The 72,089-nt window shown below is 41.1% G+C and overlaps 2 protein-coding genes across 2 annotated transcripts; one reads left to right on the top strand and one right to left on the bottom strand.

Annotated features, from left to right (window-relative positions):
- The first annotated feature begins 1,516 nt into the window (after positions 1-1,516).
- Positions 1,517-19,492, top strand: SCC3 (sister-chromatid cohesion protein 3). Its single transcript, XM_087390461.1, has 23 exons — positions 1,517-1,603; positions 1,905-2,010; positions 2,119-2,389; positions 2,501-2,613; positions 2,719-2,811; positions 2,896-3,059; positions 3,148-3,384; positions 3,528-3,672; positions 3,800-3,978; positions 4,071-4,210; positions 4,306-4,433; positions 4,575-4,748; positions 4,868-5,029; positions 5,122-5,322; positions 5,449-5,586; positions 5,767-5,967; positions 6,048-6,192; positions 7,961-8,073; positions 11,081-11,224; positions 17,727-17,992; positions 18,085-18,209; positions 18,310-18,757; positions 18,859-19,492. The coding sequence occupies exons 1-22, from the start codon at positions 1,557-1,559 to the stop codon at positions 18,708-18,710; spliced, it is 3,693 nt and encodes a 1,230-aa protein (XP_087246587.1). The 5' UTR covers positions 1,517-1,556; the 3' UTR covers positions 18,711-18,757; positions 18,859-19,492.
- Positions 19,493-50,912: 31,420 nt separating this feature from the next.
- On the bottom strand, positions 50,913-53,664 carry LOC147890208 (beta-amylase 1, chloroplastic-like). Its single transcript, XM_087390196.1, has 4 exons — positions 52,799-53,664; positions 52,498-52,708; positions 52,225-52,335; positions 50,913-52,080 (listed from the first exon to the last, which is right to left on the bottom strand). Exons 1-4 carry the CDS (start codon positions 53,443-53,445, stop codon positions 51,277-51,279), a joined length of 1,773 nt encoding a protein of 590 aa, XP_087246322.1. The 5' UTR covers positions 53,446-53,664; the 3' UTR covers positions 50,913-51,276.
- Between the last annotated feature and the right edge of the window lie 18,425 nt (positions 53,665-72,089).

Raw genomic sequence — 72,089 nt, forward strand, 5'->3', positions numbered from 1 at the left:
TGGCAAATTTGTGACTTTGCACCTTTCATTTCTAAGTACAAGTTCACGTCATTTATCAAGGATGGATATCATACTATTTGGAGATAGCCAAGCTTTCTTAGTAAAAAGTCAAACCATACTATTGAGGAGAGTGCCAAGCTTTGGAAGTACAAAGTCAAACCACTAATCAACAAGATTGGGAAAAAGTATTCTCCTACCATGCACTTTCAACCTTGAACACTTAAGCACTACAACCATCTACACTAAGATTTTCTAATGCTAAGGCACACTCATTCCACCATAGAATGGTTCATCTTGTTTGTTGAAATGGTAGAGGAGACAAACAACATGCACTAGATAACACAGAAATTGACTACACCAACATACCTTTCCCAAAAACTACCACAACCGTTGTAGGGTTGAAGGTTTGAGATAACCTCTATCTTCTCATCTATCATAATTCTAGATGTTGAGACCATGTGCCCTAATAACAACCCACTTTTAACGTAAAAGCACATTTTATTGAGTTAGAATTGCCAACACTTCATTGGACATATCCAAATGCTTCATGACCAAAAGTAGTTGTACCAAAACATCCACAAAAAGGTAGTGATGATGATATAAGCACCCCAATAGTAACAAAATCAATCTTTTCTTGATTCTAAAGAGCCATTTGTATTTGATATACATCTCATGCCAATCGACTCAATGTTGCTCTAAGTATAATTATTTTCTCTTTCTTAATTCGTCAATGGTCGGGGTTAGCGAAAAGCCAATCCCAGTAGTTCGATTCATGCGTGTTTACTTTGTCACCGGCTGACATTATTAAAATGACTAGCCTATTGCTGCCAACCATAGATGTTCCAGCTATTCATCTGACGGCTCGTGAGCTACGCCTCACTGGAGCGCTTAGATCTAAAGTTGCACTTTAAATGTCTCTGGCATAATGCTGGTTGCCAACCGTTGCCAACACACACGAATGATGACGTGTAAGCCAATGTCCCAATGCCACACTTCCGTCTTTTTCTCTCACTGCTTGTGAACTAATAAGGGCCTATTTTTGCACAAGGAAATGTGATGGCTAGATTGGGAGCAACGCAGGCAAGGAACAGCTTCGTATGGGTTGTAGATTGAAGGGAGGGCTCAACAGGGTAGAAGGAGGAGGGCCTAGCAGATCCTAAGGGTAGAGCCCCCCCAACGCATTGAGCACCTAGGTGGCGGAACGATTTTGGTGGTTGAGCACCCGTTTGCCACCACACTTTGTACCTTAATCGTCGTGCGAACGAAAGAGATGGCGAATTCCGCATGTGAATGTGCGCAATTGGGTAGCGCAGAAACAAGCCCTAATGACGCTGCGACATGTGTGCAACGGCGGCCGGTAATCGCTTCCGGTCGACGGTTACGGCCGACCAGGAATCGAGTGCCGGAGGCAATTCCTGACGCGGGTCATGATGACGTGCCAGGCGACACGTCACGAAAGCTTCCAGAATAAGACACACACATCACACAGTATGGCCTTTGTACTTAACAGCTGATATGTGATCTTCCCGCTCAAACGGATTTCCGTCATCCTGGACATGGATTCCACCAGAAAGTATCATCGCAAGGCTGCGCCCCTTCGCAGGTTTGGTTTTCTCCCTTTTCGTTCCTCTTCCTGCTTTCATCACTGCCTCCCCGCTTGTATTTTCCCCAAATTCCATCCAATTTGCAAGAAACTATCTTTTCATTCAAGCTCACTCTCAGCTCGAAACTTCACAAGGACATTTCCCTGTAGTTTCCATCACTACTGACGGAAATTGATTGCCGGTAGGGTGGTACATGACTCTGTAACGTGGCTGGTCGCTAGGCTGACCGGTAGTTAGTCTATCTTTCTTTGCTCGCCTCGCTTTAGAATTTGCCTAAAACGTTGTGTCCATATCTTGTAGCATGTTGGAGACTAGCGCAGATGAGTCAGACCATAGCCATAGAGAAGGAGGCGCTGGAGAGAATTCACGGAAAAGAGCTTCCCTTAAGGAATCAACCCAGATGCAAGTGAGACGCTGAGTGTTATTGGTTTCGTTTCTTGAGCATTTAGTTCATCGTCTTTTCTCACCCTGTATTTTGTCAATTATGCCGATGACCCTAAAATTATCCTTACAGAAAAGAACCAGAACCCGCTCATCTCAAGACGGCGGTGCCCACCCAGTTCATTCAGATTCGGAGCAAGGGAAAGGTTCACCAACGTTTACCTCGAGCAGAGGAAAGGGAATTTCAATGGGCGTGGATGGCTCAGGGAGCCCTGGCGTGGAAGCAGGAAAAGAGAATCTAACGAAGGGATTTGGTCTCAAAGGTAAGGAAAGTGTCAACAAGCGCAAAAGGCCAGCTCTTTCCTCTGAAGAAGCTGATGCAGTGACCGAGTATGGTTTAGCAGGTCAGTCTGGTTTTTACTACATATGTTCTACATATGTATATGCTGGAAGGTGCAGAATAAACACCTTAGATAGAGAACGATTTGTGATAATGTTTTTTTTTTCAATGACAGAGATTATCAAACATCATACCAAGCTTGTTCGCCGGGCTGCTAAAGGTTGGGTAGAACGATATGAAATGGATCCAAATGGTGCTTTGATTGACCTATTGAGTAGTCTTTTTGAGGTTGGATCTGTCAAGATTTTGATTTTCATGTTTTAAATCTTTTGGCTATTGTGATGACTTGTTTCTGCCAACTTGGTGCATGAGATGATGGTTCTGGAATTACAGGTTTGTGGAGTTACGTACAGAATGGACGAGGCACCTCTTGATGAGATTGATGTGGATGACGTGGTCCTTGATGTTGTAACCCGGGCCAAGGAAGTATCCTTTTGCAGTCTGTCAATATTTCTTGCTTTAGATATTTGTCTCAACTCAAAGAAGCTGGTAACTTAACAACAACGCCAGGGTCCCCTGGAAGACTATCTTGGTTCAAAGCAAAGAGATTTGCGCAGTTTTAAAGAGAATCTCCTGACATTTTGGGACAGTCTTGTCCTGGAATGCCAAAATGGACCCTTGTTTGATCGAGTGTTCATGGAGAAATGCATGGATTATGTGATTGCGCTCTCATGGTATGGATTTGTAGCCTAGATAAGGTTTTTTACATGTAGTAGTGTGTCTCTCTCTGCAAGTGACGACTTCATTCTTCTGCTATCACAGTACTCCTCCAAGGGTTTTTCGACAAGTTACGACTCTTGTGGGTCTTCAATTGGTAACATCACTCGTCACTGTGGCAAAGACTCTTGGTCAGTCTCGGGAGACTGCCCAACGTCAGCTGAATGCAGAGAAGAGGAAGAAGAAAGATGGTCGTCGGCTGGAGTCATTAAACAAAACTCTATCAGAAACCCATGAAAGGATAACAATGGCTGAGGAGATGATGCGCAAAATATTCACAGGGTTAGATTCCTGTCTACATGTATTTCATCAGTAATGGATGGTGGCCAAGATAAATTTTTAGATACTGCATTGCATTTTGTAGCGTTTTTTGCTTTTGTTTTGATGGCGCAAAAACTCAAAAACTCATTGTGCTATTGTGGCAGGCTTTTCATGCATCGCTATCGCGATGTAGACCCAGAGATTCGTATGGCATGCATTCGAGCAATCGGTTCATGGATTGTCTCTTATCCATCTCTTTTTCTACAAGATTTGTATCTGAAATATATTGGTTGGACACTAAATGATAAGGTACGGTACTCCTATTAGTCTTCATCAGTTATATCTTCCCTCTGTTATTCTGTGGGATTTATGACCATCATATCATTATCGGCCAAAGTTTGTTTTCTAACTCTATTAAGCTATGTGGATGATGTAGCATCCAGCAGTTCGAAAAACTTCTATCACTGCTCTCCAGAACCTTTATGAAGTAGATGACAATGTACCATCCTTGGGTCTGTTCACCGAACGCTTCTGTAATCGCATGATTGAGTTGGCAGATGATATTGATGTTTCTGTCGCGGTCAGTGCTATAAATCTGCTGAAGCATCTGTTGAGGTACAGTGATTTTCTTGTGCACAGAAGCAGTGTTGATCAATTTGGATTAAAATTGTGAGAAAGACTAACAAAGTACAATAATTGTTTTTCAGGCATCAGCTGCTTGGGGATGAAGACCTTGGTCCATTATATGATTTGCTGATTGATGAATCTCCTCTAATACGCCATGCAGTTGGTGATCTAGTTTACGACCATCTTATAGCCCAAAAGTTCAGCAGCTCACAGCCAAATGGTACTCATCGTTGTTTCATGAACATCAGGATGTATGTTGTGTCGAATGTGATCATTTGGAATGTAAGTGGTAACAGAACCGTGCTACTCTTGCAGGGTCTGAAAAGGAGGGGTCTGAAGTGCAGCTGAATAGGCTTTTACAAATTCTTAGAGAGTTTTCATCGGACCCCATCCTTAGCGATTACGTCATTGATGCTGTTTGGGAAGAAATGAAGGCCATGAAAGTAACAGCCTTTTGAACTTGAGTACTTAGTTCTTGATTGTGATCCGTTTGTTTTTTTAATTTGTAACAACTGGAGTCGCTTCATAACAAGGTTTTACTTCTAACCTTTCTTATCTTGTTGGAATGGGGATTTCTCAAGCAGGACTGGAAATGCATGATTTCTATGCTGCTTGATGACAATCCTAAGGTGGAGCTGACAGATCAAGATGCCACAAATCTGGCAAGAGTTTTATGTGCTTCTGCCAAAAAAGCGGTTGGGGAAAAAATAGTTCCTTCCTCCGAATTGAGAAAAGCTGCTCTCAGCAAGTCACAGAGGGTTAAAGCCAACTCTTGCTTAGTTTATGTGCATCTTCTTCGCAGCACCTTATTGAATAAGTATTTAAAAGCTGTTTGGGGGCTTGAACTGCCGTTTTTTTTGGTTTTTTCCCTCTGCAGGAAAGCATAGAGACCAATAAGAGAGAATTAACTGTTGCTTTGATGAAGACGCATTCAAAACTACTTAGGAAGTACCTTGCTGACAAGGCTAAGATACCTGCTATCGTGGAACTTGTCATGTACATGGATCTCGAATTATACTCTTTAAAACGCCAAGAGCAGGCAAGCTCAAAACTTTTACAGCCTCATCTGATCTTTTCTGCACCATTGGAATCTGCTTGTCAGTTATTGATTACAGCATTGTTCCTTTGCAGACTTTTAGCCAAGTGCTGCATCTCCTGAAAGAATCATTTTTTAAACATGGTGAAGAGAATGTTCTGAAAGCTTGTGTGAAGGCATTGTCTTTTTGTGGAAGTGAAAGTCAAGCCGATCTTCAAGATTCTGCACAGCATACAATGAAGTTGATGGAGGATGAGCTTGTGCTCAAGCTTCGAACTGCCATCAAACAAGCAGAGGTATATCTTGAACAGAGCAAAGCAAGTTTTGATAATGAGGGAACTTTTTATTACCCCCATATTTACAATGATTTTTTTCCTGAGACTTGTGTTGTTTTAAAAGTTCTATGGTTTTCTGGCTTTCAGGAATCAGAGGATGAATACTCTTTAACAGTCAACCTGAGGAGACTTTACCAGTTGCAGTTGAACAAAGCTGTTTTGAGTGACACCTTATTTGCAGACCTGCTTGGTCTGTTGGAGAATTTCAATAATCTTGATGATGAGGTATGCCCTCCTAGATTTTGTAGTGCCAGATTTATTTGTGCTTCTCAATTGTCTGAGTGTATCTTCAAAGATGAGTTTTGGAATTTGGCAAAAACAGGGCACTGCTATTAAATATCTGATTTTATGAAATGTTCTTAAAGTATAGGGTCTAAATATCTGCTGTGTTAACACCTGTTGCAGATGATACAGCTTGCTCTGCTCAACATGTTCCTACATGTTGCCTGGTGTTTGAAGTTCATAGATCCTGAGAATCCCGATGAGGCTGGCATGTCCTCCTTAATCTCAAAAAGGATCAATTTGATGAAACAGCTAGATTGTTTCGCAGAGAGCGTCTGTCAAAGTTATAGTCAAGGCAATGCCAGAAGCCTTTTATGCTGCACGGTGAGGAGTTGTATGTTCAGAGTTTGTTGCAATTTATGTTGTAACCTTATACATAACTGAAACATGATGTTTGGCTTCAGATATGTGTGATACTCTCAGATCTGTGGAGCTACTTTAGTGAAGCAAAGCTGTCAGCAACTAAACTTCAACCTTTGGGCTTCTGCCCCCCTGCTGGCTCTTTGGAAAATTTTTGGAAGCTTTGTGAATACAGGCTCAATTCTGCAGGTATTCTTGGAACATATATGGTCCCGTCATACTCTTGGACATGCAAATTTCATGTGGTGAAGTTCTGTTCCAAGTTGCTTCCTGCTAAGATTGGGATAATTATTTCTATCTGTAGTGGTGTGTTGCCCTATCAGCTACCTTTGAAGCTTTTTTGTTTAGAATTGTTGCATTGGGAAATATTAAAATGGATCCCTTGTCTTCACAGGCAGTCGTAGCTTGAATGAAGAGTTTTTTGATAGCCTTCTCCTTCAGTGCTAGTCTGAGTTTGCCCTTCACCTCCGGACTTCTGATAGAGCTTTGTTGTGTGTGCACTTGTAGATATGTGTTTTGTGAGAGCATTTATTTATACATTGGTCTGCTTCCACTGTTGGATGTCGGTGGGTATCTCATAATAGCTATGCGTGAGTTTTTTGATAGCCTTCTCCTTCAGTGCTAGTCTGAGTTTGCCCTTCACCTCCGGACTTCTGATAGAGCTTTGTAGAAATGTATGCTTGTGTGTGCACTTGTAGATATGTGTTTTGTGAGAGCATTTATTTATACATTGGTCTGCTTCCATTGTTGGATGTCGGTGGGTATCTCATAATAGCTATGCGTGATGGAGTTCATGGTTTTCAACCTTATGGTGACTATCATGGGGTGAAAACTGCAGTCTCTTTGTTTCTAGTGATTGGCTTCGTGATCTAACAAAGGCATATGACAACTAAGAGGAAGATTGGCCTCTCCTAGAGAGGTAAACCGGCCAACAGTGGTCTTCAATTTAAAGAGACGTGGAGAGCTGTAAACTGAGTTTGAGCATGTTCCTGGTTTACATGTGTGTGTGTGTGTATCTGTACACACACACACACACACACACACACACACACACACACATACGCACGCACGCACGGAAACACTAGCGGCTTTGGCTGCTGCAATGGCTATCACGAATATAAGATTTCCACCATTTTTTCATTGTCAAGGAAATTGGAGAATGTTACGAGATTTATATTATTGACATTCGGAGTCAGGCTAACACACATCCATGCCATTTGACTCGTGATTGATCCAGAAGAGCCAAAGCAATAGGGATAAGCACCTAGAATCAGTCCATGGTCGAGCATGTTGTATTTACCTCTGGAAAACTTTAGGGGGGGGGGTGCGCGCGTGCGCTAGCGGCTTCGCCTGCTGCAATGGCTATTACGACTATGGAAAATATTTCCCCCTTAATTTGTTCATTGTAAAATAAATTGGAGAATGCTATGAGATTTATATTAAGGACATTCGGAATCAGGCTAAGACACATCCATGCTGACACATCCATGCTCTAATCATGTTTCGACTCGCAATTGATCTAGAAGAGCCAAGGCAATAGGGATAAGCTCCTAGAATCAGTCCATGGTCGAGCATGATGCCTGGAAAACTTAATTGTTTATGGATATAAAAATATAGATACATATAATATACATTGTATTCATGTACATATGTATGCATATACATATGTACATGAATACAAAGTATATACATGTGTCCATTACATACATACATGGACTAAAATAGATAGATAAATATATGTATACCATCTCTCTCTCTCTCTCTCTCTCTCTCTCTCTCTTACACACACATGCGCACATGCACGCACGCACGCACTCCTCGCATGCTGGCGTTTGCACTCGCACTTGCACGCATGTATGCAGGTAACTCACCTGTGCCTACATATTAAATATGTATGCATATTTGCAGGCTGGGTATAAAATTCTCACATGTTAATAATATTGGTGTCAAAATCCAGATGACGAGGATGAAGAGGAGGATGTCACGGATGAGCACTTGGATTATTTGAATCAAAAAGATGTGATCATGTCTGCTGCAGCCAAATTGATTGCACATGACATCATTCCGAAGGTATGGAAGTCCTTCTCTTAATGTTTGTCAGGGTGTTGTTTTGTACAGCAGGTAATGTGATCTGAATGATAGTAGATCGTTTGAAAATCACTCTTAATCAATTACAAGGGCTGTCACCATAAGGAGGCGGTTGTTTCAGAGATATGGAATTGATGTTTGTCAGGGCATTGTTATGTACAGCAGGTATCCCAATCTCAATGATAACATATACTTTGAAAATCACTGTCAACTAGAAGGGCTGTCACCATAAGGAGGCCTCCAGCTGAAGCTGAGGTGAAACTAGGTTAATTAATATATGCTGCGAAGTAACTATGCAAGGGCAATCATCATTGCATTCCAGTGTAGTTTGGATGGTAGTACTGATCATCATATTGGTGGGGGAGCATCTTGGTAGGGGAGGGACACTTCGATGCTGGGAAGTCATGTGGAAGCCGAATGGTGATTGCTTATTTAACAATACACGTGTCCTCAGAACGGCTTGGACTTTGACAAAGACACAACCCATATGAATAGTGACATCTTCTGAGAGAGAGACATTTCATTGTGTAGGGCTGCTTATAATAGGGCATACTTTGTTGAATGGGCACAACCCTCTGTCTGCTACTTGGTAGCTATTCGTCCTATATGTAGACGTTATGTGTAGTGTGGATAGCAGATAGGATGAGATTATTTGCAAGATTGTGGCATTTCCTTGCATTTAGAATGAGACCATGCTTTCCATTGTTCTGCTGCAGAAAATGGGACATATGTATGCGGTGAAGAAGCCCTTGCAAAAGATCAATCACTGCATGCCTCAAGCGCATGTAAGGCAAGCTCTATTGTTGGTTGAAATATGGCGAAATAATTTACCCAGTCAAAACACCTGACAAGCACCTAAGCCTCAAGGTACACATAGCTTTGGAGTTGGAGGAGATCAAGTGAAAAATCGGCCTTAATTTGAAGCAATTTGGCTAGCAAATTGGACCAGGGCAAAACACCTAAGCCTCAGAGTTCACACAGCAAATTTGGATCTGGAGATGATGATGAATTTCTTATCAAGGGAAAGACAAATGTAGTGACGATAACTCTTGGGAGCATCACATTTGTACAATAGCCCAAAACTTGCTAGTATAGTTTGTTTTGTGGTGGGAGAAATTTCACGCCCTCACAACCCCATTGGAATCATGGTCTACAACACCAGAATTATGTGCAAGCAACTCTCCACCCAACCATGCTGATCGAGACTCGATCAGCCCCACTGAGCCTAGGCTAGAGAGCCTCATAGAAACTGCCATCCCTGCAAACCAAACCTCACCCTTGGCGTCCCATACCGCCTGGTGAACAATAGCTCTGCTCCCTCACTGCTGGTGTGTGCAACTATGGCCTTGGCCCTCTCTTTATAGCCTCAGGGAAGAGTGCTTGCCAAGAAAAGCCAAGAAAAGCGAAAAAGCAATCCTGCTGACCCATGTTCCCACGGATAGCACTGTAGCCCATCATCTGCCTGCCTATCCCTAGTGTACATATGACAGAAATGCTATGACCTTAAGGTCATAGCATGAGCTGGCATTAACAGTGGGTTTAGGTCCAGGGAGTGGGCCTTTAGTTATACTGGAGAGCTCGCCAAAGTCCTAGATAAGGTCTTACTAATATCCTTATGGTTTTGTAGGATGCACATGCTTGGCATTAGCTACCCCATGCCTTGGGTGCCTATTTCAATAGGGAGCAAGGGAAAGGGTGAGAGTTGCTATGAACCTTGTTGAGCTCGAATGGCTAGACAAGATGAGGACCACCCTTTTGTTGAGCAGCTGCATGCTTTCATAAAAAGGTTCCCTATGCATCCCTTTTGGTGGAGAGAGGACGGCTGCTTACAAAGGTCTGCCCCTTTACTTAGGTTATGACACCTAGGCCATGCTACTTCACCGTATAGATGACGAGATATGCTCTAGAAATTGGACCTAGGAGCAATGGACCATGGCTTAGATATATGGCTAAAGCTAACAAGCATTGATATAGTGTAAAGCGTGATGGTTAGATATACGTTTCTAGCTGAAGAAGCTTGATGTAGGTAGATTTGTGCAGGTGCAACAATTTGGGGCAACGAAATACATCTGTCAGCGCCCATTGTGGGTTAATAGTTTAAGAATGCTTCAAAAGTTTGAAGGTGTTGTGAAGGCTCAAAGGATATCTGAGTACCTGTTTTTGATCAATCATCATAGGTAGAGCAGATTTGCAGAAGCAGCCTCAAATGGACAGGAAAACATCAATGTTTGGCTGAATTGAAAATTGTGTTAAAATCTGAGATTTCTGTTGATTGACAGATGGAAAAACAATTTTTGTCCAATAGTCTGCAAAAATGTGGCTTCAACCCTCAACACATGCGTGCCACGCATGTTAATTGCAAAAACCTTTGTAAGGTGCCAGGAGGGGCACCAGTCAATTCTCGCAATTATCTTCTCTGGTTTTTGGGTGATAAGGTAAACTTTTGATTTAACAAAAAAGGATAAACATTTTGTCTTGTACTTCTAAAGTTTTTTTATCCATGAGAATTTTTAGGTTTGAATCTTGTAAAAGAAAAGGAAGACACACACAGGTTTGAGTTAAGAGTATAGGTCTCATGTGAGGGCATCCGAGTCATGGCTAGCTCTAGCGAGCTTCAGTGCTCTGTTAGAGAGCCTTTGATGAGATTGGTCGCTTTGCATTTAACAGAATCTAAACAGAGTTGGAGTTGGAGCTTCAGGTCTTAATTAAGACAAGGTGACCTTGCATGCAACAGGTGTAGGCCTTTTCATGATGCAAATGGAGAGTTTATGCATCAATTACATTTTAAGTTTATGGCTGAGCTTGATAGCACATAATTAAGTTCAAGGAATTACTGTTTCTTGTCAGTGGGCTGTGCAAACAACTCATAGAGCAGTTCTGATGTTTTGAAAATTCTATGTAGCATATCCGTTTTTCAATTTTGTTTTCTTTCTTTTTTTTGGGAGTTTAATTAGTTACATTGATGTTGTGTCTTTGGTGGCACTTTCAGGATTTCCTTGGACCAGAGATAGTTTCACACTTTGTGCTACATGGGAAGACTGTGGCTGAAACAGTCAAGCACATGCTTATGATTTTAAAACGGAGCATGAAGATTACGGAGCTCTCAAATCTGTATTTGGAGGCCATTAAACGGGTACTATAAAATGTCCAGCTCCTATTTTTAATAGCTTGTAATTCAAAAAGCTGCTTACCACTGTACAGTCATTCAAATATAGAAGCTAGAAATACCACCTTGTGCAACCTCAATCACAAGATGCAAAACAAGCTTGAGAACTTTAGGCAAGCTGTATAGAGGGTTGCAACAATTGAGAGCATAAGAACGTAGATTAATATCAATGGGCTTTAAGGAATGAGCATGACTATAAGGGTCAGCAACAACACTGGCGAGATTTGGAAAATTGCAAGAAGACTTTATGAAAGATGGAGGAAATAAAAATGAAAAGACCAAGGTCCATTGGCAAGCCAGACAAAATGAGGCTAAATGATAATTTTTTACCAACTTAAATGTGTTTACATGATCCCTAAAACTAGCTCAACCAGTTGAATCCTTGCAAGTTGCATATTCTTAGATAAAATTAGGTGGGAACAACCTACAGGAGAAGGGTGAAGAAATTCTAGAAAGGACCATACTCCATACCTGTTACTCTAGCAAAGTTTCCAAAATTGGGTAGTGTATGGGAAAAATACTGTGAAAGCCATTAATTAACTTCAGAAGTTTTGGCTGTCTCACAAGTAATGGGGATGCACAAGTTAGTGCTAGTGTAACCGGCCTTTGACTGACAAAGGGTAGTGTAACTGACACTATTATCTCACAAATCTGAAATACAGCCAACTTGAACCATTGCCATTGCCCACAAGCAAAACTTCGAGCATATAACTTCACGGCATAGCATCACTGAACCATTTAAAACAAGGGAGGCTAGAATGCCCCTACTCAAAAACATGCAAAGTGACACCTGTTGGCCCCAACACTTGGTGCCCCCTGCGGTATTTATTTAATTACTAGTTAGCTCAAATACAAGGGACTACCTTCAAGAGCTCACCGGCAGGTGCAACCTAGTACAATGCCAACCCGTGGCTGTGCAGAGTATCACAACCAGCGCCCCAATCCTCTTCCGGGCCAATGGTAGGTCATCCAACCTCGCCGAATCTCAGCAAGAATGACAGTAGCATAGAGCAGAAAGAGAAGATAAGAATCCAGCCAACAAAAAGATCCTGTTTCAGCCCGAAAGAACCCCAGAAGTTGGTTGAACAGCAGACAGCAGACTCCGGTAGGAGGGAGCTGCCTATGAGAGAGAGAGAGAGAGAGAGAGAGAGAGAGAGAGCACGGTCTTGCTACAACGCGTCCGAGAGAGAGAGAGAGAGAGAGAGAGAGAGAGAGAGAGAGAGAGAGAGCAGTTGCGCAACGCAGCCGAGAGATAGAGGGGGAGAGAGAGACAAAGAGCAAGAAAGGAAGACTTTTGTCGCGAAGAAAGTCAAGAAAACCTTCAAAAATGGCCCAGAATGGAGGCATCCAAGTCCAGCAAGCATGCCAAAAGTAGAGAGCACCAAGGGGAGGAGAATTGTCGCGAAGAAAGCTCCAAAATCCACTTCAGCCAGCCAGAGAGGAGCAACAAAAATCTGCCATCTTCAAAATGAAGGACTTCTGGTAGGGGAGAAGACTCAAAACAGCAAGGAAAGGAAAGGAAGGGCTCCAGGGGCTTCCAGAGGTGATACCCAAGTGCCACAAGACAAGCAGAGAGGCCACACAAGCTCCACAGACAGACATGGCAAATGAGGCGTGGGAGTGCAGGTCAGGCCATAAGATAAGCCGCAAACCTGGTCTGTCTGCAGGTTGGCTGGCCCGTCGGCAGGTTGGTTGCTTTGTTTGTACAGGAGTTCTCTGTTTCTTGAAGGGGGAGTTCTCATTGCGGAGGCTTTCAATGCCTACTGCAGGGGACTTTGACAAGTTCAATGCAGGTGTTTTGGCCTTCCAGGAGGACACAGTAAGGTATGGTGGTGCAAGGAGGGTGAGCAGCATGGACTTAAGTTTGTAGCTATTGAAGCCTACAAGAAGCCAGGTGGTGAAGTTGAAGACTACCTTAGTAGGACAAGCATCTGGAGCCAGTTTTGGTACCTTACCTTAGCGACGAACATGTTGGTACATGTATTGACAGATTTTGTGCTTGGTTTGTATCAATGTATATTCTCTTGGTTGCTTATCTGAGTATTCCCTCTTAATTTGAGGTGTCTTTTCCTACATGGAGTGGGTTCCTAGAGTGACATTGTGTTGTCTCAATGTATTTCTTTCCGCTGCCTGGGAGCGGTCTACAGCAAGCAACTCTCTTTTTGGACAGGTCGCCTGTAATGTATTTATAGTATTTCTCGAAAAGCATGTGTACTCAAAGTAAAGCATGCATAGGTTTCAGTCCCATATAATAAGATAATTCTTGAATGCTGGGCCATACGCAAAATCTTACACACGTAAGTCGAGCACATGCACTAGTTTAAAGTGTTTGACTTAAAAAAAAAGGGTCATAAGCTTAGCACTCAGCAAGGGCCTTAGCAAGCCCTTTGCCTCAGCCCACAGTGGGATGTATGTACAACAGAATTGGGTGGTCGTCGATCATAAATTTTATCAATTCTATGCATCGTCAAGTTCGTCAATTGTTAGCCCTATCAGAAACTCCTCTCTCTCTCTCTCTCTCTCTCTCTCTTTCCTTCATTCTCACATACATTAGGTACTTTTTATTTCATCGATGAAAGAATTACAGAGTGTCAAGATCTGCAGCTTGAAGCTGATTACAAACGTGAGTAATTCAAATTACAAGGGAGCTTAGCTCTCCATGCTTGGCAATTGCCAAGTGCCAATTACCTAACTACATGCCAAATGCATTGGCAGCTGTGGAGACTTCTAAGCTCTGGGTCACATGCAGATGTAGACTTATCTTGGTAAGCCGCCTTAGGCCACTTTAACCCCCTCTTGGTACCTGCAACAAATTAATGAAGTAACCGTTAGCTTTTGATGCAAGAATAATCTGTAGACTAATCCTAGTCTCAGTGGGTGTCCCCACCGAGCAAACCAAAGCGCATGCTGGTTGACCAACTTCACCCCTCCTTGACCATAATGAAGGGGCTTTGACTAGAGTTTTACTCAACCCTCTTGGCCTAAACCAAGTCTCCCTATTGCTTATCATCAGGACCTGGAAGGCATGAGGGAACAATATGCTCATGATTCTGATTTTGGTGAAATTTTACAGCAAATGCAAGAAGGGCAATCCACCAGTCACTATTCCCTGAAAGATGGGTATTTAATGAAAGATGATTGCCTATGCATCACCCAGGAGATGAGGAAAAAGATTTTGGGGGAATGCCATGCACCTCCCTATGCTGGACATAGAGGAATTACAGCAACAACTCTAGCCCTAGAGAGGTATTTCTTTTGGCCAGGAATGCGGAAAGATATACATCAGTTTGTTACTGAATGCCTTACGTGTCAGAAAATAAAGTACGATAGACGGAAGGCACCTGGCCTACTTATGCCTCTTCCCATGCCTCAGGCACCATGGGAAAGTATTACAATGGACTTTATTTTTGATTTGCCGAGATCAAAGTTAGGGAATGATGGGATTTGGACTATCATAGACAGATTCAGCAAGCAAGCTCATTTCATTCTGGTTCGCAAAACCATAAAGGCAGATCATATGGCTAAGCTGTTCATGGCACAAATTTTTAAACATCATGGTATGCCTAAGTCCATTGTTAGTGATCGAGATCCCAGAATGACCAGTCTATTCTGGAGAGCTTTATTTGATAACATGGAGACGAATCTGAATTTTTCTTCTTCTTTCCATCCCCAGACAGATGGTCAAAGTGAAGTAGCAAATTCTACAATTTTGGATATGCTGAAATGCTACGTGGGTGACCAAAGTTCAAACTGGGAAAAGTACCTACCGTTAGTAGAGTTTGCTTACAATAATACAGGACATAGCTCTACAGGGAAAGCCCCTTTTGAAATCATATATGGGAAAGTGATTTTGCCACCTATATTGAGGACTAAAGATGAAATATTTGCAGCTGATCAGTTTGTAAGAGACCTCCAGACAGCTTACAGCCAAGTCCGGACAGCAATTGAAAGGTCTCAAGAGAAACATAAAAGAGCTGCAGATAAACATAGGAGACAGCTAGATCTCAAGGAAGGGGACTGGGTACTTTTGAGGTTTGAAAAAGCTAGGCTCCGCAAGTTTAAAGGCAAACAGAAAGTGTATGCAAAGTTATCTCCCAGATACTATGGCCCTTTCAGGGTTACAGAAAGAATAAATGAGGCTGCATACAGATTAGCATTGCCAGAGCATTGGAGGATTCACAATGCATTCCATGTGAGTCTTCTAAAGAAATTTCAAGGACCAGAGCCTACAAAACCAGTATCAGAAGATCCACCAGAAGTGGATGAGCTGGAGGAAGTCCTTTAGCCAGAGCAAATTGTGTACCATATTGTACGTAAAGGCCCTCAGGGTAAGGAGTTTTACAGGTATCTTGTAAAATTCAAGAATTATACGGCATTAGATGCCAAGTGGATGGACGAAGACATGTTATTCGATCATCCACAGCTTTTGGATGTTTACAAAGAAGCTTTTCAGTTGAGGTCAACTGAATAGAAGCCGAGGGGATGTCACTACAATGTAAATATCCTAAGTCAAAGTACAGTTGACCATTTATTTGATCATAATTAAAGAGTTTTATATGTGTTAATTATGGTCAAAGAGTTATTTTAATGGTCAAAGGATTGACTACGGTGAAAGATACTTGACTCCAGTCAAGTAAACCTGACTGCGGTCAGAGAGTGTTGACTTCGGTCAACAAGACTTGGCATGCGCCAAGAGGGTTAACCCTGATTAACCAAGATGTGCCAACTTTGGTTGGAGAGACTTGGCTATAATTAAGGCGCCTTGACCTTTGGTCAAAGCTCTTTAATTATAATCAAGAGTGTTGACTCCGGTCAACTAGAGAATATATATATGTTTATTTGTATATATATTTGTTTAGATGTGCACATGTGTTCAGTGGGGACGCCCACCGTGACGAAGATTAGTCCACAGTGTGTTATTTGCATGCAAAGCGCTAACAATTAATGGGTACCATGGTGGTGCGCTTTAATTAATTGTTGCAGGTACTAGGAAGGATTATTTTTTTTCCTAAGCGAAATGGGAGCCTGACAAGCATCTAGGAGGCGGTTCGTGTGACCGAGAGCTTTGAAGACTCCAGAATGGCCCTTAGTGGCTTGTAATAGGATTTAGTCTAGATTTTAGACAAGTTGCATGTTGCCAATTTGAATGGAGCTTGAAGCTTTTGTAAAAGAAGAGATTATTCAAGTTTTGAAGATGGAGATTTACGAGATAGCTCTACGCTGAACTTCTGTAACAGATTTTCTTGGATGAATAAAGACCTTCGGGGGGGTCCAGCCCGACGAATTGTCCTGGGCCCTAGTGCATCTCCAGAGAGAGGGAGTGAGGGAGAGCTTTTGAGAGTATAAATCCCGTCATTTAAGAGTGGTGATATTGAAGCCATAGCTGTCTTTCACCGGTCAGTCTGGTTTTAAGTAAATTTGCTGCAACCCCCAGCCTGTCCTAAGGATTTGCAACAGCCCTCCTACCTTAATCCCACTCCCAATCCTCAGCAGACTGGACTCTCAGCCAACTCAAATTCAAATCCCTAATAATTGCCAGTCTAACTCTCCCTTCTTCTTCAACGATTTACACATGCACCATCTACGAATTCTGTCCATCCCAATCCTGACGAATTCATAGCCCTAGCTGGCGAATTCACAATTTCTTGCAAAGTACCACATCAATTTGAATCATACTTGGATGAAAATTCGTCCACACCTTCTCTCTACAGAGATTCGTACCCCTCTAGAGTTGGCTCTTATACCAATTGACATGACCCGAGAATTTGGACCTGCAAACAAGCACGAAGAAACAACCATAGAACAACGATGATGGATGCATGCATGCTCACCACCCAACCCTGGCTGAGATGCTAGCACACTGGCACATCTCCCAACTAGATCCCAACCAGGCTGGCATTCCATTTCACGAGGTGGTGCCCCAAGGGCCTTGGATCCACTGCTTTGCGCTAGAAAGTAGGTGCAGGTCCGCAACCGATCCTCGATCCAGACCAGCAAAGAAGAGCTAGGCTTGCTCTGACTTGCATGACTGAAAACTGAACCCCTGGGCTCCCTATATAGGCTCGAGCCCAGTGGTGCTAAAAATAGCAAAAACCCTAACTCATCCGTGTTCTTGCAACTCCACTCGAGAATCACCTGCCCAGCCTCAAGCCTCCTTAGGCTTCCTGAGCTATCCAGTGTGCCTGAAGCAAATGTTTAATGAACATAATTCCATCCATTTCATTCTCAAATTGGTCTATTGATAATTTCCTAACCAGTCCTCCCAATGCTCCTCTAGACTCTACAGCTACAACCACGTGCAACCATCAAAACATGAATTTTAATATCAAGAATTCCTTGAAACAGTGGTCCTCCCTCTTTCTCTCTCTCACGCACACACATTAAACAGTTGCTTTAGGTGCGCATGAGAGAGAGAGAGAGAGAGAGAGAGAGAGAGAGAGAGAGAGAATGTCACCATTTTGGAATTCAGGCCTACAACAGGCACATATTCGAAATACAAGGCAATGATGAAGACTGGTCAACCAGTAGATCATTTTTGGCATGCAAGGAACTTGCAAGTCGGCTTTCTGCGACATTCTCAGGCTCTGCTCGTAACTTGTACAAATCAAGTATCCTCCATATTGTGAAGGGAGGGCTTGAACATGCTTTCTTTGATGCTCCCAAACAGTTATCGTTTCTGGAGGGTGGTGTTCTTCAGTTTGCACTTAAATTGCCACCTGCTGAGGTGCATGAAATGTAAGTGTTAAAATTTTAGTTTTGGATCTAGCATTTTCTTGTCGTAACTGATTGGATGATGGGTCTAAGTGGCACAAATAATTGCATTTCAGTCTTGCAGAAATCCAAAATAAGGTTGCAGGTGTTGATCCTGATGAAGATCCAAGTAGCTGGCGCCCTTACATCACTTTTGTTGAATATCTGAAAGAGAAGGCGGCAAAGACTCCCGTTGCTGATGGTAAGTTTTCTCATTTGGAGATTCTTCCGTTTCCACATGTGGAATCTGTATTCTATTCTCCAATTTTGAATTTGCGGGCACACAAAATCTGTTTCCATAGGTGATAAAGAGGGCAGTGGTACACGGCAAGTGCACCCTCAAACGAGAAAGGCCCGTGGAGTCAAAGGAAAGAAACTATTTGAAGGGGATGAGACCACTGATGATGACGAGCAAGCATCTGAATCAGAGGACCATGAGGGGCAGGAAGATGAAGATGATGACACTCCACTTTACCACGTCAGATCTACAATGAAGTCAAATGGTGGTAAACACTTAAAAGCAAACACGACTGATAAAACTGCAAATCCAAAAGACTCGGTTGGTCGAAATATCACAGAAAGAGAGGATGCTGAATTGAAGAACATTGAAGAAAATAGTGAAACTCTGCCTTTGTCTCCTATTAGCAGCCCATTAATGGGGTCAGCTACAGAAGAGCAGCTACCAGTAGGAAACACACTTTGAAGGCAATCATCCTGGCTAATATGAATTCCAGCTTGTGATGCCAAAAGGTATGGGCCGCCCTTCCCGATAAAAGTTGTAATGAGTTTGAAGTTTAATGTAAAAGGAATGCTCATTGCTTCTGTTTTGTTCCTCTCCTCACTTTGTGCAGCGGAATGGGCCGTTGTCATGGCTCTGGGGTGCACCCTCTGAGATATATTGCTCTTTGCCCATACAGAGGGACCGCATATAAAGCATAAGGAGTACTCTGCCAGTATCCTTCTTTTCAGTCTTTTGTCGTTGTGAAGTGGAAGCAGTAGTGACTCTTCGGATATAGAATTACTTGTCAAGTATGAGGAAGAGCCAATGACAGTGCAAAGGAACATGAACCTGTTTTGTTGTGTAGGCTACTCATCACAGGCCTTGAAGCTCTCCTGTGATGCTGAAGCTAAGATATATGCTTTATACTAGATAGGCCTCACTAGATAACCATAACTGCATTATACATATGGGAGCCATTTTAGGACAGACGGGAGCTCCCCTTTTCTTAATCGTGCTAGGAAGAAAGAGGGATTATGGTTGGCTTGCATAATCATGGCTGAATTTGAAGGCCTGTTCTTCGTGGTGTAACTTGTTATTGTAAAGTATAAAGCTGCCTGGTCATTGCACATTCATAATCATCTCCCCTATGTGGGACTGAATGGTCTTTTTCATTTTTGCACAGACATTTAAACGAGCATAGTGGGATTCCACCTGAAATAGCCAATCTTAGGCAGGATGAAAACTTCAATTAGATATTACCAACTTTGTGCACTCCTCGAGAGTTGGGTTTGTACAATGTGAAGTTAGATCATCATATGCTCACGGTGGAGGAAGCATTCAATACATCATAAGATGTCAGGGTGAAAAGTGTGTCAAGATGCAATGATCTTGGTGGTGCAAGCTTGATTTTACTTCTTTTAAAATCGTTCTGTTCGACAAGCATGTACATTCTATTTCAACACTGAAAGAAGCAGCTGATAAAGTGTGTCACTTCAAAGTCTCGAAGAGCCAAGAGTAAGAGTGTTATAGCACACATCAAGAGTGGTGTAGTCATTGGATGTGAGAATGAGGCCAATACCATCAACATAGATGGAGGTGCTCATGGAGAGGTGAAATGTATCTCTCTTTCCCAGTGCTCAAGATGCTTTGAAGTGGATCCACTAATTCCCATGTGCATTGTTTACAATTGAGCTATGCTATTCCTACATGGAAGCTGGCTTGCTTATTCATTTCCAGCATGACATGATTAACATGCATCAAAGTGGTAATCTTTGACTCATTAAGAGTTTAGCTGCACATTATTACTAGTGGGACCATGTGACAACAATCAATTGGCTACGCTTTTGGTTACTAAGCTCCTCTTGAGGGTTGTGAATTCTTGCTTTTGGTTACTAAGCTCCTCTTGAGGGTTGTTAATTCTTACTGATTGTAGAACAATCAAAGCCACTCGTGTCTGAGGATCTGGGCACATTGCTTTCTTTAGGTGGAGGCTCATATGATGAACACACAACAAGACTCACGACATACTCCTTGGTGCAAAATACATGGTTTGGTATGACCAGTTCTTTGATCCATTTTAAGAGTATTGATTCTATTGAACCTCTAGGAAAATTTTCCCCTATTGAGATAAATAAAATAGTAAAACTATTTGGGTCACAGGAAGCCGCCATGCGTGTCCAACGTAATGCTCACTAATTCTACCTCGTTGAGTACACTTGTGACTAGTGGCGTCATGCTTTGTACCAAAATGACAATGTCATACCAATTCTTTGATCCATTTTAAGAGTACTAATTCTATTGAAACCTCTAGGAAATTTTTTCCCTATTGGGATAAACAAAATAGTAAAATTGTTTGGGTTAAGGAAGCCGCCATGCGTGTCCACTAATTCTACCTCATTGAGTACACTTGTGATAGGGACCCCCAAATTGAATTTGGGCCCCTATTAATTAATTTGTGCGGGGCGGAATGTGTGAAGGCGATTAAGGTATGTAAGAGGTGGGGGCGGAGACGAAGGTGATTAAGGTATGTTATGATTGATGGGAGAGGCGAATTCAAGAGTTTTCTTGGCAATGGCTTCTTGAAGCCACCAAGTGCTTCGTGGCTTCTTCTAGAAGCCTTGGACTCCAGAAGCTTCCTGAGCTTGGTATAAAATGAGAAGGGGGGGTAGTGCAGATAGGGGGGGCTGTGAGGCCTCTTCAACAAAAGGAAGAGCTGGGGAATAGGAGAGAGGGGAGGGAGGGAGGAGGAGAAGCACGGGAGGAGGGAGAGAGCAGGAGGGAAGGAGTGAAATGGGAGTTGGGAGGAAGAAGAGGAGGGAAGTAGGGAACGGGAGGAAGAGGAGGGAAGGAGGTAGAAGAGGAGGGAGGGAGGAAGAGGAGGGAAGGAGGTAGCGGGAGGCGGAAGTGGAGGAGGTAGAAGAGGAGGGAGGAGAGCGGGAGGCGGAAGCGCAGGGAACGGAGAGGGAGCAACGATTAGGATAGGGACGGTTAGATAGGTTAATTTCGAATAGATTAGATAGGTTAATTAGTTAGTAGCTGAGGTTAATTTGCAATTAGGCATGTCGCAGTTAAATAATTATTAGATTATAGGTAGGAGAAGCGAATAGGTGACTAGTGGCATCACGCTTTGTACCAAAAAGACAATGTTGTTCAGAGGAGTTGTAGTTGTGAAGAGTGTTGGAGGCTGTAATAATAAGAGTAGGAGATGTGCAACTTCTTCATAGTGATATTGAGGAGGTCTTGAGCCAAGGAGATATTGAGGTCTTGAGCAAGGAGTAGAAAGGAAAGTACTTTATGAGGGAGCTTCGACTTTTAGGATATTTATGGGGTTATGCTAAAGATAGTGTTCTAGAGGATTATAATTGTATTAAATTGTTTTGAAAGCCAATGTAATTGAGAAATACGTACTGTCCCTAGATGATGACCTTTGGAGTCATAAAAAGGCGTGACATCCTATCTTCAACTATGCATTGATTTCTTTTATGGAATGGAGAGGTGGGGTGTATGGATGTGAGCTAAGAGATGCCCAAGTTTGATATGGAAGGCAATTTTGAAGAGCTCTTACTTGATTGGTTTGGAAAACGGTCTTCCAAGTTTTTAGAAGTTATGACAGTCAATTTTTCCTTGACATTGTCTACCTTTGAGAGGAAGTTGTAAGAGAGATCCATTCCTTGTATCCCTTTTAGCTTTTTGAGATATGTTGTTATGGGTTCTTTGGGAGAGGGGTGGCTTTGAAGGTATCAGATGCGATTAGGTTAAGGAGTAAGACCAGATGAGGAGGATTACTTGACGTGGTCATTTGCAATACAATAATTTAGGAGAGGGAGAGGACAATCTTGGCAACAAATATTTGGGAAGGCAAAATATCTCATAAGATTACTCATACTTTTGATGCCTTGTAAGGAGACATGCTTGAACTTGAGTCTCTTTCTCCACCCAAGTAGATGTTTTTTTTTGGTAGGGTATCAGTAAGGGATTTATTGCCAATAGTGCACAAGGGCTTTAAAGTCTCTCTTTTTAATACGAGGAATTCTTTAAAGGCAGGGTTGTGATCCTAAACATGTCAAATTGGAGAGGAAGTTTCTAAGTTAGGTGGAGAATCATTGATAACGATTTCTAGCGCATGGAAGATTCCTATTGGAATGTTGTGCATGGTAGAGGGAGTAAGTTTAAGGGGTCTAATAAATTTTTCTAAGGAGTACAAAAGAGGCTTCTTGTGATTCATCCTATTTGTCCACTATCGATAAGATTGCTGTGAAGCTTTGTAGCTATGCGCAGCTTACCAAGAGCTTCCAAGCCAACTCCATAAGAGTCTTGAGGGACTTGAATGATTAGATTATGAGTAGAGAATTGGCAGCACTGTGACGACGATTTGGAGAGGGTCAAGCTTAAGGAGTTGGCGATGTGCGAGTATGCTGGGTGGCGTAAAACTTGTGATGGGTTGCTGATGGACTGCCAGTTCGTGTGATCCGCCGTGGTCTCTTAATTGAGGAGGAGGAGAGAGACTTCTTTTATAGAGCAATTCTCACACTCCTTTCCCTTGTTGAAAGTTTAATGAGTATATATCTTCACCCCTTTGTGACATATGGACAAGGGTTACCATGAGTTGTCAATTTACAGGTGTCCCATTAGAAAATGCTCATGACTCTTTCAATTTTGAGAAAATCAAGAGTCTTCCCACATGGAGCCATAGGGACCCTCTCTTTTTAGATAGGAATCCTAGAATGATTCCACACTCTTTCACATTCCTCCACACGCCCTCCACATGCATGTCATGTGGCCTCTCTTACATTATTGAGAACACATGAACCTTTAAAATTTGCAACTATCAAGAGTCTTACCACATGAAACCCATAGGGACCCTCTCTTTTCAAATAGGAATCCTAGAAGGATTCTTCTTAATTCCATACTCTTCACAGGCCTCCACATGCCCTCCACACGCTTGTCATGTGATCTCTCTTATTTATTGAGCACACATGGACATGAGACCCACTTTCCTCTCAATCCCTTACAATATCTATAAAAAAGAAGATGGCCACTAGGTTACCGCTTGAGCCTCATAGTCTTATCAAACAAACATGAAAGCAATACCTTTAGGCTTTATCAAATAAAAGTATCATTTTTTTGTGTTGCAATATGTTGTCAATTTCTTTGCTAAATGAACAATTCCTTCATCATCATATTGATGACCAGATTGATGAAGTGAACCCCTTGGTCGAACAGGATTTTGATGGGACACCATATCAGCAGATGACATTCTCATACAAGAACTGTGCTATTGTTGTAGACTGTGTTGTCCCTAAGGGCTTTTGCTTTAGCTGATTTGGTGATATAGTCGGCTGCCACCATGATATACTTGTTTCTAGCTCGATGCATTGCCACCCGATGAAGTCAAATACCTCGCTTCTAGAATGGCTCCCACAGATATGTCAGTTGCAACATCATTTGATATGGGAAGGTTGGCCACCCTATTCATTGAGATCCATCACAGTGTTTACATTGCTTTTGCCACATCAACATAGAGTGTGGTTCACCATAACCCCACACTCAAGATCTTACAAACCATGACTTTGGTGATAAGTAAACACCGTCAACCCCTTGATGGGCCTCTTCCACGATTGTTCTTTTGTCTTGAAAGACGCATTATCAGAGGATTATATCTATCTCCCAGCACCCAAATCCTCTTTCAATCTGCTGGAATGAATGACTGGATGTACCCAAACTCCATCAAGTAATTTTTTCTATACAAGTAGCTACCTATGAGCAAGTACTTCCATGACTTCAGTTCAATCCTTTGCCATTCATCATTACTTGTATTTGCAAAGGGATCAATGAAAATCTTCCCAAGGTGACGAACCTTACTTTGCTTGTGCTGTAGATTGAGAAATCACCCATGAATATTGTGAGGAATTTGTTAATGTACTCCTAGAATGTCTCTCACATAAAGCACTGAAACTTAACTGATGCATTCTTCAACCTAAATGGCTTCACTTTGCTTGAATATTACCCCTATTCCTTGATGAAGGTCATTCTTGTCTTGGTCCTCTTTAGCCACTATGATTTGATTGTCCACACTATACCCATCCATGAACAAATATATATCTCATGGCCAACTTCCTTGTTCAGAATGGTGTTTGTAAATGGTAGTACTGGCAAGAATGGGTCTCTAATGGTCTACTCATTTAGCTTCTTACAATCAATGCAAACTCACAACTTGCCCTTCTTCTTCAACACAATAAGTGTTGAAAACAATCACTCACTTTGGTAGCCTGCTTTGATATAATTCATTTTTGGAATACATCCTCTCATATTTCATGTATGAATTGCACTTCGAGTTCTCGTAATCAATTTCTAGTATTGACCAAAGAGAGAAAGACAGTGTTGTGATTGATTATCTAAAGTATTTTTCCTTCAAGTGGTATCGGAGAGGCTTTCATTGAGGGTTTGTGACAATTGTCTAGAGGTTTCTAGTCTTAGCTTGTGAAATTTTGAGAGAATTCGTCAACCATGGACATCTGGTCCAAGTCAAATAAGCCAATTATCAAAGAGCCATCCTCATCGAAGTTGCGCAATTTCCATCTTGGCACCTTTCTATTCAATTGTTTTTTATGGAGAAGGGCCCTTGGTGGGGTGTTGGAGGTTCTGAGAAGAAACCTACTAATAATCACAGTATTGGAAAGACTCAAGCACAAGAGGTTAAGAATGAAAAAGCCTTATGAATTTTTAGTTGAGCACTTGGGGTCGATTTCTTCCATCATATTATATGTGTCAAAGACACGCACAAAACTAGATAGTGTTGGAAGGATTATTCAAGGCTAAAGTGAAGAAATCAAAAATATATGTCTCTTCCATGTCTTGGAAGGATTATTCAAGACTAAAGTGAAGAAATCATGCTAGCCATGGAAGAAGACATATTTTAGGTACACATCTAAATAAGATGAGGAGCTCGTGTTGCTAATGAAGATGACAAAGCCATATTGCTTTCAAGTCTGGCCCTGAGGTACACGTAGTTTGTTACTATATATATATATATGTGTGTGTGTGTGTGTGTGTGTGTTGGGTCTAACAACTATGACTTTCATCGTGCTAATGAAAAGCAAGGGAAAGCAAAAGGTAAAACGCTCGTACTATGGGAAAGATGAACATGAAGAAAGGTTTTGTTATCGAAAGACTTTTAACTCCAAGAAGAAGCAAAAAAAAGCATGTGTCATTCTCCCCAAGCTATCTTTTATTCCCCTTACACAAGACAAGGTGGCAGTGATTATGGAAGTCTTAGTATTAATGACGAATTTTACACTTGTACTAATAAAAGAAACTACCCTCACACTAGAGGATGGTGTCTATCATCTTCAAGTTTCTTTGTGTCTTTCAAAAGAAGAGATCCATTTTGAACCCCCACCAAAGAAGGTGATGGCCCATCTCCTCAAGATCCCATTATCTCACCCCTTACAACTTAAAACTTTTTCTTGTAAAGTGAAAGTAAAAGTTTATGAGAAGATAATAAATATCTGAAATTCCCTTAGATTGTGCTTTCAAAAAGGAAACCCAAACCTTGAGCTACCTCTTCAAAATTGGGATAGCATCACCGCTAGCCTTCAACATATTTTGTCAAAGATACTTGTAACAAAACGCCTATTCGAAGCTATTCGAAACCCAAACAAATATTGAATTATCTAATGATTGTGGTTTTTATTTAAGAAAATTAAAGGCAAAGAAAATGGAATCACCTAGGTGAAAAATTATAGTTACTTTTCTATAAGCTTACATTTTTTTAATTCCAATAGTCTTTCTACAAAGCTGGACCCAAAGCCTTACTCTCTTGCTAAGGGCGAGTGCGTAGGAAAGCTAGGCCTTTTGAACACTTTTTGATTGAACATTTATGTGTGTATCCTACCCTCCAACTTTCATCTTTTGCCTTGTGTGGATGGCCTTTTTTGTGCTGGTCTTTTGCAGTGTGGTTCAGGTTATCCTTATGTGGGTAGGTTCTCTATATTGCTTGGGTATTCCTTGTATTTTTTGTGATTATGTATTTTCCCCTACTTAGCTCAAGGGGGGAATGTTGGGTATTGTGATCCTCATACGTGTCAATTTATGCATTATTTCATGTGGAGTTAGGACTAGGTTTGAGAGGTGTGTAAAGGCCTATGGATTATCTGGATTCCTCTTGGAATCTCGATGGAGGAGCTCAACATGGCAAGCCTAATAGAGAAAATGATGTGTTGCATGGTCATTCACCAATAAAAGAACAAATTTTTAACATCCTAAATGAGATTTATCAACGACATATCTTCTCACCAACTGGTCCTATCTATCAACACACACCATCCTTAGTTGACTCTATCCTCTTCCAGGAAACAGAGGGTGACCGGAGGTGTTTGTTTCCACATACATGCAGATGGTTTGAGAGCCTGGGGCTCCACATAGATAGGTTACCTCCCTTCGAGTACAACACTGAGCCCCCCCCTCCATCCCACTCACATATCAGGAGGTGAACTAGGTCATCCGAGCGGATTTTTTATAGTTACACACATTCAGGGCACCCCGCGAGCTACCTGTGAAGCTCAATTTTTACAGAGACCATTGCCTATAGGTTTCAATAGAGGGTTTCTTGGATCCACTAGGTACACACGGATCTACCGACCCCACTCCTTGAGGATATCTATCGAGCAATTCCATGTCTCATCATATCGACTTTGCATTAAGAGTGGACGAGCAGAGGGCATACCCAGAGAGGTGATCATCAAGGAAAGGAGCATTTCACTTTCAAATGCCCGTTGTACTATGAGTGCTATCACTACCTCTTTAGGGATGGTTTTGGACCCCGATCCAACCTTTTGTCGTACCCAGATCAGAGGTGCCTAGAAGCTGTCATCCATGAGATCATCCGACACAGGGAGCATTTGCTCAAAAGAGAGGCGAGACCAAGACGTCCAACTAGTCTCCACTCACATAGCATAATTACTGAGTTTTTCCAACCAAACAGTAGTGATAAACAAGGTTAATCCATGAACAAGAGCGAGAGACACATCAAACTCACCAGCAGCAGGTTCAGACACAGATCAGACAAGGGGACCAGCTCAATAGATTGGAGGCAGCCGATTGGCGTGACAGTGGCATTGGTTCGTTGCAAGGCCATGTAAAGGCCATCCCATCAAATAATTAATTCTCAATTGTGTTTGGATCATACTCTTTTGAACTTCTTAATGCAACCCCAAACTTGGGAGAGTTGAACATCCATTGAATGCCATGTTTGGGTAAGGTTACCTCTACCTTTGTTCCATTAGGTGATGTTTCTCCTTCCAAAAAACATGTGTTTGACAAGCCTCTCTTGGAGTGTCTAGATTTTTTGTTGAAGACTCATTTAGTGATCATGAAATCTTGATTGTTGACACATATGAATGTGAAGCAAGAAATGAATATTGAAAGCTAGAAAATGTTCATCGAATCATATTGATAACGAGGGTGATAGCTTGGATCATTGCTTGATGGACTTTTGTGCCTTTTGTTGAAGATCCATGTGAAGATATTGAAATCTTGGCCTTTGGAACATGTGAGTATAAAAGTGTTGAAAATTTAGATGTTAATAAGCTACTATTTTACAAATCCCACTCCTAGATTCCAATCGTTGGAGAAATGAAAGAAACACATCATATCTCTTAGGCAAAGAGTAGAATTGAAGGAAAGATCACCCTCCAACACAAGTACCTTGCCAAGGAGTTAAAAATGAAGTTAATGATGTTGTTCAAGGGGTTCAAATATGGATCATCCCATTGCAACGACAGGTAAGTTGCATCGTTCAAGATAATAAAGAGAATGAAAGATGCAATCTTATGACATTGAACTCCATGCTACTAGAGCTCCTTTGAATGACACCTTTCAAATGCCAGTCTTTTGAGATTCGTTCAATTGCTTGCCTCATGAATAGCTATTAGAGCTATTCATGAGGTTGTATCATTCAAGATAATAAAGAGAATGAAAGATGCAATCTTATGACATTGAACTCCATGCTACTAGAGCTCCTTCGAATGGCACCTTTCAAATGTCAGTCTTTTGAGATTCATTCAACTGCTTGCCTCATGACTAGCTATTAGAGCTCCTTCAAATGGCACCTTTCAAATGTTAGTCTCCTGAGATTCATTCAATTGCTTGCCTCATGAATAGATGTTTGCTACTACGAAGGATCAATGCTAATTTGAATTATTTAAGAGGTTGTTTGTAGTTGTTTAATATTAAAGCAAGTACATTTATGCTAAGGTCATGTTGCTTTGTCATGCTCCCACTTGAAGCCAGAATCTACACCCTCCTTCACATTAAGGCCTGATAATATGTAATGGACAAATTCCTACTAGTATTAAAGCTTTAAGAAGGAACATACTAGAATGTCCTCCCAGATGCTGAAAAATGGGGGCACAACTAGAAGCAGATACATGCTATACATTGTATTACATACATACATACATATGTACTTACATGAATACATACATACACATGTACATACATATGTACATACTTACATACATATGTATGTATACGTATACACACATAAAGAGAGAGTGTCATAATGAAAGAGTATGTTGAACTTGTGTTGTGCCTTCCTAAGTACAATTTTAAAATCCTCGTGAAGCCTTGCCTTGTTAAATCATCCATAATGAGTGTGTAGGTGCATTGCGTGTGTGCGCGTGTGCTTACATACATACATACATACATACATGCTTACATACAGAGGTACATACATAGATAAATAGATACATACATACATACATACATACATACATATGTACATACGTATGTACGCCATACATACATATATACATACATGCATGCATACATACATACATACATATGTATGTACATGTATACACATACCGAGAGAGTGGGATAATGAAAGAGTATGTTGAGCTTGTGTTGCACCTTCCTAATAAGTATCATTTTTAATGCCAACGAGAAGCCTTTACTTTCTACATTAACTATGATAGGGAGCAATCTATAGCTTTGAAAGTGTGAAGAGAGTGGGAGAGAAGGAAGGAGTCTCACTTGCAGCTTTCTCACATACACAATGGGGGAATATACACAAAGGTGGAGGCTGAAAATAGTTTTCCTCTTCTTAGTTGTCAAAGCCAAAAGAACTCTAAGTACAAAAGAATAGGTGAACCCTATATGTGGGTCTCAAACCAAACTCAGCTACCTAAGGTGGCATACTAACTGAGCCACTAACTAGAGTACATAAAGATAGTTGTTATCCAGCTATTATTCATGGGCAGTGTACCAACCGCATCTATAGCTAACAAGTCGGTGACATAAATGCACAACGGTCACCCTGGCATATCACGGGGAGCTCGATATCTCAACACTCCCCCTCGAGCTCAATCCCAATTCCTGCACACACCAAGCAGGTCTCTGAACTTGCAGAGCTTCTCTGTGCCTAATGCCTTCGTGAATATGTCAGCTACCTGATCCTTTGTACTGACATAAACTAGCTCAATAAAACCTACTAGAACCTTCTCCCACACATAGTGATAATGCACCTCAATGTGCTTTGTTCTAGCATGATAGACTGGGTTATTTGCCAAGTGTATACTGCTCAGGTTGTCACAATAAATGACAAGTGGCCCATCTGTAAACTGATGCATATCATAAAGTAGCTTATGCAACCAAGTTGCCTCACATGTAGTCATTGTTGCATCCCTGTACTCAACCTTTGTGCTTGACAAGGCAACTGTAGGTTGTTTCTTGCTGCTCCAAGTGACTGCAGCACTCCCAAAAGAGAACACATATCCAATGGTAGATCGTCTATCAGAAATACTACCAGCCCAATTAGCATCAGTGTATCCATGCAACTGTATCTAAACCCCAGTCTCATAAAATAGTCCATACTGCAATGTGGACTTCACATACCTCAGTATGCGTCTAGCCGCATCCAAATGCAGTTTCCTTGGAGCCTGCATAAACTGACTTACCAACCCAATAGCATAGCTTAAATCTGGCCTGGTAATAGTCATATAAATCAAACTTCCTACTATGCATCTGTACATAGTAGGGTCTTCCAGAAGCTCACCTGCATTTGCGCTCAACTTCACATTATGCTCCAAAGGAATTGAAATAGGCTTACAACATGTCATCCCATATTTGGACAGCATGTCCAATCCATACTGCCTCTGCAAGAGCCATATCCCACTTGTGGATCTAATCACAATGCCCAAGAAGTAACGCAACTCTCCCAAATCCTTCATCTCAAACTTCTACTTCAATAGTGTTTTCACATGAAGGATATCTTCATCACTATCACCTGTGATGATCGAATCATCAACATAAATGACAAGCATCATAATGCCTTTCTCTATTTTTCTCACATAAAGTGAGAAATCTGCCTTGGAAATCTAAAAGCCAATAGTGACAAGATATTGTCCTATCTTGTCAGACCATGCTTTGGGTACTTACTTCAAGCCATATAAGGCTTTATTCAACATGCAAACAAACTCAAGATGAACAACATGAATATAACCTGGTGGCTACTCCATATAGACCTCTTCTTGCAAATCACCATGCAAGAAGGAATTCTTTACATCCATTTGATGTAAAGACCATCCCTTTGATGCATCCATAGCAATGACTGCTCTTACGGTTGCCATCCTTGCAACCGGACTGAATGTTTCTTCATAATCAATGCCATATGTTTGTGCATACCCCTTGACAACTAATCTTGCCTTGTATCTATTCACAGAACCATCTGCATTGTGCTTCACCTTATAAACTCACTTGCAGCCAATTGCATTCTTGTCTTTAGGCAAAGGCACCAATTCCCATGTAGCATTTGCTTCCAAGGCATCCATGGCTTTCTCCCATTTTTCTTTTCCCATGGCTTGCTCAAAAGAAGTGGGTTCTGGTTCATGTATCACTTTGACCATATAGGCATAGTGAATGGCTGTAAATCCATCATATTTCAGCCTATCCAAGCTCTGCTAGACTTGTGCAAAATAGGCTCACTACCAGGTGCTCTCAAAACATCCCTTGTCTTCCTTAGTCTAGGTGTAACAACAGAAGGAATACCCAACTCATCTTCAAGGCTCTGTTCTGAGCCACTGGATTCACCATCCACATAAGAGTGACCTACATTCATATCAACCATGGGCTGATCTACTTTCTCATTTCCTTTTTGTGATACTTGCATACCACTATCTGCATTGCTTTGAGGAGATCCTCCTGATCTCAATCTGCCTGTCCATGGCAAAGTATGTGAACCACTACTAGAGGACACTACAGGTCCACTAATATTTTGTGATTGTTGTTGTGAATTCTGTGCAACATTACCATTTTGTGCATCCACATCATCAATCACATTTATTGGTTTATACCAGCTGCTCATCTCATCAAAAACATCTCTGCTCACTGTAAACTTATGAATAGAAGGATTATAGCATCTATATCGTTTTTGTTGCAGAGAATAACCAATAAAGATGCACTTCTCAGCTTTTGGATCCAACTTGGATCTCAACTCATCTGGCACATGAACATAAGCAATGCAACCAAAAACTTTCAAATGAGAAATATTTGGTTTCCTACTAGTATACCTCTCCTCTGGTGTCATGCCATGTATTGCTACAGTGGGAGTCTTGTTCATTATGTAGACTACTGTAGCAACTGCTTCAGCCCAATAATAATCTGGCAGGTCTTTTTCGTTGAGCATCGCACGAGATACCTCTCCAATATGCTTGTTTTCCCTTTCTGCAAGTCCATTTTGCTATGGGGTATGATTGCATGAATATTGCTGCTTTATGCCATGCTCCTGCAGGAAACTTGCAAACTCATTTGAGAGGTACTCTCCCCCTCCATCTGGCCTTAGGCATTTTATTTGCAGGCATGTTTCTTTTTCAACCATAGCTTTAAAAGCTTTGTTTGGGCTTATTTGCAGGCATGTTTCTTTTTCAACCATAGCTTTAAAAGCTTTGAAATGCCCAAACACTTCACTTTCTTTTTCATAAAATACACCCAAACTTTTTTGCTGTAGTCATCAATAAAAGTGACAAAATAATGACAGCCTCCAATAGATGCAGCTTTAGTAGTCCACACATTAGAGTGGATTAATTCCAATGGCCTCTTACTCTATTGAACATGTATAGGAAATGGTTTCCTTACCTGTTTTCCAAATTAACAGGCTTCACATACCTTATGCATTTCTGCAACCTTGAACTTAGGCAATCCTGCAATAATATTTTGGGCCTGCATTAATTTAAGTCGTCGTACATTAACATGACTAATGCGTCTATGCTAGATATCAATATCTACAACTACATCGGTCCCATGTGCAAACATTGCTGCACTCAATTCAGGCATGTCTGCATCCAATGTAAACATCCTGCCCTTCTTCTTCCCTTTTACTATCAAGCGACCTTTATTTTTCATATCCTCAACAAAGCATCCATGAGGATTAAATTTGACCTGCAAGCCCTGCTCAACCATTTGACTAATAGAAACTAGGTTCTTGGTGATATTCGGAACATGAAATACATCAGACAGGTTTTTCTTTTTTCCATCCTGCATAGACAAAGGAATTTTACCAATCTGCACAATAGGATGTGCAGTATCATCACCAGTCTCCACAAATCCTAGTCTTTCCATTTTCCTTGCATCCTGCATCCATTCCACATGACCTATCATGTGGTTTGACACACCTGAGTCAACATACCACACATCATTGCTTTCTTCTGCACTTGTCACAGAATTGGTCATGTGCTGCACCATAAACATATACTCATTTCTGTCATCACCCTATCTACTAGAGGATGCATAATAGCCTTGCTGTAATTTTCCAGTCATGATGTCATTCTGCTTTTTATAGTAGTCTTTAACCATACGACCCATTTTGCCACAGTAGTAGCATTCAACATTGTTGTTTGCATTTTGCCCTCTCTGCCATCACCACGACCTCTTTGGCTCCCCCTGCCTCTAAAGTTACCACGTCCTCCTCCATAGGACTGGTTTTCTTGAATTTGCTGCATATTCTGATTTCTGCCATGACCTCCAAATCAGCCTGCTCTACCTCTAGCATTTGAGTAGAAGAAAGCTTCTTTTGAAGTTCCTCCTGAAGAAGATGCACCACCATTTCTCTACTCTTCAGAAATTAGAAGAGCAATAAACTCCTCAAAATTAGGAAAATTCTCACGGACGGCAATGGATGTCCGGAATTGTGCATAATTCTTTCCTAGACCATTCAAGGTCACAGAAACTAAATCATCATCTTTCATTGGCGACCCAATAGAAGCAAGTGCATCTGCAATCTTCTTCACCTTCATGTGGTAGTCATTGATGCTCATCTTTTCTCTCTGCACATTATGCAACTCCTGCTTGAGCTACATTTTCCTGGCTTGCGTATTTGTGCTATACATTTTTGTTAAAGTATCCCACACCTCCTTTGGTGTGCTTGCATCCTGAATATGCATAATCATAGAATGTGAAATGCTGATAGACAACCAGTACATAACTTTTCTAGCTCTCTCATGCCAGCCTTTAAATGCCTACAACTCTTGTTGATTGGGAACATTAGGAATAACTGGTTCTTGTTCAGCTCCAGTAATGAACTCTCGATAGCCTTTTCCCTTAAGGAAATTCGTCATTCTAAACTTCCATGCTTGGAAGTTGTTCTTGTCAAGCTTTTCAGTGGCAATTTGTGAAAGAGCATCAGACGCCATTACAAAACACTGCAAAATATTCTGTCACTGTAAAAAAACACAACTTCTGCCTCACAAGTGCAAATCTGCAAAACTAACGAGAGTGGTATTTGACCACACAGTCACTTCCTAGTGATGATTATGCATCAACAGGCAATAAGAATGATTCTATCACTCCTAATATCTCTGCGCACAAGCATATGATGTAATTTCTGCGATAAAATTTCAATGACCTACAGAACAGTGGTCGCACAACAAAAACAGGGCACTTTTTTGAGTGCCTACGGAAAACTTCTGCCACCAAAACGGGCCTTGAAATAACCTCGAATCAAAAAATACTGCCCTCTCACCACACCGTGAAGGATGTCCCAATCTGAGACAGTGCACTCTTGCACTTTCCAGCCATGCTACCTATAGAGATTTGCTCCCAAACTCGAAAAAAAAGGAAAGCAACACTGATCCTCTTACTAGGACACTGCGAACTTGGTTTGCTCGTTTGGAATACAGATTCTATTGGGGGGGGGGAGGGGGCGTGGGGTGAGGAAGGTTTAGCAGTGATTGACATAAATGTGGGATCCTTGAAATCATCTAAGTGGGTTGAGCTTGTCGACAACTCAACTGGTCATCTAGCTACCGTGATCACCTTTCCATCTCATGTGATCACCATTCCACTCACATTGTCATTTTGTCAAACAAGTTGTAAGAGAGACGTTTGCACATGCATGATTAGTTGGCATTGAGTTATTCATTCATCTCATAAACCACAGTGGAGGTAACTATGGAACTAGGGTAGATCAAAAAATAATTTGAATGTTCAAGCTAAAATTAGGGGTTGAGAGGACCATGACTAATCTGGCAAGGAAAATTCTCTCCTCTCTACCTAGTCGCTTGTAGAAAATCATGTTTCTAGCTCTTGAATGTTCACATAAACATCATAAAATTACTTTAAAGCCTATCTTGGTGTAGGTTGATTAATAAGTAGAAGCAGCAGAGTGCATGTGTGGATAGCTAAGAAATAAAATACTAGCTCATTCAATATTGGTGGCTTTTCAAGGTCGTTTGTGAAATGAGTTCTTTTGGCAAACCTTCTCAGCCACATTTAAACCGACATCCCTAGTGTCATCACATCATCAACACTGAAACTATCAAAGTAGAAACTATCAATTTTGATGACAATGGAGGAGCCTTTATAGCAGTAAAACATTCAAGGATAATGAAAAGAATGAGGTCTAAATAGATCGAGTGGAGAGCTTGAGATGATTTCATGGTCGACGCTCACTTTTGATGGCATTACCTTTTGTGTATGCATGTTGCGGAGTAGCTTGGAATGTTTTTCACAAAGACCTGTTTGAGCTCTTCTTAATAGACAATTTCTTTAGCAACCGTCCATTAATTAATTGGAAAGATCACATTTCTCCACTACTATTAGCGATTTAAGTTGAGATGTAGGTGCTAGAACTACTACTCGAAATTGATGGAATACTCTTGTAGCTAAACCATCTCATGTAAGATGGATTCTAGCTAGCTAAGCCCTCATTGAATAGGAATTCAATGGTGATTGTGTTTGCTAACCTTCAATTACCTAGATCTAATAATCATGGCATGTGGGCCTCACATGTCTAGCTATGAGGGTAAGCACAACGAAGCCAAGAAATGAGCCTTGCCAAACCCAAATAGGATTCCAAGTTCAAGTAACTTGTTACAATGATGATAAAGGAGAAGTCATTTGTAATTCCGAGTTCAAGTTGGGTTGTAGTAGGGAAAATGAAAACATTCATTTGAGTCAAGAATGAAAAGATTGAGGATTAGAGTATTAATGAAGCATTTAAGAGTGACAATGCATGGTGTAGTGAGTTTGATTATTACGAGCGACAGATTCTTGCTAGTGTTGAAAAATTTGAAGTCTCAAATACTGTCAACAATAATTCAACCTATTGTTGACTTGTTACTTTGTGGTTCCAGGAAATTAGAAGTGTGGAGACTTAAGATTTGGGACTAGATGTCTAAGTTTTTAGTTATGAATTTGACAGTGAGTACAAACATGGGTTTTCAATTCCCTCAAAAGCATTATGCAGAGATTATGTGGCAGATTGATGACTGAAAGAATGAAATTGTTGGTCTTATTAGTTTTGGGTGCACTGGCACTCTTTCTATAATCTTATTATAATCATGGTAGAAAGTTTGTTAAGCATGCTATGATTGTGCAAATATAGGGTTGCGCAATTGATTCAAGAGGATTGTAATCCACAACTCATGATGATGATGATGACGGAGCACAATGAGAAGAGTAAGGAGCATTAAAGAGGGTGGTTGTTAGATTTTTTAGTAGAGGATAAAAAGATGTTGATCGTGAGGCCATTTTTGCAGTCAAAGAGGTTGTTTTTGAGTCGTTCCATGTTCCCCCCATGTTCCACTCAACGATCCCACTCTTCTGAGACATGTGGAAAATAAATACATGCCCTCATTTCAGCACATCCCGTCTAGCTGGCAATTATGACAACCGTATTCTTGAACCTTGTAATTTCTACGAATTTTTTGAAAACGCATAACAAAGTTCACAAAAGCCAAAAACAGTATGAGAAAACCAAAACACAATCTTCCCCTTCAGAACTCATAGTATTGCTTACTCCTTCCCTGAGGAGGCAAAAAACAACCACTCTGCCACAGACCCTGAGTAGGGCCAAAATTTTATGTCTAATTGTATAATGAGCTTGGATGCAATGTTCGTAGGATTGTCACCTCTAAAAAGTATTGCCCCCAACAAATAAAAGATTGTAATTAAAATTATTTAGTTTTCCTCATCTCGCTCAAAGCCAAAAATAAACCTAAGTTTAATGATATCATATGAAAAATGAACTCCCCTCCCTAAGTTAGTTCTAAAACATTAATCCTCTCCCCTTGTCCCACTCCAGCTCGCCACTTTGCTCTCTTGCCTCTTTGCTGGACTTTTTTCTAATCTCTCGTCTCTTTGCTCCTCTCCTAGCAATACCCCTACCTCCCCTGCCTCCTCCTATCATGGCACCCCTGCCTCCTCTCCTTCTCTCTCGCATGCCCTCATTGGCCAAGCTGTTGCCCTTTCATCTCACCTCCTGTCCTCCTCTCTTGGTGGCGGTGCTTTTCCCTCACTAGCCAAGTTGCTACCTTCCTTTCATCTTTCCTCCTCTTCCACTCTTCTGGTTGGGGCAGTGCTACCTCTGCCCTCCTTTCATCTTCCTTCCTCTCCTCCTCTCCCAGTCACGATGCTCCTACCTCTTGGTGGCTATCTGACTGGCTCCTCTTACCACCACACGCACCTTTTGAGGGCAGTGCAAACCTTACAGGTAGAGGCAAAGGCATGGTGAAGGATAGAGCGGATGGCAACAGAGAAGATGGCGATAGAGGCAGAGTGAAGGGCTGAGGTTAGGTTAGGATTACCTTTGATTAGGTTAGGTTTAGATTTTAGTACTATGGGCTAGGTCAAATAGGATTAGTTAATTAGTTGTTAGTGTAAGTACCTTAGGATATATGTTGTTAAATGTATATTAACGTGGAGTCTGGAGTAGTGGATTGACGTGGTTTTTTGGGATGTGAATTTTCTACACATAATTAAAAATATTGGTGTTTGTATCATGTTGGTAGCTTTTATATGGTGGAAGACATGAATTATTTAGCAAATGATATCCAATATTTTGTCAATTTTGTAAAATCTGCAAAATTATAGGAAATTTAGTTATATTTTAGCTAAAAATCCACAAATTCTCAAGAAAAATCTTCAAAAAGTGGAAACCCAAGGAGGCTTTGTGATTCCTTGGAGGTTTTTGAAATTTTAATATTTTGTATATTCCTTGGAGGTTTTCGAAATTCTAATATGTTGTGTTGCAAGGGTCTACGCGATGGACATTGCTAATCAAGTCCATCCCACTTCTTTTAGTTCATTTGGTAATTTGACTAGTTTAAGTTTTGGTTTAGTGGTTGGTTAAGGCTTTCTAATGTGCTCATGATGTGTTATTAGGCTAAAGTTGGAGATCCTAAATGCTTTTGTCTTTTGTTGGATATCTCTCTCTAGCAGGAGAGTCGAAAGGCTGGAGCTTGCTGAGGCTTGGCAGTGGACATTTGAGCCTAGCTCTCGGCCGCTCTCGGCCATAGATAGGGGCTATTGGAGTTGGAGCGACTGGCTGGAGAGCTATGTGTTGCCTTGTAGCTTGCTTTCACTTTGTCAAAGCTGTAGGGGCTTCTGAGATAGAGTCATGCTAATGAGAGCCAGCCTTTGATGTAGTTCGTGCTTGAGGCTTTCTTCAACAATAAGAGTAGAGCATTTCTTCTCTCTCACACATACCTATCCTCTCTCAATGAAAGAATAAACTCTCTCTCTCTCAATGCTAGAATTCTCTCTCAATGAACAGAAATGGATGGAAATCTCTTACCATGAATGGAAATTCTCTACGGAAGTGCTCTTACAAGAACACTCGAGAAACTCTCAATCAAGAAATCTACATCTTATATAGGAGAGCTAGGACCTGAGCTCTGATACCATGTTAAAGCGCATGGATTGAGCTCTCCTATGGACACTAATCTACTCTAATGACAACACTAATCTAAGGTGGATGAATCCTAAGAGTGATCATGATCTATAACTCAAGTCAATTAGGTTCCAAGATAGATTAGCTTGGACTCATAAAGAGAATCTTGAGATAGTACTTGATTGATATTACTTCAAATGAACCTCCCTTTTATAGGTGAGGGTACTTACATCCATATGCTTACTCACATGTGGGATATCTCCTCCATGCCATGTGGCAGCTTGTCCTTTACTCATACCTTTGCTCTACATGTGCTAATGGCACCACAACTCTCAACAGACAGGAGCTTCACATTCGTCACTCACTTCGCTGCGGTAGTGCCAGGTGCATGATTGCTTTGGAGTCATGTTTGAGTTTTGTTTATTCTTAAACAAACATCATTATGTTTATTGACTTTCTTTGCTGTAACAGATCCCCCTCGATGGGGGTGTCGCGCATCTGCATAGCTGTTGGTTGACATTCTTGAGTTGAACAGCTTCTATGGGTGCGTGGTCCCTAACATTTTGTTCCGCTCTTAAAAGAAGATATATGAATGTTGTTGTTTTTTGCAACTATGAGTGTGCAAAGACACTATTCTTTTGATTTAGATACCTCCCAATCGGCACATGGTTCATGAGGCTCTGCATTCAGTACAAATTGCTTGGCTTCTTTAAACTAAAGAGTCATAGAGTTCGTGGTTCATATGGACGTCTTAGGATAACCATATCCTTTAGAGGATACAGAGTGTGTCAACCGATGCTTGCCTTTGGTCAAGGTAGAAATGGCAACTACACATATACTTTCTTTAGACACTGACTTACCACTCTACGTGATGGCAAGCACTCTCATGGAGCATTTTGTAAATAAGTGTCTTGCCATTCAAATCTCTAAATTCTTACATTTATCATTTTCTACTTGTGTAGGTATCACTGGCATGTCGGGATACCTGGGTCATGGACATCTACTGATTCCAGCACATCCAAGACGTCCTGCACAATGTCTATTTCATTAGTGAACCTCTATGTGCACCTGCACTTATGTGACTATTGGAGCTTTATGGACTTTCAGATATGCATGCACTTTCAATTTTCATGTTTTATTCGACGGTTTCAACAATGAAATTTCTATCGTTGTCTTATTATACGTCCACATGGAGAGAGAGAGAGAGAGAGAGAGAGAGAGAGAGAGAGAGCTGCATTGGTATAAAAGTTTTTTTCAAAGTTGTTCCAAGTTTATTAATTGTTTTCTTATACATATACGATGGAGAGGGAGACAAATGCATGCACACGCACAGATATACCCACATACGTAGAGAGAGAGAGATGGTGTGACAGTGTGTTCTTTGTAAAAACACTATGTTTAATTTTTAATAATCATGTTTTTACATATATAAATAGGCACAGAGAGACACTCCAATGGATTTTTTATTACTCCATACACATAAAGAACATGCAAATTGAGAGAGAGATAGAGAGAGAGCAAGAGAGAGAGGGTAGGAGGTTACCAACCCATCATAGACGGGTCAAATTACTTGTCCTTCCTTATTCCTCTACTAAAACTCCACTAACAAAGCCCCAAGTTAAGCTTGAAACCATGTGCAATGGGTAGATTATGAAAGAAAGCAAATGCAATGCAAAAGCATACCTTGAACTCCCCGATGCGGCTCAAAGCCCCAGAAGCCTATAACCGCTTGAGTTATTTGCGACTCAAATCCTATGAAGCTTGCAATGTACTCCTTCCATGGCTGCAACCATTGAAGTAAATCATGATACCTAATTGCCTCGAATAACTGATTACCCTGCATTATGCAATGACTGTACCCTGTGGATGTTAACACTTGCTCTAGGCAAAAAAATTGGCATTACATGACCTTCTTGGGCATCTATCTCCATCTCTTTCTTAGCAAAAAATCCTATCTCCATCTCTTTCTCAGCTTGCCAATAAAATCTATAACCATGTCATTTCTCATTTGAAAAACAAAGCATTTCCAGCAAATGCATTTCATGAGCATTCTCAGCATTATCACGAACATGAAACGTAATAAGCAGAGCAAAATAATTGTTTCTGTTAGCTTAAGCATTAGCTTTGTTTAAGCATTCCCATAACTATGTCCCCTAGCCATATGTCTCCTAGCCTAGGATGCATTAAATGAATACCTATACTATTCATTAGGGGAGAATGTGGTGTCAAAAGGGCCTCCAATTAGTGTTTCCTAATTTCAAGGGATTAGAGAGTGATTTGAGGTGTACCAATGAGAGTGCTAAAAGGTGTGGTGTTGAGGTGGAGGGTGGGCAGGCCTGTAGAGAGCCCCTATTGGTTGCTCCCCTTACACTAGGGACCATCCAAACCATCCCCCCCTCTTAACCCATGTTTGACCCTCCTACCAGGTGCACCTCCCCCACATGAGCCCAAAACTGCATTCAAAGGGATGATAGGGCCCAAATGGCAAATTTTTCTTCTCCTTCCTCTTTCTAGGGCCTCTGCCCCCCACTGTTCTGGTCCAGCTTGCCAAATCACTCAGATTTGAACCAAATCCCATGCATTTTCCTTCTTCCCCTTCTCTGCTCCCTCCTACTTTGGCCTACTTGCTGCAACTCCTTTCTCTCTCTCTCTCCCCTCTCCCTCTCCTGTGCCTCTATTGGAGCTGCTCTGTCCCTCTCCTTCTCCCTCTCCTATGCCTCTATTGCTGTTGCTCTGTCCCTCTCCTTCTCCCTCTCCTGTGCCCCTGTTGCTGCTGCTCTGTCCCTCTCCTTCTCCCTCTTTTGTGCCGCTGTTGGAGCTGCTATGTCCCTCTCTTTCTCCCTCTCTTGTGCCTCTGTTGCTGTTGCTCTGTCCCTCTCCTTCTCCCTGTTTTGTGCCTCTGTTAGAGCTGCATTGCCTTATGTAGGAGTCCCATTCTTGCTATTGCAACCTTTGCAAGCATGGTGAGGAAAAAGGCTACAAGACTATGCAATGTTGTGACCTCTTGTGTCTTCCACAACACCAGAAATGCATTGAATGAGTGGATCCCTTGCACCTATAGCTTAAATGACTAGATAGTGATGAAAGGATTGGCCAAAGGTCCACATAAGCTTCCCAAGAGCAAGAGAGGTGACATCTTGCATGAGTGGAAGGGGTGCATATTGAAGTTCAAGTTTGGGAAGAAAGGATGGCTCGCAAAAGTGCAACATGTTTACATGTGAAAAGATATGCGGCTTCCTCCATCATTCAATCAATCTAGGATACCATCACACTGTAAGCCTTTCTATCTATGTACCTTTTTCACATGCAAGTGTAATGAGTCCATTTGGAAATTTTGTGTTTGGTTTCTAAGAGCTCTTATTCATGGTGGAAAATGTTTTCCCTTCGAAGCTCGAGGAGTGGGAACCAGTTGAATCATTCATAGGCAAGTTCATTGCGATTCATGAGGATTTAGGTAACCAAATGCATGCCGGGGAGAAGTTGGCCTCCTTGCGAATGAAGAATGTGTATTGGTATAATGCAACATACATCACTCCAACGACATCATCAAGCTATGGCCGTCTACAAACCATTGCACCACCACAACTTCAAGACATGGATTGCAGCAATGTGGACTCAAGGACATTGCAATCGTACAAGGACAAGATTGCAAAGGATGTGGGCATGGCCATGAAGTTTACATTTGGATATAAATGGGCAAGGTTATCTTGGTTTATGCCTTCGCACATTTTTGCTTCTTTATTTCAGAATATACATATGCATAGAACAAAAACTATGTGGTCCCGCAAGCGTGTAGATGAAAATGCTCTTGAAGATTTACTTAGGATGAATTGGGGAACCAGGTCAGGTGACCAAAAGGGTGATGTGTTTCAATGTCATGCACGTAAAGACAATGTGGTTATTAGATACCATTTGTCATGCCAACAGGAGTTGGAAGAAAACAAATGGCTGGTGGCTTCCCCTTGACTCTAATGATGAAGAAAATATGGGGGTAAGTTTGTCTATTGATGTTGAAGAGGGAGATGTCAAGAATGCGAATGTCACATCGCAACAATGGACTCTAAGGGATGTGCGAGAACACCTATTGGTCATGGAGGATGGCATGTCAGAGACCTTTTACTTTACCTTAAATGGTGGTAAGATCAGCCGCCATGTGGAGAAGTGCATGCATAGTGCCAATTTCATTCCTCCTGCAACTTTGAAGAGTGCTAATAGTGTGTTTGACTAGTGCAGCATTTAATGGTTTGTCTATCAAATCCTAGTTATTGCTTCAAAAGATGATGGACAATTAAATTAAAATGTTATTTCTTTTAATGTTTTCTCCTTTCAGTTCATGGTAAATGTTTTTTAAAAAATTTGGGGATTTCATGATTAATTTTAATTTTTAGGGTTTTGATATATATTAAGGGGCAAGAGCCCTTTTTACATCACATTCTCACTTTCACATTTAGAGAGCCACATAAACTCCCATCCTCAGAAGTTACTCCCTCCATCAACTGCTATTTGCCATGGATTCAGCTAGAATTGTGTTCCATGAATTCATCTCACGAACTGCATTTGCAGATCGTGAGGAAAAGCTATTTTTAGTGTTTGATAGGACTTTAGATGTCCTAGGCACATATATGCGAGCCAAGGATGACTTCTCAAATCTCATCCTTTACATGCAAATCCTTTACATGCAAAAGATAATTTCTCAAATTTTGCCTATACACTTGACCACACTTCAAAGAGATGGGTTCCCATAGATTACATAAAGTATCTGTTCGTAGAGGAACCCAAGTTTGTAAAGCGCTTGGCCCACTTTTGTGACAACCTTACAGACAAAGGGTTTAGGACAGTCGAAGTTCAAGACATCCTAGACACAGGGATCACAGGAAATACAGGCACCAAATTCCTTTCATGGGAGATGACATTCATGTTCCTTCTCCAAGAAGGAAATTTAGAGGAAGAAGCCTCATCGTCTAGCACCCCCTCTAGTAGAACTGCTGATCTGGTCGTCCCTAGACTAGACTTAGACATCTACATGGAAGAGTCTCTTAACAATCCAACAGAGGAGATGGAAGCAGCTCAAGCATTGAGCCTACTTCAAGAGCCCCTAGTAGAGCAAGAATCTGCATCGGAGACCGTTGACCCAAACTTAGAATTATGATCCTTGTCCCCCCTCATCATCGATCGAGAAGAGTATATATTCCTCCATGACATAGAGATTCTTTTTGGACTACGAGAGGATGAGGCACTCAGAGTCCTATCAGGGTTCGATGTTGACACAAGCATCAAAGATCCTGGGGTTTTAGGTACCAAAGACTAGACAATGGAAGACTCTCTTGATGACGCTGGTTTCAATGAGGGATGCAGACATGTCCGTATACGATGCACAACCCTCTCATGCGGAAGCTTCCACCTCCAACACAGGTCAGGAGAAAGCGTCCACCTCCCAAATGGAACATCACACAGCACCTGATTCCATCAACATTGCAAATGAGGAAGGGATAGAAGTTGATGACGTTGTAGCGGTAAGTTCGAACAATATTTTTTATTTTGATGTTCTTTCAGTATAATTTGTTTTGTCAATCTTCTAATGTTTATTGAATTGTTGCAGGATGCGTTTGAGCTTGATGAATTCTCATCTTGACGGGGTAATGTTCACAACACATTTGGGAGAGATCATTCTTTGGCCCATTACCTTGGCAAAGTCACAGAGCATATCGTGGTCTTTCACAATCAAATTTTCTCCTCGACGTCCTTCGGAGCTGCTGAAGTGCAAGGCATTGTCGCGCGCTATCGGATACTCCAACATTACTCGAAATGCCGACAAAGTCATTTTGGTACACCGCCTGGTAGCTATTAATGCCTTTGGATTGAACATTCATGACAGGGCATTGACGGCAACAACTATGTCTTTGGCAGCAAGAGAGGAGGATGTTAGTGCTGTTGCGGCTAGATTTATGTCTAAGAGTTCACTAGGGGATTCAAAGACCCCTATTCTCGATGTACTCGAACTAGCCAAGAAGAAAGATAGCCTGTGAGGCCTTTTGTATATATAAACATATCCAATTTCAATGGATACATGACTATATGTCTTTATTATTTGTTTTAAGTTATCATTGCTCGTCTTGAATTCCATTGTATTTTGTTTAAGTCGTTGATGATATATTTTCTCCATTATTTTAGTTGTGTTAATTTAATAAATTTCTAGCCAATTTACTATCATTTTCACCAATTCTGCGTATCGAGCATTCATTTTTGTCAAATCCTGAAGGAATTTCACCGTCGCGCAGAAGGGAAAAGTGTCCGGCACATCACCAAGACCCCAGAAAGCCCAAAACCCGCCACGGCATGAATTTGGGCATTTTGGACTTAATTTGGGCAAGTCCAAAATGCCCAAATTCGTGCCGTGGCGGGTTTTGGGATTTCTGGGAACCTGGTGATGTGCCAAACACTTTTTCCTTCTGCACGATGGTGAAATTCCTTCAGGATTTGACAGAAATCAAAACTTACATTAAAATGATTAGTTACTGCAGTCATAGAAATGGAAAATACACAATAATGCAAGAGTGTAGAGAATGTCGATATATTTTATTTAAAAAAATCAGCCCTTGGGCCTTAGATACAAGATAGTGCCTTCAAGGGCAATGGGTGGTCTAAGTCCTAAGAGTGGGTTGAAAGAGAATCTAGGGTTCAAACTTGGGTCACTCCGTAGTCGCTTCGCCAAAGCCATGTCCTTGTCCATGACTGTGATGCGCTTTTCATGGATGGCACACAAGTTGGCATCCTTGAACAAAGCGGTGGTCACTTGCTCCGCAGCCTCTTGGAGTGCCCCCATAGCTCCTGTGCTGAAGCGCATATCGTCCTTATATCCCTGTGCTATCTCCCATACCACACGTTGGAAGGGAGCACATGGGGTCAAGTTGTCGATGGTCTTCTACATTTACCTGATCTCCCTCAGGGCCCACGCTCCTGGCTTCGCTCTGTACGGCTTCCTGACTCTTGGTGGAGGCCTTATAGGTACCCGAACACCTTCCCATGGCCTCTTGTCTGCCTTGAACTTCTTTCACTGCTCTTGTCTATGTTGGTCCTCCTCCGAGTCCTCTCGCTGACGTATGGAGCTTTGGCCTTCTTTGGGATGGGGCTTCCTCAGAGTCTGCTTTACCCTCCTCATGGGCACAGGGATCATCTCTGCGATGGGCTGTATCTCCGGGAGAGGGAAGATGGTGCTCTTCCTGGCAGTCTGTTGGCCCTCAGGAAGCCTCTCTATGTTCGGGAGGTTATTGAACACATTTAGTTTGATCCGAAGAGGGTTCTCATGGGGAGGGGAAGGCCGAGGGGAAGGCTGAGGGGAAGGTTCAGGGGAAGGTTGAGGGGAAGGCTGAGGGTCAGGCTGAGGCTGAGGGGAAGGCCCAGGCTGAGGCTGAGGGGAAGGTTGAAGCTGAGGAGAAGCCTGGGAGACCTCACAAGAGTCGGGGGAGGGCTCACGAGAGTCGGGGGAGGTGCCACTAGACCCAGATAGGTTCGTGTGCGTGGATGCCATGGAGGTGGTGGAGCTAGAGGAGGAAGGGTGGAGGCGGCGTCCAATGGGTCTAGCAGTGTTCTTCACTCTTGTCATTGAATAATGAGAGTTAGGGTTTTTTTTAACGTTTTATAAGGGCCCATCATGTTTTGGGGTGCCAATGCATCCATGTTATGTAAGTATCTTCTTTTTCTCTCCTTCAATCCCAAACGTGTTTCTTTCATCTTTTGCACTCGTTCTTCTGCCTTCTCTCATTCCTTCTCTACGGCTCGTCGAACTTGATTGTATATAGATCTTTCCAAGCCTTTTTTGGACTCAGCTAGCTTACAGAGTGACTCTTCTACTTTATGTCGCTCCAAGTCCAATGCATCTCGCTCCAAGTCCAATGCTTTGGCTTTATCATGAAGATCCTGCATAGAGTTATGCATTGCAACAATGGTGCTATTTCCTAAATGTGCTAGCATCTCTGCTTGGGCTTTGCGCATCCCGCTTGCTTGCATAGCCATTGATTGAGCATTGTTTAACCGATTGCAATAACCAAGCAACCCCGCATGTCCATTTCCAACAAACCGAACTAGCTCATGCATTGTATGGAAAGGAGGACTCTTTTGGTTGGCAGGATCTAAAGGATACAAGGATCCTTCTACCCAAAGGTCGAGATGCTTCTTTCCTTGTTGCGAACGAAGACTGTGGATTTTGGAAGCTCCCCTCAATCCTAGACTACGTGTGCTTGCATATTCAGCCTCCAACTCTAAGTGAACCTGGTACTTGTTGGAGACGTCCTTGAATGGGAGGGAGGACCAGTAGTTGAAGAGGAGGAAAGGGGGGCAGACCAACAAGTGTGGAGGGTGAGGAGGAGTAGGCGTGGAGGAGGAGGGAGGGAGGAGGGAGGAGCAGGAGGGAGGGGGGAGGAGAAGCAGCAGTGGAGGAGGAGGGAGGGGGAGGGGAGGAGGAGTAGGCATGGAGGAGGGAGAGAGGGGGAGGGTAGGAGGAGCAGGCGTGGAGGAGGGAGGGAGGGAGGGGAAGGAGGTGGAAGGGGGAGGAGGGAGTGAGGAGGGGCAGGGGGAGGGGAGGAGAGGGGAGGGGGAGGAGGGAGGGAGGGAGGGGGAGGAGGAGGGAGGGGGAACGGGGTGAGGAGGGGAAGTGAGGGAGGGGGAGGGAGGAGGGGGAGGGAGGGAGGGAGGAGAGAGGAGGGAGGGGATTCAAAATTCGAATTTTGAATTTTGAATTTTTTGGTTCCCACCTAGGAGTAAGAGTTGTGTAAGAGGTGTGGTCACTTTTGGGCTTAACCCACCTAGGTGAGGGGGGGGTTAGGACTTTTTGGGACCTACCTTGGCCCTTTCATTAGGACTAATCCATTTCTTAATCCATTCCTTATGAGGCCCTTTTGAGACCCCAATTCTCCCCTAATGGCATGTCTCCTAAATAAACAAACTTAGCAAGGCAAAAGCACAGTCATTAGCAAAAGCTTCTCATAAGCAATCCCATCATTATCATGACCATGCCCCTTCACGAGCAAAAGCATAAGCATGTCTCGATAAGCATGATCATATGCATATGGATGTCATATAAAGAGCAAAAGCATAAGCACGTCTTTTGAGATTTACATTTCCGTAAGCATACCTGAAATTCCTTGCTAGAGGCAAATGAATATCCTTTTATGCCTCAAAGAAAATTAAATCTCTTATGTCTCCTAGCATTAGCTATTCTTCTGCTTTGCTATACATTGCTTCCTTATCTTGCAAATTTTTTTGCCTAGAACCGGCCACGCCAGCGCGGCCTATTCTAGGAAAAAAAAATTACCATTATCTCTCCTTTTTAACCTCCTTTTTGGAAGCTCCTTAACTTTTTGACCTCTCTCTGGGAGCTCCTTCTCATACAAAGAGATAGAGATAGGGAGAGAGATAGGGTAGAATAGAGATACAAGAGAGAGATATAGTAGAAAAGGAGAATAGGGAGAGAAGTAGGAGAGAGAAATAGATGCACACAAGTAAAAATCACATTTACAAAAACATATTACAAGAAAGCAAACATAAAATTTTCAAAAAGGTCCCATAAGCTAGCGCATGTAATCAATAAATAAGAGTGGATGGGCACATGAAAGTGGGTTGCAAATAGACAAACTGAGAGACAAAGGCTTTAAGAGAGAGATATACATACAGAGAGATTTAGAGAGATACTATCAGAGATACTGTGACAACAAATAGAGATTCGGCCATTCAGCCTCATGATTGCAGCTCTTTACGAATAGTTGGTGGTTATGGGAGGACAATTTGGGAGACACCAATTTTACATGTGCCTCCAACACTAATCGTTCTCCTTTTCTGTTGGTCATCTTGTTCTGCTACTATTTTTCTTTCTCAAAGCATCTTTCTTGTTTGCCTTCTCTAGCATTCCTTTGGAGACCTGCCATCCTCTTTCAAATCTCCTCTCTTATTCACACTCAGAGAACTCCACTCCAAGATCTCCTCTCTTGTTACTCTCTTGTGGTTGCTATACAGTTCTTTGCAAAATGAGGAAATAGATAATTTAGAGCCTGGGAAGAAGACGATTTTGCTTTTCAAAGAGGACGTTGTGTAGCTCAATCTCGACACAATGAAAGAAGTGTTTGAGCTAGAAGGTGTGTCTGTGACCTTCAAGTTTATGACATTAAATCTTACTAACATTAAGATTGAACCTGTGAAGCTCCTTGGTAGTGCAATTGGGTTTTTACTCGATCCCAATGTGAGCAAATGCTACAAAGTCTATAGAGATGATATGAGTGATAGAGTGGAGATAAACTTGGAAGATGAAGGTGAAGAGATCAAGCAACGTGTCACTAGTGTGTTATTCTTGATCCGGGCTCTCCCTTTGAACACTAGTTTGCATGCAGCAGTGCATACTATTGCTACTGTCTTGCATGTTGATGAACATCGAAAGTTTTATGATGGATATGTAGCATTTGAGCTTCCTCCATGTGCTTCTAAGTCCACAATGTCTAGAATGGAGAAGAAGAATGTTTGTCATCCAACTTGCAACAATGACTGTTTTGAAGGGGTCATTCATTTCAATAGGTGTGCTGGGCATCTGTGATGCATCAACTTGGAATGGTCTTTCTATTCTAAGATGCATTATCATAATGAAACACAATGGAAAGGGAGATTGAAACAGTGTTGTTCCATTGGGTTGGTTTGTAACGAGTTTGGTAATATTGCCGCCATTGTGGCGAGACACCAAAATGTGTTTCTGAATGCCCTGCTGTGATCTACTACTGCATTCTTAGGGACCATGTTGCTACCACTAGATGCACTATACATCTTCATCTATATGAAGAAGGCACCTGTAATGCGAAATTGGAAAGAATAGAGGATAAGTTGGCTTCACATGCGAAGTTGAATCCGTTTATCACTGGTTCAACATTTATTCACTTGATTCAATTAGTACACTCCTCTATAGTACACGCCAAGGTTCAACCTTTATTCACTTGATTCAATTAGTACACTCCTCTAAAGTGCCAAGGTTCAACCTTCATTCACTTGATTCAATTAGTACACTCATTTTGCCAATGTCTTAACTCGTACATGTGATTCGATTTAGTTCCCAAAAAGTGCCAACCTTTATTCACTTGATTCAATTAGTACACTCTTCTAAAGTGCCGTGATTCAATTAGTGCACTCCTCTATTCAGCTCCTCTCCCATTTCAATCTACACAATCTACACTCCCTCGCATGCCCCAATTAACCTATATATTCTATTTTACACAACCTATCGCGTCCTGCTTTCTGCTCACGTTCTCCTCTTGCTGCGCTCCTGCTCCCCACTTCTACTCTTCCTTCCCCCCCTCGTCCTCCCCACCCTCCTGCTCCTGCTCCTGCTCCCCACTTCCTACCCGTCATACCAATTCTTTGACGATAGACAATACTCCTCCCACTGCTGCTCCTCCTCCTTCTCACTCCTCGGCTCCCTTCTTCCTCCTTCTCACTCCTCTCTTTCCCCTGCTCACAACCCCCCTGCCTGTGCTCTACGCCGAAGTTCTCAAATTCGATGGATTTTTCAAGAAGCCACGATATCACTTAATTCAATGCCCCCCCCGCCCCCACCCCGAAACAAACATGCCTTAATCTGACCTTCAATCGCGTTAATCAACATCAGCGCCTTCCTCTTATAAAACCTTGCGTTAATCAACATCTTCAGCCCCCTCTGAAATTAATTAAAACTCCCGAATTCAATGTGGGGGTATCTATTGTTTGGTAAGTCAATCGAGTCTTAATGGGGCTTTGTGTTAAAACTTATGGCAAGTTGTAGGGTACAGGGAGTGTTATAATTACGATATGAAGCCCATATCATGAAGACTACCCATCAATACCTTTTTTAAAAAAGAAAGATCACTAATCTGAAAACTCACTATCCAGACACTTTCAAGTTAAAGCACTCACATCCTTCTTCAATTAGCTCTCTCATGGAGTGAATTTAAAACAAACTTGATTTTCATGATATGGAGACATCATAAGAGTACACAGCAAACAAATTTTACAAAATCGACTCGGATACCGACAGGCATGGCCAATATATACCCGAGTTGGAAGCATAACCGCAGCCATATGCGTAAAGATGTGAAAGCCAATCAAGGATTGGGTCATGAAAGCAGCCAAATTTGGCTTATGTACGCCACGCAAGGTTTCTTGAGTAAAATCTGTTAAAATTTGCACCATGTTTTCGGTGCTTCATGCATGAAGTATTTGCTGTGAGCTTAAATACGAAGAGCATACTTGTTTCAACGAAGTTCAGTAAACATTTCGCTCTGATAAATACGCAATCTTCTTATCTCAATTTCGCTCTGAAAAATACGCGATCTTCTTATCTCAATACGGATTACGTCCTGTTTCAAACTTTTCTTTGGGGGAGAGAGAGAGAGAGGAGGGGGGGGGGGGGGGGAGGGGGGGGGGGGGGCAGCTAATCAGGTCCAAAACGCGTGGATATAGGACAGTACGCTCGAAGCAAGCGAGGAGAAAATAAAATATTCTCATAAGGCCGCTAAGGGTTTGAAGCTGTAACTATGAGGCAGTAAGATCTACGAGTACAAAACCACTATAACAGTTTGCTGAGATTTGCTTAGCATAGAAATGTTGATAGAGAGAATACCAAAGGTTGGAAAAGGTATAGGAATTGTGAGACAGGGAAGCTATGTTGAAAATTGGGAGGGATTGATGTTCTGCCTACGAGGCACTAAGAACATCCACCTGTCCTGTACAAGGTGTAATAGTCTGCTCAAATGAAATTTGCCACAACGCTGTACATAAAAATGTTGCAGACCTATCATCAAATGTTGGGAAATGTGTAGGATCAAAGGATTGATAAGTTGAGGGTGAAAATTGGATACTCGTCGTTGTTCTACTTACTTAGGCCAGGGCAGCTGCAGCTTCTTGAACCAGAGGTCGAGTGATATGCACCAGTTCAGATGCCTTGTGCTCCCCTTCCCATTCATTGTATGTTTTTCCCTCTGCCATCTGCCTCACAAAACCCACAAACAACCGCCAATTCTCGCCCTCAAACAAACTCTGGCTCATCCTCAGAAACGTGAAAGCACACATTGGCTCCACAGTCTCATCGTGAGAATCATCACGCAGAGTAAGCCTCGAGTTTCGAACTATCTGCCTGTGTGCTCCCTCATCAAAACGAGGCAAAGCATTTTCTCCTGCCACTGGTACTGATGTTTTCCTTGCAGCTAGCACTACTTGCGTGATCAATTTCTCTGGAGAGCATAGGGCTTCTGCTGGTTGCTCCATATCTTTCATCTCAATGCAAGTAAAGTTCAACACCACGCCATGCCTTCCAAACATGCTCGCAATTGGCAAATACCCATCTCGGAAACGAGTATTGTAATACCCAGCTGTCAGCTCAGCCGCGTGAGACCTGCTGCCGTAGTGCCAGTGAATCCCAGCTACTTTGCCTGAAAGCTTCGTGCCCGTGCCTCGGAAAATTCCTTCTGCAGCAGTCAAGATCCGCTCGCCGTGTGCAAGCAACAGACCCGAGTACCATTCTAAGAAAAAATTCCCATATGGGTTGTTCCATCCCCCTTCCCTTCTGAAGAAATCGGTATCCTCCGGCCAATTATTATAGCACCCAGCATCACATGGTCCTCCATGACCCCATTCTGGCTTTCCGACCGCGGTGGCTGCAGCTTTCAGGCTAGACAACATGTACTGCATACATCATACAAGCGAACAGATTCAGAAGTTGAATCAAGCAGAAATTATTAAACCCTACGCCAAGAACAGGATGGGCTCTAAACATAAAAGGTCAGGTCAATGGGGGAAAAAAAAGACTACGATTGGATCAACTCATACCTTGTCGTAGCATTGGAACTCTCCGATCCCAGGAAACCTCCAGGTTCCGTTAGATTCCGGATAAGAAGGATATCTTAATTCCCCAGCTGGTCCCATGCCGACTTGAATTTCCTGCAACACATTTTTGGAATGTCAGATCGACTGCAGATCGACTTCTACTACTCGGATGTAGAGCAATTATGGCATTCAGATTCCTAAATAAACACAGAATTACAACAGTCCTTCCGTAGAAACACGGAACACTCGAAAACAGGCAAAGTCTAAAGAGCTTACCACTATGGTATCACCCAGGTAATCGTTGAAGGTATCCCGGAAGCTTCTCATGTAATCTGAATACGTTTGTACCGGCGATCGCCCTTTCAGAACAGGGAGAGTGTCGCAACCAAGAGAGAGATATTCGTAGTTCCTTCTTCCGTTCTTATCCGTATACGCCAGATCAGGATTCCGGTCGATTTCCTCCACAACCCACCTAGGGAGAGGGATACTGCACAACCGACAGCCAACCCGATCAGATCTACCTATAGCAACTTAGTATTGAGGAGCTGATCTGCTGTAAAGGGGAGTACACACTTACAAGCAGCAGTCTCCGACATTGCCTCCGCACTGGTGGAAAGACATGACGGCTTGCACTTTCAATCCGCTCGCCCTCACCATATCGATGAGCTCCTTGTAGCCAGACCAGTCGTAGCGACCAGGCTGGTCTCTCTCCACGAGTCCCCACCATACGTCCATCATCACACCTTCCACGCCGGCGCTTTTCAACGCAAGCAGGCTCGCCCTCATCGCTCTCTTCCTATTTACAGAGTTGTTGCAGGGGTTGACGCTGTCTAAAGGAAGCATAACGTAGACGGGCACTCCACCGGAAGGCCCCCGACTGGTGGCTGATTCCCGGAAAGGGTGCTCGCGGTGCGGAGCGGGCTGCGGCAGGGGAGCATCAAACAAGGAGGGGGGGGAGGCGAGGGTGTCGAAAGCGGAGCAAGCCGAGGAGGAAGCGTGGGTGGAGCGAGTGCGGGGGGGGCGGCGCCACCAATCGTCTGAGGGGGGAGGGGAAGGGCGGAAAGGACCGAAAGAGGAGGAAGAGGTAGAAGGGAAGTCGGATTCGGAGGTGGGAGAAAGGAAGAGGGAGGCGAGGGGGGGACGGAAGCGGGAGGGGGAGAGGGAAGTGCCGGAGAAGGAAGGGGAGAGGGAGGAGGAGAGGCGGGAAGCGAAGGAGGCCGCCATGGATATTACACAGCAAGGAAGATGATCAGGAGGTGGTGAAAACTGTACAAGCTTGGCGATGGCGAGGAGGAGGAGCGGCGAAGGAGGAGGGCAAGCTGTACAAGCTATACAAGGTCGGCTATGGCGAGGATGAGGAGCGATGGAGGGCAAGCTATACAAGGTCTGCTATGGCGGACGAGCTGTATACACAGACAATTCACAACAGAACGGAAAACGAAGATAACGTAGAAGATGAAGAATTTCATGCACAATTAGGCCTCTTATATAGATCTCATTCTCGTGGCCCCCATTTTTTTCCATTTTTTAAAATACAATTGTTCTCCCTATATATTTTAAATCCCCCCCCCACTTTGTGGCTCGCATCCCTTTCGCTTCCACCTGCCCTCCCCCTATTGGCTTCTTACTTATATTTTTTAATTCGTATTTTGACAAAATTCGCCTATCCTACCCACCTCGAGCTTTCCTTGCCGTGCAACAATTTTTGGAGGTCCCCCCATGGCTCTTCCCTCCTCTCTCTCTCTCCACACCACCACAAAAGCATCTCTCTGTTGTCACACAAAAGAACGAGAATCTCCTAGACATGACTCCCACCACGTACTCAACATGACTCCCACCACGTACTCAACCTGATAAACTTTTGACAACAAAATCCACTCCACAAGGCGAAACTCCCAGACATGACTCCCACCACGTACTCAACCTCAAACTTTTGACAACAAAATCCACTCCACAAGGTCTTTCACCTCACGAGACTCCACCCCATAAGAACATGCACCTTCCACAGGCTTGAAACCTGATCGCATTAAAAAACAAGGTGGCAAGGGCTTGGCCTGATGATGTGTGAGTGTGGCAGCCAGCCCTTGTGGCCACTCGTCCACGATAGTCTACCCCTCGATAGGATGGGGTGAAGGTTGAGTGAAGGGGAGGTTTTACTTTATTTTATTTTTAAAACAACAAGGTGGCAATTCCAGTGTGAGCCGTCTCCTTAAGGCAATCAAGGATTATGACTAGGCATGCATACATAAGCTTCAAACCCAATTACATTTAAAACAAACAAAGTAGAGGCGAGGATTATCACCATGCATGCATACATAAACAAGTCAAGAAAACCACCAAGTCACAACTAGAGAAAGTGTAAATAATCTCAAACAAATGATAAAAATATAATGGAAGAGGACAGGGGTAAAATGGAAGGACAGGAGAAACCAAACCGAATCTGAATGCATATGGGGAAAGTAAGATGCCTAAAAAGGGAGGAGATGAGAGAGGTGAAATAGCACATTTAAAAAGTGTGACCTTGCCAAGGCATCCTATGGACAAACAAGTCACAACCTATACCCAAAGTCTAGAATACACAAAAAGGTATAAAGGAGAACAACCACTCACTTGTGCAAGAAAAAGCAACATGGCAAAATAACTATAAAAGTAGAGCATATAGAAGCAAGTAAACCAAGCCAAACACTACAAAACTAGAGTATCATCATAACACAAGGGGCAAACACAAAGTCTAGCACACTCAAACAAAATAACACAAAAATCACATTGTCATCATAGCACAAGGTGCACACACATAAAGTCTAGCACACTCAAATAGAAGAGCATAAACAAGGCAAAGGTTGCAAAGCTACTAAGTTGATATAAATAGGGTCCACGTCAACTTATAAAATTAGACGTAATGGAAAACCTTTGTGATCACACTACAAAAATTTACTAGGTTTGCTAAGAGATCTTGTTGAGGGGTAACTCCACCACCCCACTAAGCCACTACCTCCAAGTGAAGGAATAGAATATTTGGATATACTATCTTGTAACTGAAAAACGGTTATAACTGCCTCCAAGAACACTCTCTTGGACTTTTGTCTCTAGAATGATTCCGGCAGGCAATTGTTATCGAACTGCAGTCTTATTGTTATCGGACTGCAGTCTTACTGATGTATTAGTCTGGTTTTGGCTCAAGGAGAGCTCAGTTGTTGTTCAAAGAAATATCAAGGAGAGAGTTTTGTGTTCAGCTCTCCTATACATTTTGATGTCTTGAATTATATATGCAATCCTTCATTTAGTTATCCGTTCTATTCCAACTATGTGTTGATCCCCGAGATTTCATTGCTTCCAGTTAATGTTATTCAAGTGTTATGCATTGTGAATGAACCTGGAACACATTTGGCCTGCAAACCCTTAACTCTAAAAACCTAAACCTTTGTAAGGAGCTCTGGAGATTCCTTAGAAATAGGAGGCTCTGGAGATTCCTTAGAAATAGGAAGAGTAACCAAGATATTGTGGTGTTGCTTAAAAAATGAAAAACAACTCTTAAAAACAAGAAAACCACATAAAGGAGAGATTCTTCAGACTTGTATGGGTTCCAAAGGGAGATCCCAACCTTATTAAGAGCATTTCATTCAACCACCAACGAATCACACACGGAGTCCCCATAGACAATCTTGGGATAGAAATTATCTATAAAATGTGCAATCTGCATGGACAATTGTGTTGCAACACATGCGGCCACTGAGCAAATACTAGTGCAGCTTAAGCTAGAAAAACAATTATGATGCATAGCTTGTAGCAAAGACCAATTGTGTGGAAGATCCCATGCAGAGGGGTAGAGACCACGTAGGCATAGTAGAAGAGCCCACACAAAAGGACAGGCTCGAGAGGATTCATGCAGGGCCTAGTGAAATGTGCATGGACATTTGTAAGCATGTACTAGATGGACTAAATCTACCTACTAGATAGAACATTGAATTGCACGGGACCGCGTATATAGGAGTGCTATGAGCCTCTTTTTTTATGGGTTATAGTGTCACATTAAATGTCCAAGTTTAAATGTGTTGGGCAAAGACTAGAGCTATGAGGCTACAGTATAAGACACTTGGAAAGGATTAGGGATTGTGTACAGAACTCAAAACGTGCTTGCATGTAGGATGGTAGTGATTTAGAACTTTAAATTCTTAAGACTTATGATAAGCCATACATACTCAAGTTTTCTTGGGCTACAAATAGCATAGAAGGTTAAAGACATGTCATGTAAACATTATACAAAGTTTCCTCTCTACATTCCTTCCTTTGGTGATTTCTTCCAACTTTTTCTAGTTATTCGATTCATGAACAAAATTTGAATGTAGTCCTTTTGGCGACATGAGATCCTTGGGCTTAAATTTATTTAGTAGCTATAGCATGTTGGACAACCAATAAGGACGAATAGGTCATACAGATGTAGTGACAATCTTACCACTAATAGGTCATATATACCACTAAGAATTGATTGAAACTATTTCAAAAACTAATCTGATCAATCATCCATGAAAATAATGAAATTTCTATTATGGATGGAGATGATACAATTAGCAGTCGATAAGAAACTGAATGATTGAATAAAAAATTCTCTAAATATAACTGAAGCCATGAAGATGAATTTCATTTATATCTTCAATAAGTGAAGGAATGTTTATGTTGAAATGGTTGAAACTGGGAATTACAGGGTATATAACTAGCAAGTTTTATCTTAAAAACAACTCTCACAAAGTGAACAAAACTTGTTGAAAGATTGAAAATTATATCCATGGGCTAATTCTTAAGAGGTCAAGTGTTATGCTCTATATGGCCATGTGCCATTTCAGAGAGGTATCCCTATGAAAACAACAACAATTTATATATATATATATATATTATATACATGCATGCATGCATACATACATACATACATACATATACATATACGTACACATACACATACACATACACATACACATACACATACACATACACATACACATACACATACACATACACATACACATACACATACACATACACAGACACACACACATAGACACACACATACACATACACATACACATACACATACACATACACATACACATACACATACACATACACATACATGTACATGTACATGTACATACATACATACATACATATGTGTGTGTGTGTGTGTACACACACACACACACACACACGCACATATACATACATACATACATAAATATAGATATAAATATAAATAAGAAATAAATTATATATATATACACACACACACACACACACTTTATTAATCATAGATTCCATTTATGTTGATAAGGATATCCCATGTTTGTCGTAGGTAGCTTTTGATCCTATGGATAAATCATATATCATGGACCCTCCATAGAATTAATTGGGGATAGATAAGTCTTATGACAAATTGAATGTTCTTGACATAAGTCTTATCGTTGGATGAGATATACATTCTACACATGAGTTTGTCGTAGCAATCTCAAATACTTGTGAATTATTGGATGTATGATAATTGAAGTTAAATTCAATTATTGTTGTAATAGATACATTGTTTTAGCATGTTTTGCCTTTTTGAAATCCTGAATACGGAATTGTAGCAATATCAAATACGTGTGAATTATTGAAAGTATGATAATTGAAGTAAAATTCAATTATTGTTGTATCAGATACATTTGTTTAGCATGTTTTGCCTTTTTGAAATCTTGAATATGAAATTATAAAGTCACTTGGTACAGATCCTATGTCTTGCCTTTCACGCAGGTTGATGCAAAAGAGAATGAAAGTTATGGCTACATAGTTAGAAGAGTGGTTTGGCTTATTAAAAATTGAAAATAATCCTATTTGAAGCATGAGTAATCTTCGTGATTATTAAAATTTTGTAAGGAGATGGATGAATGAATATTTGTCTATAGAGGCTTGAATACCTTGTGGACTTGTGATAACAATAGCCATGTTTATTAAGGCTATAATGGAAACCTAGCTAGTTGTCGATTAAGAAGATGAACGTTAGGACTACTACAACAAGAATTGGTTACCTCTCTATGGCTACTAAATTATAATGGAGACCTAGGGAGTCATCAGTAAAGGATCCTATAGCAGGACTCTAGGAATATTTATTGTCATTGTTTGGATCTGCCAATGGTGACCGGATTTGTAGCCCTTAAGATAGGTTAAAATCAAGATGAGCTTAAAGGTTGTAGAATTAAAGGAACTAGAAACTTGCAAAAAAGAGATTTAAAAAGAAAAATTTCAAGTAGCGTTCACATATTTTAAATAATATAATGAACATGGGTCATACGTTTAAAAAATCTAATGAAAATAAAAGAAGACAAAAAAACATATTAAAAAACATTCAAAAACTCCAATTGAAAATAAAAGAAGACAATAAAAAACTTTAAAAGGTATACTCCAAACATTTGACTTGTAAAATTCTAAATTGGAGCATTCTCATTAAAATGGATGTAATTTAGATTGAGGAAAACTTGCAATAATGAGAAAATAGATATTTGAGCTAAATGGTTTCTATGGAAGACTAGTCAATGATGATGTATGTTATAATATGCTTGACCTTGAAGTACTAGGAATCAAAGGAAGGTAATTTATGCCAATTATGAACTTCCATTAGCAACCATGGAGGGAGGCCTTAGGACCTAAGAAAAGAAGAAGAGTTAAAGTTGTTATTTTAAGACTTTGTATCTACTTACAAAATCGATGGAGTCACAAGTCTAATATCCTTAAGCTCATTCACAACGACATTCTAAACATAAGAGCACATTAGTATGTTGCTTAAAAGACTTTCGAAACCTGAATTGCTAGAAACCTTGCAAGGTGTTTGAGAGTAGGGGTCAAGCTTTGATTTGCTGGAGTTAGCCATTTGAATAGGTGCTTTTTTTGCTATAAAATAAAGGTAAACCAACATTTATAGGAAATAAAAATGTCCGATTTTGACGAGAAAGTGACCGTGGGCCAGCAGGGCGAATCCGGCGAAGAGTGTTGGTCTTTTTTAAAAGGGCCACGTGTCCTAGAGAGGCCGTCTACCGTCCACCTGTCCTTCAAGTACACGTACTGTCTGACTGGGTCTGTAGCAAGTCTGGGTCCACCAGGCTCTACGTGGCAAAGGCCCAGCCTCAAAAGCCTGACAGCGAAGGGACACGTGACAGCAACGGGCTCTGCCAGAATGTACAGCTCGGCCTTTGCTTCTCCACGTGTCTCGTTTTACCGTGGATACAGAGATTTTTGCGATGGAGATTTGACAGCTTACCGGCTGCCGCCTTTTTATTGTTTTTTAAAAAATACAAAAGATTCTCGAATGCCTATTGGTTATTGCGGATCATGGACCAAAGGAGGGTACCCTCGCCCCTCCTCATTCATTCATTTTATTCAAGTCCATATATGACGTGTGTTGCCCAAGTAGAAATATGACACGTGTGTTGGGGAATCATCTTGAATAGGAGCTCGTAACGTTGCATAAGAACATCGAGGTGTTGCCCGCGTCTCTATCAACGAAGAGTTCCAGCTTAAAAAGATATTGTGGACAATGAAAGAAGCTAAGATGTCCTAAAACATGAGGGGCACCTGTTTTTTTACAACGTTTTGACAATGAGAGGCAATTGTTTTTTAGCCTAACACCAACATTTTGGCAAATGAGTGTGGAGGCTTTTGTACTCTTGTGAGCAAGGCAAAACTCACAAGGAGCATTCTATCTTTTTGCCCTCCATAGATTTAGATTTTACAAGTCCCATTCATAGAACTGTCCTCTATTAAACCCAAGAAAGTACTCAGACTAGATGGACCATTTACTATCACTGTGTAGGTTTCCATTCACAAAAATACCATCTTGCTAAAACTAAAGTACTTTTTAAAGCCTACTTGGGGGCCTCCAAAATCATGCTTGGCATATTGAATGCTTATGACACTTATTTCGTGCACCATCACATACACTTGGACTCTCCAATGGACCACACTCTTTGATATGTAACAATAGATAACTAAGTCATAATAGTTTAGGCATGTTTGGTAACCTTATCCTATCAACATTATGACCACCCATATATACCTTCTTCTTTTTTGGCAGGTAAAAGAGAATATATATTAAAAGAAGGTATGTTTGGTAACCTTATCCTAATATTTGCATATTTATACTATGGACCTTTGTCAAATATGTCCCACTTCTAATTTCTCAATTGTAAACTTGAATGTTTTGCTTTGAATCCAAACCATGAATAGCTTACGATGGGGGAGCGATGGGGTATGGTCAAGTTGGCATTATGCCCATTTTAGATCTCTAAGGTTTAGCCATCTTTTAAAAGTCCCGAAAGAACATACCACATAAAACTACATAAACACTAAAGCTTGAAAACTGAACCAAGAACTACAAAACCAAGAAGGAGAAGAAGAAAAGAAAACACCACATACCACATATTAAAGCTCTCAACTACCTAGGAGGGCCTATCACAAATGAACAAAAGGTTGAGACATAAAAATACATTAACACTAAAGCTTGAAAACTGAAGCAAGAACTACAAAACCAGGAAGGAGAAGAAGAAAAGAAAATATATCATACCACATATTAAAGCTCTCAAACTACCTAGGACAACCTATCACAAATGAACAAAAGTGACACGTGACAAGCACATAAAATTTCAAATACCAAAATCGCGTGAAAACAACTTACATGAGAAATACTAATAATGAAGAAAGGAATTATATAACACACTTATTACGAGCACAAAGACCTACACCAACCTAGATAAATGTCTATTGATGAAGCCAGACTAACATGATCAAACCAAAGGAGAAAACAAGACACTCTAACTTAAGACCCACGAAACTTAAATCTAATACAAAACACACTACCAAGATTAGCCACAAATGAGAGAAATTAGAGAACCAACATAAGAAAGCAACCAAAGAAACCCCTATTAGCCAAAATAATAGATAAGGAAACAAGAAAGCATGAACTCATAGGCACTCCCTCTTTGTTTTACATGAAAATATGAAGATAGAGAGAGGGGACAAGAGGGGCATAGTAATAAGCATTTGGGAAATCCCACAAATCACCATCTAAAACAAGATTGCATTTGAAATCGCAATATTACATTAAAATGGCAATTAAGAGGAATATTCTCGAAAGATTTCAAAAAATTAGTCAATAAATAAGTCATTTTACACAAATGGATAGTTTACCTCAAAAAACACCTAAATTTGAAGACATGGTATCTTTTCTCATACGACAATTTTGAAATTGTATTAAAACCTAACATTTTGTAAATCACCAAATAAAGTCAAACTCCACACTTTGTTGTGCATAAAACAAGGCAATATAGTCATTTTCCTAAAATCATGACGTTTTACAAAACATCAACATACAATGCTTCCTAGTCTTAACGCTACCTCCTCGTCAAAGGAATAACACCTTAAGATAACAAGGGTCAAACGCATAGCCAAGAGCAACTCATTGTGTGTGGGGGAATAGTAGTAGAACTCCAGTTGTAATTACTTAAGCTTTAAAGTAGATTTAATGGATCTAATAGGATAGGGTAGCCAAAACAGTCTCTAGAAAAGATATGAACATACTTGCAAAATCACGATCTAGAGAGAGAAAGACTAAACCCACTACATTCTATGAGGTCACATACAAAGTGTAGAGACTCTTGAAGGTTCCCTCCAACAAAAAGTGTAGAGACTCTTGAAGGTTCCCTCCAACAAAAAGTGTAGAGACTCTTGAAGGTTTTCTGCAAAAAGTGTAGAGACCCTTGAGGTCCCCTACAAAAAGTATAGAGAGTATTGAGGTCCCACCCTTGAGGTCCATGACAAAAACAATAACGACCCTTGAGGTCCCCTAAAAAAAGTGTAGAGACTTTGAGGTCCCCTACACGTAGTATAGAGACTATTGTGGAGTGCCATACAAAAAGTGTAGGGACTATTGTGGAGTCGTCTACAAAAAGTAGGGACTATTGTGGAGTCCTCTACAAAAAGTGAACAAAAAGTGTGCATACTATTGAGGTCTTCTACAAAAAGTGTAGAGACTATTGAGTTCCGCTTGATCTCCTTATGTCCATGCTCTCGCAACACTATTAATGTGTAATAGAGTGCTCGAACCTTGCAATATCCCATCCTCCTCCCTTCTCCCCCTCCTCAACCTCCCTTCTAATCTACCACTCTTCATTCTCCTCCTCTGTCCTCCTCACCCTTGTTCACGCCTCCTCAACTCTTAACTCCATGTATATGTGAATGTGACTAGCTCTCCAATCCTCAATTCTAGAACTATAGCCCTGGGACACCAACTCAATATGTAATATGTTACTACCCTCGTCCAAAATCTAGGTTATGGGGGGACAAGGTCCATATATAATATGCATGGATTTCCTTTAAAAAATTCAAATATGTAAGGGAAAAATATGAAAATTTCATGTCCCCCCCACCTACAAAATATAAGGTATATACCTTGAAAAATATGCAAGATTTTTAGATTTTTCATAGTATGTGAGGCCCAAGGGGGGGGTTCTTTTGGATGAGGGGGGGTAAAACAAAAAATACACTAAAATATGAAAACCCATCTCCTTTCAAATCAATGTAACTTTTTCATGTGTTAACCAAATTTCAAGGTGCAAAGACATATTTGAAGCTCTTTTAGTGTAGAACACAACTATGCTAATTTGAATAATTTCTACTAATGACATATCGTTAAATTCATCTCATACTCAAGATTTTGATGGAATTTCTCACAAAAGGGAGTTGGTGCCCCAGGACTATAGCCAGCCTCTTCTTTCCTACGTCACCCCCAAAATTGGTCTCCTCATCCTCTTGGTAAAGATCTGTTGTTTCCCTCCTCCTCCTCATTGTCACCCCTTGACTTATCATTAGAAGTACTAGTACTCCTGTTGCATGTCTATCCTTGTCTTATGGCGATATAGCCCTTACTCTTGACATCGCAAGCATGTTTATTAAAATATCCTTGTTTTTCATGAGATAAGAGGAAAGAATAGTTTTTCCTGGCAAAAGAAATGTTGTTCTCATCGTAAGAAGTAACGTAAAATGTAATGAACTAAATTACCTCCATGTAAGGCTCCTCTCCTTCTAGTCACAAGTTTTATGAGAATGTGACATAACTAAAGAGGGCCACCTCTTTTGTCTCTCAGTTTGATGCCTACAGCTCTATTCTTTCTTTAAATATGTTAGAAAAGAAAGTTTTGTGAGTTAAAAATAATATGGAAAAGATTTATCCTCATAATAGAGATAGACAAGCTATGTTGGTTGTACAAATGTAGGAAAAATGCACACACTCCCTTTTATTTTTTGGGCAGAAAGTACATTGTATTAACAAGAACAAAGGATAATATCTACTTTCCCCTATCTGTTTATTGAACAAAAAAATATAATACAATATATATTGTAGTTAACATTGTGACTTAGGTCCTTTTTGGAGTCCCAATAACCTCAGATGTCAAAAGTGATATCTTTTCAAGATGGATGGCTTCATGGATACTGATAAAGTTCTTGGAGTCAAACACTGATAGCTTTTAAAATTTTCAAACTTCTCACAAGGTAAGGATTTTGGGAAGTATTTCAAACTTCTCACGAACACATAAATTACTTGATCCTCAATGAAACAATGAAATGCTTGGATAGTTCCTTGTTTCACCTATTGCTAAAATCATAGCAGATATCAATCCATTCATGATCATTTGTATTATTTGCCAATGCAATGGAACTTTGATTGTCACAAAAGATAACAATAGCACAATCTTGGATTGCACCAAAATATTCTAAGTTCTAAGAGCCTACAATGCCATATTACTTCACATTCACACTACTAAATGTACATGGTCTTTGTTACAGAACAATTGATGGCTAAAAACCCTTTGAAAACCTAGAGCAAAGATTAAGTAATTTTGAAGTTTTTCATTCCATGCATGCGGTTCTTATTTCAACTCATAAAGTGAATTTTTCTATTTGTAGAATTTCTTTTCCATTCCTTTGATCAAAGTGTGAAGCAAGGACAATCATTGTTACATTGGTCATGTTTACAATGGGTACAAAGGTTTTTTCATAGCCTATTTGTTACGAGACCTCAAACGTAGACGGCTTCTTCTGCAATTACCTCCAACCACGGATTTTGTGAGCTCCTCTGACACCTCTCGTGAACTGCCTTCAGTTCCTTTCCTCATCCACTGTCCATGTGGAGCTCTCCTTCCCCTTGCTCAGCACTTGCCACTTGGGGCCTCCAGCTTTGGTGGTGCCACATGTCCCACAAGGGACTCCTCTCTTTATAGCCCTCTCTAGGACTCCTTATGCACCACCTCATAAATGCCTAGGCCTAGGTGTGACCCTAGACCCAAGCCCTTTAGGCCCTATTAATACAAGTGTTGCCAAGCCCTTTGGCTTCTCGCCTTATACCGTGATCACATGGTATTATAGTTGACATAACATTCCCTTCCCATTAAGAAATGTTTACGTCCTCGAAAACAAAATTGGGAAACCTCCTCTAGAGACTGCTTACCCTTTCCCATGTTGAACTCTCTTTAGATCTATCTTTCCACTTAACCAGACATTCTTGCCATATAGTATGTTGTGTTCTTTTTTCTTGTTTATCTAGAATTCTTTCTGGTTCGTGTGGTAAAGATGCAAGTTCAATGAGTTCAACTAGGACTTCATTTTCAATGAGATTATCATCATCTCCTAATTTTCTTTTTAGCCTCCTGACATGAAAAACTGGATGTACTCTACATCCCTCAAGTAAGGCTAATGTGGAAGCGAGTTCTCCAATCCTTTTAAGTATTATGAATAGTCCACAATACCTAGGAGACAACTTTGAACATTTACCTGTCTTTAGCGATTCTGAAGATTTAGGTACCTTAAGGTAGACTTTCTTATTTACTTCAAACTCCAACCTTCTACGATGGGGGTTTGCATAACTTCGTGCTCTATCCTGAGCTCTTCTTATGCTATCTGTAGCTAACTTAAGTTTTTGATTCATATCTTCAAGAAAGTCTTTGGCTGCTTGAACCTTTTCTTTTTTGAGTCCCACTTCCATTTGGGCTATTGGTTGAAATCCATACATCATGATGAATGGACTAAAACCTATAGCTAAATGTTTGGCACTGTTATATATGCAAATTCTAATATGGGCAGATACTGTTCCCAATTAGTTTTCCGTTTACTTACATATGCTCGAAGCATATCCTCAATGATCTGATTGATCCTTTCTGTTTGACCATCACTCTGTGGATGATCTACGCTGCTCATATTCAATGATATTTCTAACCTCTTAAACACAACCCTCCAAAAATGACTATAAATTTGCTATCCTGACCACTAACAATACCGGCTAGTAGCCCATACTGTCTATAGATATGATCCACAAATAGCCTGGCTAATTTTGGAGTTTTAACATCTTCATTAACAGGAATAAAATGAGCCATCTTGGTCAACCGATCCATAATTACCCACACAAAGTTGTGCCCCCTCTGTGTCCTAGGTAATCCCACAATAAAATCCATGGAGATGCTTTCCCATCTGCCATATGGAATCTCCAATGGGTGTAGAAGACCTCCTACCTTAAGTGTAGAAGACCTCCTACCTAGCATTTTTGGCACTTTAATACATAATCTTGGACGTCCTTACCTACTCCAGGCCAAAAGAATTGTCTTTTTAGAAGCACATATGTCTTTTGAATTCCCGGGTGTCCAGCACTCGAACTATCATGACATTCAAAAAGAATTTGGCGCCTAATATCATTATTATTTGGGACACATACTCTACCCTTGTAGAGCAGGTAGCCATCTTCAATAGTATATTTTTTTGACCTAAGTCCTTTATCACCAATCTGTGGCGTGTCGCCATTTCCATGCAACTCCTCAGTGAAAGCCTCTCGATTAGTTGGATCCCTATTTCTATTTTCTTCCCATATTTCAGAGAAGTGAGGACCAAACTCACATTTCCCCTTTAAGGACTCTAGGAAATCATTCTAAAATTGAGTAAAACTCAATTCATTAACAAAGCGGAGGACTACGAACAGGAACGCCAAAGGAACAAGAAAAGAGCGATGGTAATGCAAACCAAGAAGCAAGAGATCTGCTGAGTCGTTTGAGGGGGTGCGAGGCTATGTGACCAGTTGGGAAGAAGAGGAGCTTCCATAAGCAAAGAGGGTGGCATGTAGAGGGAAGTTTGAAGGAAAGAAATGAGAACGAGACAAGGAGGCGCAGGGCATAGTGAGCACAAAGAGTCGCCAAGGAGAAACCTCAGAAGATCTTTGTATAGACAACTTGGTGCGAGAAGGTCGGCGGATCAGGGGGTGGAGAAAGTGCCATGAACGTGGGCGGTGCAATAATGCGGGCAGTGCAATAACGTGGGTGGTGCAATAATGTGGGCATGAAAATGACCAAGCTAGCAAAGGGTAGTGGCAAGTAAAGGGTGGAAGAAGAAAGCTTGAGCAAGGTAGACACGGCGTTTCAAGAACCACGACGTGCATGGGCAATGAAGAAAAAAAGTAAACATAAAGGACAGCTGATACACTTTACCATTCCCAAAAAATAGAAAGGTAAGAACTTAGCTATAGCATTCCTTGTTAGGCCAAGCAAAACTCTAGATGTGAAAGCAATCACAATAAGACATTGGACACATAATCTATATCTTGAGGGAATCACGTTGACTAATGGGGGCAAACAAAGTTTAGCAATCGCAAATCAACTCAGTCCTAGCTTACAAGCTAGGGAAGGACTATTAAAAGGCTCTTAATATAATAAGCTTATAAATGAGAGCGGCAAAAGGGAGGAGGGAAGTAACTTTATTTTGAAAGAAAGTAATTAATCTAAAGCATTAGATTAAAAAACATTTATAAATAGGGTTATGGGTATGGGAAAACTATAAAAATAAGGGGAGAACATTAATAAAATTAAAACTAAGGGGGAAGGGGGAGATTATTAGGGCAGAACATAAGGGTGGGGAAAATAAAGAAAGAACAAAAGAAAAAAATTAATAATTTGTTAGGCAGTACTTAATGGTGGGGGGGCAATTATCGTGTATTATTAGAATGTGTGTGTGTGTGTGTTTGTAAAGTAAAGAAAATGTGTGTGTGTGTGTGTGAGTGAGAGAGAGAGAGAGAGAGAGAGAGAGAGAGAGAGAGAGAGAGAGAGAGAGAGAGAGAGAGAAGCGGGGCGGGGAATTTGACACGATATGATTATATTAAAGTCTGTGTGTGACTCTTCAAGTATCTCTGAGGCTGGTGATCACTATCAACTAATAGTAATCCCTAACATCTAGTGAAATTGATATTACAAAATGTGCTTATGACGTGGGTGCCTGTTGATCTAGCTTGTGGGCTATCCCTAGTACCTTGTTGCAATGAGGCTAAAACTTCTTTTATGTAGCTCCCCAGCTTTTCTACTAAATGCTCGAGTAGATTTTAAAAGTTTTTTTCCTGTTGTCCTCATAACACTCCCTAACTTGCGTGTGGGCTCTACATTTTAGGAGTACATGTTGCTCATTTTCCACCCCCCATGGGCAAATTTTGCAAATCCTTTCTTCTCAAGGGATCCTTGGTCTTGATCACCTTCCCTTCCCACCTCTAGATCATGTGAACTAGTTTGGATTTTATAGGTTAGAGGCCTTTTAAATATTCATATGTCTTCCTTGAGATATTTTTGCATCCTAGATATTGTTTGCTTGGGTGTAGCCATTTTTGGTGAGGTTCAGGGACTTTTCTGTATATAGGTATCTTACATGATCCATAACTTATGCATTGCTCAATGAAATTCGGCAAACTTTGTCTTCAAGTTGCAGTACACATCCCAAACTTGAACAGGAGACCACAAAATTATGGAATAAGGATATAGAACGAGATTGTTAATGCATTACAAGTGTTATGTTGCACGTGAAGCATGCATCTTGAAGACTATAGGATATAGCAATTTATTCAAAAACATCAAAATTTTGTTTTGTACATACATGCAACCAAGTAATCATTCAAAACTACACTGCGTGAGCTTCTCCTCAACCCAAGGCACACCTAAATGAGAAAATTAGGCATGGATTAACGGGCCTCCAATGTTGTGCTAAAGTGATGCACAACCATTTAAGGGCACGCTCCATAACTTTTTTTTGGATTTGTTTAAAATCAAAACGGATTGAAAATTTGGAATCCAAAGTAGTGGGACTATTGCATGGTGGTATGAAAACATTGATGGTTGTTGGTATTGGTATCTAGATTCACCCTAAAATGGAAGACGTTGAAAATGTGCAATTTGTGCATGTGCAAAGATATTTTAATAAATCCAACACTATTTATAATTTTGAATTGTTTCTTTTTCCATGCACTTGTTTGCTATATGGCTCATAAGCATGCCAAAGGTCATTGCATTTAATAATACATAGCATCAAACCCGATCAGGAATGTTTCTATCGAATCTATCCTTTTATATTAATATAAAATCTTGGCGAAAGTTTTCACGGTCCCTTTTTTAGTTTCACAATATTAATAGAATGTAGTACTTTTTAATATATTTTCTTTTGAAATTTGAAGGAAAAAATATGAATCCTGGCGAAACTTTAACTTTTTTTGCATAAAATTTCAAATTTTGGCGAATGTTTCAAATGTTCATTTTTGTTAGGGCATACAAACTTTTGATGCCAATATAAAATTTTAGCTTCTTAACGAAAATAACTTGAAAAACTCATCCATGAACCTGATAGAATGCCCTTTGGCCTATTTGTGTTTTGAAGCATTTGAGGCCACATTGCACTTGTTTGGGATATCCAATTCTATTGACATGTATCCCTGGAGGGGGGGAAAACGGATGGCTAAAAATTTTGCTACTCCCATGAATTTTGAATTTTCACACCTCCCGCCCGTCAAATCCTGGAAGATTAAGTACCTGCAACCTGCCCCCACCGTGCAACCCGCACACACCTCAACATGACCTTGTGCCGTCTTTGGTTTGGCAGTCATCTTTCGGGTAAGTTTTCTATTCTTTGCTTGCCTCACAAGCTAGCTTCTCTCTGTTTTGGTTTGGCGTTGTCGTCTTTCACTGATCATTGCCACGGCAACATGCAGCTCGCCATGGATTGCAAGAGAAGAAGATAGAGGCTGCAAGATATGAAAGCTGAAAAGCTTGGTCAGGGCACATGCAATAGATTACGGGTCGAGGAAAGAAATGGCATGGTATCAAAACAGCAATGGAAGACACTTTTGCAACGTTTGCAAAGGGAGAAACAACGAGAAGAAAGAAGACTCCTTGCAGAGCAGTAGCAACAACAAGAAGCAATTTTACAGATGCACACATTAGATCATTGCCATTGGAGTGAACACGAGCTGTGATGTCACGATTGGTGGTAGCATTCGAGGAAGCAACATGAGGCCATTCAGGTGAATACCAGTCTCGAGTCTTCACAAGCTTTAGCCTGCATCCTAAAGTTCATAGAGTTACAACCCTACCAACACCTCATGAGATGCATGTAGAGTGGAAGCAATGCCCGATCATCCTGATCCGAGTAGTCTATGGGCTTCAACAAAATGCAAGAAAAGGAGAGACAACCTAAGTGCAGAAGTCATTACAATAGTGGTGACGTTTTGGCATGAAAATACAAGAGTTTCTCCAAATAACAAGGACATCTATAGAAAGCGGATGGGACACAAGATGTTTGATGAGCACATCATTCACGCTTGATACAACGTAGGTTAGTGGTTGTCTAAACCATCCTGGTGGTTGTTTGTGATTGAGCTTTGGGATATTTTACTTGTTTCATTTCTTGATACAGTGCAGGTCAGTGGTTGCCTAAACCAGCCCGATGGTTGTTTGTGATTGAGCTTTGGGATAGTTTACTAGAATGGCTTGGACTTAATGTGATTGTCCTAAACCAGATTGGTGGTTGGAATATCATGCAACCGTGGCTGGTTCATCTCAAACACCAAAACCAGGCTGGATTGGACTTAATGTGATTGTCCTAAACTAGCTCGATGGTTGGAACATCATGCAACCGTGGTTGGGGTTCAGCTCAAACACCAGTTATGTGATTGTCCTAAACCAGTGTGGTTGAATATAAAGTAACATCAATATATTTTGCAATAGAACATCAATATATTGTTATTTTACTAAACCAGCCCGGTGATTGGAACGTCATACCATGGTTGGTTCAGCTCAAACACTAATGTGGTTGAACAGACATTAGTGGTTGACCAGCTTGGTGGTTGAAATTGCTGTGTTTCTTAGTACTTAAATTAGTTAAATATAATTTCATACTGTTTGAGTCATATACCACTTAACTTCTAGACCGGGATGGCTTGGACTTAATGTGATTGTGATTGTCCTAAGCCAGCCCAATGCTATTTCAAGTCAAACAGCAGTATCTAATTAAAATTGTGGTTGAATAGAAATAAAGAAATGAAAAGCAATATATTGCTACAGAAATGAAAAGCAATATATTGTTATTTTCTAATTGTAAAATTCAAAAATGAAAAGCAATATACTTGTTATTGTCTAATTGTGATCGTTAGGCTAAACCAGCTTGGTAGTTGAAAGAGTGGCTGTCCTAAACCGGCCCGGTGGTTGAAATTGTGATCGTGTCCTTAACCAGCCCAGTGGTTGAAATTGTGACTGTCCTAAACCAACACGATGGTTGAAATTATTTCGTTTTGCTAGTACCTTATTATATATGACTGTATTAAACCAGCTTAGGAGTTGAAATTGTTTTGTTTTCCTGTACTAGGTTGATTCGTTTAATTAGACCACATTTTTGCAATTGTATGTTTTTTTGTTTTTCTCATAGTAGTGCAAAAAGGGGGCCTGCGTGTTGGGTCAATAGACGGATTGTATCTCAATTTTATGGATTAGAATCCTGACATTTCAATTAGGAAGAGGAGCTTTGAGCATTGGAAACCTTGGTACGTCAGGAAACTCAAAGACATGAATGTTTGTTGTTGCCAATTTGCCAAACACACATAGGCTTTGACCTATGCAGGCAAGCTGTGAATGACTTGAGATATGGTTGTATTAGAGCATTGCTCCATGGGGATCGATGCCCATGTCTCCCTGATGAATATGCAGTCTATAGGCCACCTGGATCCTCGTCATGTGTCGCAAGAAAGGCCACCTAGATCCTCATCAGTGTCCCAAACAACCACTACGCTTATTTTTGTAAATCTCAGACGATAGATTAACCCCATACCTATTTTTAGTATATCCCAAACAACCACCGTGCTTGTTTTTAGTCATCTAATCACACGTCATGGGATCCAATTGCTTTTTCCTTGGTTGTACACAAGGAAAATAGCTCCCACAAACAGGCTGGTTCTCTTTAACTATTGTCAGATTTCAACCACCGGACTGGTGAAATATTAGAAAATGCATTTGTTTATGGCGTCACCTTTAGGCTGGTTCTCTTTAACTATTGTCAAATTTCAACCACCGGACTGTGACAAAAAATTCACGGGTGATCACAAATCCTAAACGAATGAATTGCATGCCATTCATCTTGTAATAATAGAAGCAAAGAACCATGTTGGTGGCATAATATATCCTAGTGTGCAACTGACCACTACGATGGCGAACACTTATTCCGACCACTTATCTTGCACTACCGCCTTGCTATCCTAAAACGGATCATATTGTTGTAAAGTGCTATACTAAAACAGTCCCCTTTAGGCTGGTTCTCTTTATCTATTATCAGAATTCAACCACTGGGCTAGTGACCACAAATCCTACATGAATTGCAAGCTATAGGATAGTATTGTATTATTGGAAAATGTCCATCAAATTATAAAGTCCAACTCAGGGAAGAAGTCCTAAGAAAATAGAACTTTCAAATCCAACTAAATGCAACATTTTCAAATTATAAAGTCCAGCTGAGTGAAG

The sequence above is a fragment of the Dipteris shenzhenensis genome, chromosome 19 (genome assembly GCF_047967505.1).
Source record: "Dipteris shenzhenensis isolate YYH24624 ecotype China chromosome 19, Dip_SZ_1.0, whole genome shotgun sequence".
Lineage (NCBI taxonomy): Eukaryota > Viridiplantae > Streptophyta > Polypodiopsida > Gleicheniales > Dipteridaceae > Dipteris > Dipteris shenzhenensis.

Excerpts from the sequence above, each read along its gene's own strand:
- SCC3 (XM_087390461.1), top strand. The coding sequence starts at position 1,557 with ATGGATTCCACCAGAAAGTATCATCGCAAGGCTGCGCCCCTTCGCAG. Across the intron at positions 3,060-3,147 it reads TATGTGATTGCGCTCTCATG|TACTCCTCCAAGGGTTTTTC; the intron begins GTATGGATTTGT and ends CTGCTATCACAG. Across the intron at positions 4,211-4,305 it reads CAGCAGCTCACAGCCAAATG|GGTCTGAAAAGGAGGGGTCT; the intron begins GTACTCATCGTT and ends CTACTCTTGCAG.
- LOC147890208 (XM_087390196.1), bottom strand. The coding sequence starts at position 53,445 with ATGGCGGCCTCCTTCGCTTCCCGCCTCTCCTCCTCCCTCTCCCCTTCC. Across the intron at positions 52,709-52,798 it reads AATGTCGGAGACTGCTGCTT|TATCCCTCTCCCTAGGTGGG; the intron begins GTAAGTGTGTAC and ends TCGGTTGTGCAG. Across the intron at positions 52,336-52,497 it reads ACCTGGGTGATACCATAGTG|GAAATTCAAGTCGGCATGGG; the intron begins GTAAGCTCTTTA and ends AATGTGTTGCAG.